At 50.1% G+C, this 70114-nt stretch overlaps 5 protein-coding genes across 5 annotated transcripts; 3 read left to right on the plus strand and 2 right to left on the minus strand.

The window, feature by feature from the left end:
* Positions 1 to 28425: 28425 nt before the first annotated feature.
* LOC139684099 (olfactory receptor 14J1-like) lies at positions 28426 to 29280 on the plus strand (the record flags this gene model as incomplete). Its single annotated transcript, XM_071579699.1, has 1 exon — positions 28426 to 29280. A coding segment is annotated over exon 1 (855 nt), but the record flags the coding sequence as incomplete, so codon positions are not given.
* A 4210-nt stretch (positions 29281 to 33490) lies between these two features.
* LOC139684100 (olfactory receptor 14A16-like) lies at positions 33491 to 34432 on the minus strand. The gene has a single exon (XM_071579700.1). It carries the CDS (start codon positions 34430 to 34432, stop codon positions 33491 to 33493), a length of 942 nt encoding a protein of 313 aa, XP_071435801.1.
* A 10606-nt stretch (positions 34433 to 45038) lies between these two features.
* Positions 45039 to 46004, plus strand: LOC139684101 (olfactory receptor 14J1-like). Its single transcript, XM_071579702.1, has one exon. The coding sequence runs from the start codon at positions 45039 to 45041 to the stop codon at positions 46002 to 46004; it is 966 nt and encodes a 321-aa protein (XP_071435803.1).
* Positions 46005 to 50080: 4076 nt separating this feature from the next.
* LOC139684102 (olfactory receptor 14A16-like) lies at positions 50081 to 53154 on the minus strand. The gene is made up of 2 exons (XM_071579703.1): positions 53034 to 53154; positions 50081 to 51069 (listed from the first exon to the last, which is right to left on the minus strand). The coding sequence occupies exon 2, from the start codon at positions 51044 to 51046 to the stop codon at positions 50081 to 50083; it is 966 nt and encodes a 321-aa protein (XP_071435804.1). The 5' UTR covers positions 51047 to 51069; positions 53034 to 53154.
* Positions 53155 to 61294: 8140 nt separating this feature from the next.
* On the plus strand, positions 61295 to 62312 carry LOC139684041 (olfactory receptor 14A16-like; the record flags this gene model as incomplete). The annotated part of the gene is made up of 1 exon (XM_071579651.1): positions 61295 to 62312. A coding segment is annotated over one exon (948 nt), but the record flags the coding sequence as incomplete, so codon positions are not given.
* Between the last annotated feature and the right edge of the window lie 7802 nt (positions 62313 to 70114).

A 70114-nucleotide genomic window follows, 5' to 3' on the forward strand; every position in this document is an offset into this window, starting at 1 on the left:
GTGTCCTTCAACCCTGCTCTCAGCTGCCCAAGGCTGTCACCTCTTTGACCTGCAGGGCAAAGGCACTCAAGTGTTCTCATGAGGAGAAGCTGCACACTGCTGAGAGCTGGTGACTTCAGTTTGCAAGTGCACATCTCCAAACTCCTCATCCTGTCTCATCCTACCCAAGGCAGATCTCAGCTCTCCCCTCCCAGCCAGGGGCACACAGGGCTCATTGCAGCTGCCTGCACACACCTTGCAGCCCCACTGCCATGGCCTCGGTGCTGAGGGGCTGTGGGGAACACAGAGCTGCAGTGGCACAGCTGTGCCCTTCAGGAAGGCAGCCAGCAGCACAGCAGGATCATCCAGGGAAAGAGTTGAATGTCCCAGAGGTGTTACATCCTCAATGGAGAGTCCTGTAGACTCATTGTCTGAATCTCCTCCCTGAGCTGGGAACAAAGGCAGCATGAAGAGGAGGAGAAATGGGGAAATTGTGCCCCACTCCTCTGGACACCCCACAGGGACAAGCAGATGGGCAAAGGGAGTTTCCCCTCATCAGGGATCTGTGTGTCAAGAGATGCCCCTGACCCCATGGCCTTTGAGGTAGAGGCTCTCCTGGCTATTGGAGGAGATCAGGGGCTTCTTCTTGGAAAAAATCAGCAGAGTAGGAGATGGCCAGAGCTGCCCTAACTGCCCTGCCACGGCATTTCAGCAGCAACTCCCTCTCACTCCCTGCCCAGGGCTCTGCTGCCTGGAGATGTCCCTGCCAGCAGCTGCTTCCCTGTGCCCAGGGCTGTGCCCTGGCAGTGCTCCCAAAGCCCATCCCAGCCCTGGGTGCTCAGCTCTGCCCTGTAGAGCCCTCCCAGCACAGGGCAATGCCCAGAGGCAGTTCTGGCTGTGCTGGGGTTTGGAAGAAGCTCAGAAATTCATGAGAAATGGAATCTCAGTGCCTTCATATGAGAAGAAAAATAAATTGCCACCTCCATCTGCCTCCTCCCCCCCCAGACCACGAAGAGTGGAAAACTCGAAGCAGAGACTCTCCCTTCAGGTTAATGCTGCCTTGATGTCTTTATTAAAGTAACCTTGGGTGATCTGGAGCTGTGAGCAGCTCTGACCCCACTGCACCCATTCACCTGCAGAAGGACCCTGCCCTGACAGGTGTCACACCTTCACCCAGATCTTATCCCTGGAGCACCCTGGGAGATCCCCAGGAAGGCTGAGAGTGCCCCTGGCAGCAGCAGAGCCCCTGCCCTGACACTCAGTCCCCTGAATGAAGGGACCCTGCTCGGACAGAGAAGCCCTGGGCACCCCTGGCTAAGCACCCACCTTCCCACCCTTGTGCCATCCCCAGAAGAAATATTTCATGCTCTGTCTCTCTGATGATGCCACAGGTTGTCCTTGCTCTGGAGCATGTCCTCCTCCACAAAAAGGAACCCTGAGAGCCATCCTGCCAAATGTGAGCTGCAGCAACATGTGTGAGCTCTGGGAGAGCCCTCCAGCACACTCCTGTATCGCCCTGAACCCAGAGACTTACTGTGTTAAGGACTGTTCAGGTGATTCCATCAGTGAACTCTCAGCATTCTGACACTCCACAAAGCCTCTCATCAGTGTCTTACTTCTCTCCTCTGCCCTGGGTGTCTGCAGGCAGTGCCCTGAGCCCTGCTGGGCTGTGCACAGGAGCTGCTCCTGGGCAGAGCTGTCTCTCTGTAGCACTGCCCGCTTGCCAGGAGCTCCCTGTGTGCCAGGAGCCCGGCCCAGCTCAGCAGCACAGCAACAGCCCCTGGGGGGAATTTCGTGCTTAATCCCTGAACACCAGGCCCTGAGTGGAACTTGAGAAAACCTCTCAAGAATAGAAAGTTTTCTTCCAACTGCAAAGTTTCTTGTAGATTTAATGGGTCCCACTGAGGGACACAATGGAGAAAATGTCCCCAGCATTCAGTTAGAGCAGAAAACTGGAGGTAGTGATGAAAGGTGGGACTAGCAAAGTAAAGGTGGCTCTGATGTTGAATAAACCCAGATGTGTTTAACTAATCGAGAGGTCTAAGCCTTGACCTTGTAAAGGAAATATCACAGCCATGCCACCCAGCCCCTGGGAAGGCAGATCCTGTTCCTCCCTCATTCCTCAGGGCTCTTTGTGGGGCACTGGGATGTGGGGATGTGGAGATGTGAAATGCCAGGGGCAGGATGATGGGGAGGCATCTCCCAGGCTGCTGAACAGGGACTAGGAGGCATCCAGCTGGTGGCCGGTCACCAGTGGTGTTCCCCAGGGGTCAATGTTGGGTCCAGTCCTGTTTAACATCTTTATTGATGATTTAGATGAGGGGATTGAGACCATCATCAGCAAATTTGCTGATGACACCAAGTTGGGAGGGAGTGTCAACCTGCTGGAAGGCAGGAGGGCTCTGCAGAGGGATCTGGAGAGACTTGAGAGATGGGCTGATTCCAATGGGATGAAGTTCAACAAGGCCAAGTGCCAGGTCCTGCCCTTTGGCCACAACAACCCCCTGCAGCGCTCCAGGCTGGGCACAGAGTGGCTGGAGAGCAGCCAGGCAGAGGGACCTGGGGGGACTGAGTGACAGGAAGCTCAACATGAGCCAACAGTGTGCCCAGGGGGCCAAGAAGGCCAATGGGATCCTGTCCTGTATCAAAAAGAGCGTGACCAGCAGGACCAGGGAAGTGATCCTTCCCCTGTACTCTGCATTGGTGATACCACACCTTGAGTGTTGTGTTCAGTTCTGGGCCCCTCAGTTCAGAAAAGATCTTGAGGGGCTGGAGTGGGTGTACAGAAGAGCAACAAGGCTGGGAAGGGACTGGAGCACAAGTGCTGTGGAGAGAGGCTGAGGGAGCTCAGGTTGTTTAGCCTGGAGAAGAGGAGGCTCAGAGGTGACCTCAGCACTGTCTAGAGCTACCAGAAGGCAAGTTCTGGCCAAGTGGGGGTTGGTCTCTTCTCCCAGGCACTCAGCAATAGGACAAGGGAGCATGATGGGCTCAAGCTCTGGCAGGGGAAATTTAAGTTGGAGATGAGAAAAAAATCTTTATAGAGAGAGTAATCAGGCATTGGAATGGGCTGCCCAGAGAGGGGGTGGATTCACCATCCCTGGAGATTTTTCAAGTGAGATTGGACATGGCACTGAGTGCCATGATCTGGTAAAGGGACTGGAGTTGGACCAAGGGTTGGACCTGATGATCTCGGAGGTCCTTTCCAACCCAATCAAATCTATGATTCTATGGTTAATGAGGGCCAGGGGCTGCAAGGGTCACTTGTCTCCTCATGCCATCAGTGGCACACACAGCAGCCGTGGCCAAAGTCCTGCACAAGTTGGCTCTGGCAGGGCCTTTCAGCTTCTGCACATCCCTGTCTCCTCTCCAGCCCAGGCTGTCCTACAGTGTCCAAGCCCTGCCCCTTTCCCTGCAGGCTGTTGTCATCCCCCGGCTGCACCAGCTCACAGGCACCTTCCTGCACTGCCATCTCTACCTCCTCCCTGCCTCTTCCTTGGAATACAAAGCCTTGGGCTGATCCAGACTTTTTCTGGGGGCTGTGTTGCACCACAGCACTGCTTTTGGAGAGAAACGCCTTTCTCCCCATGTTTAGTTTGTTTCTCCCCAGGTGCCCTTGGTGGCATTATTTTCTGTCCTGTTGATTCTGCTGCTAAAAAAAAGCTCCCCCATCTCTGAACCCACCCTTCAAGCACTCCTGTGGTTCTCCTCTACTGTCCTCAATCTCCACATCACTGGGCCCTTGTTTCTCAGCATCTGTATACAGGTCATTGCTTGAGGTCCCCACATTCCTACCTTGGAGATCTCTGGTCCCTCTCCAAGGTGTGTAGCCATGTGTAGTGGTTTTAGCCAGGCCTCTAATTGGCAGGCTCAGAGAATCTATGTGGATTGAGAGACAGCTCTCACCTGACTGGGTATCCAAGGAAGTATTTCATACCAGATGATGCAAACTTAAGATATGTGTACAGCAGTGGGAGGTGTTAGGTCAGTTCCATCATGGCTGCACTAAGAGGAGGACGTCTGGCAGCTCCTCTACTATGCCAGGCCCTGCTCCGGCTGCTGCTGCTTGTATTTTGTTTGAGTTCAGGGAAGCAGAAATATTTTGTTGTTATCCTTTCTCTTTCTGGCAGGGTGTCTTTTAGAGTGCTTATAAATGTGGAGTAATGGGCTTTGTATTAACTGGGGAGTGAGAAGTTATTTCTTGTTATACATAACTTGTGTAAGTGTGTGTTATATTGTAGTTTTCTCTTACTTTTCTCTTTTCCATATAAATACATGTAGTTAGTTTCAGCATAAACCTGGGTTTGAGGGGGTTTTTTCCTTCCTCTCCCTCTTCTTTCTTTCCCTTGGCTGGTTGGGGGAAGGAGGAACCCTTTCACTCTGTCCTGGACGGCTGGTGTTTTGCCAGCTCAACCCAGGACAGATGGGGAGGGGGATTTAATTCCAGCAGACACTGCTGTGGTGCTGAGGGACTCCATGGCTTCTCTGCCTGAGTCTTTACTGGAAAGGTCTCTCAGGCCTCTGTGCTCAGGGAAAGCTTGAGGGAGGAGGAGAGCCCATCTTGGCAGGAACCTCCTGCAATGCCAGAGGACAAATGGCAGTGTGTGCCCCTGCAGGGGCCTCCCCTGGCCATGGCACAGGCTGGGAGCTGCCTGGCTGGGAGCAGCCCTGTAAGGCAGCTGTGGGTGGGCAGGAGCTGGGCAGGAGGCAGCCGTGTGCCCTGGCAGCAAGGGAGGCCAGGAGCACCCTGGGCTGTGTGACCAGCACAGCAAGGACGTGGGTCATCCAGGTTGCTGAGGCTGAGGAAAGCTGAGGAAACTGCTGTGGTGTTTAGAAATTGTACCATGTTTAATTTTTGTGTCTTCACAATGAAGAGCAAATTTCTTTTTCTCTAAATCTCATGGATTCCTGACCTCCCAAAGATCACAACCCTGATGAGTTGTGATTCCCACTCCAGTGGCACTTGGACCTCATTCCGTACCCAGAGCACAGGGCTCCCTTGTCCTCAGAAATGATAGGTTAAGGACACAGGACAGGCTGTGGGGATCAGTTGCAGGACATGCCCAGGGATTTGGGGTGGTTGTGACCTCAGTACAGGACTCAGCACTTGGCCTTGTTGAACTTCATCCTACTGGCCTGGGCCTATCGGTCCAGCCTGTCCAGGCTCCTCTGCAGACAGAACCTTCCTGCCCTCCAGCAGATCAGCAATCCCACCCAAACTGGTGTCATCTGTGAACTGACTGAGGGTGCACTCGATGCCTTTGTCCAGATCACTGATAAAGATGTTTAACTGAACTGACCCCAGGACTGAGCCCTGGGAACACCCCTGGATGTAACTCCATTCCCAACCACTCCCTGGGCCGGTCCATCCAGGCAGACTTTTACCCAGTAAACAGATACTGCAGAGGATGTTTGATAAGGATCCTGTAACTCCAGAATATTTGGGATAAGTGCATATTTAGCTCTGCACAACAGATCATTATGTTCACTTTTTCTCTTTTCCTCCCTCTGTGGTCCAAGGGATCTTGTGACCTCAGTGTGTGACTCACTGTGTGCAAAGAGCAAATATGGACAGAATCTGGGGCAGGGAGTGTTTGGGGGGTCCTGGGGATCTGGGCTTGACCCAGAACGTGCTTTCCTTTGGTCTAAGACCACCTGCTGCAGAAAGTGGACTTCAGTGGAGTCAATGTGGACTTTATACAGAGCAGAGCAATGAGTTGTGTTTTTTACTGAGCTGTCCTTCTTTGTCTTTTGCAGCTCTTTCTCTAGTAAAGCAGGTGGAAGTTGGTGCCAAAGAGCTGAAACCTGCAGGTCCAGCCTTTAGTGGAGGAAGTTCAGATTTGCACAAGACTGCTTTGAGTCCCGGGTGTTTGATTAGGGAATGGTGGGGTGGGGAGTAGGGATAAAGTCTGATTGACTGTCAGACATAAAGGATCTTGATTTTTGTATCTATTTAGACTGCATTAGGAGGTGCTTGGGATCAATATCAATTGAGGATTGTTCATATTAATGTATAAATAGGAAAAAATAAACAGGACACGAAAGATTTTTTTCTCTTTTTTATTTTAATATAAGATATTCACTTTGAATATGCTTCTGAGATCTGTTTAATTGACCACAGAAGACTTGAAAATTTAAAAGTAAATTGTTCTCAGGGGCTTGTCTGGTTAGGATGCCATCACTGCAAAGAGACCACGGAGGGAATGAGCAGACAAGGAGACCATCCCTGGTATAGGGGGAGCCCCTTATACCGAGCTGGGCTGTGGACTGATGGTCAGAAGAGCTCAGGCACAGCAGTCATCAGAAGGCTTGATCAGAAGGCTCACAACTTAGGGATTTTATTCAAGGTAGATTAACAGACAGTTCTCATAGCTCATAGTAGAAGCAGTTAGTTCCTATTAGTTCCTATGACATCACCTCACATCCTGGTACATCTAGATCTGACTCACTGTCAGGCAGTAATAACCACACCTTTTATGCATTCTCACATCTAACAAGCTATCACATAATTGGTTAACCAATTCACCTTGCATACACCACAGCCTCTCATTGGTCACAAGCCACCACACATACTCCAGGGAGCTCTGTTCTCTTTCAGGTAGAACTCCAAACAGCTTTCCTTAAGGGATGCACTCACACTCACCCCCACACCCTGGTGCTTGGGAACAATATCAATTAGAGATTGCTACTACCAGTGTGTAAACAGAGAAAAAAGTAAAAAGTAAGAAAATATATCTTTCTTAATTTTTCCTGTCACTTCAAGAAGCTCACTTTGAATACACTTCTGAAATGTGTCTAATTAAGCACAAAAAACTGAAGACTTAATGGAAAATTATTCCCAGAGGCTTTTCTTGTTGGAGTGTTTTGCATGTTAATGAGCCCTCTGGCACTGAATTCCTGAACTGAAGATCTGAAGACTGAGCCAGCCTTTAGAAAAGTAAAATTCATCAGCAAACCTCCAAATTCCTGAGGATGTCAGCAAGCCCCACTCAGGCCAGCCCTGAGAAGAGACCCTGAGGGAATGAGCAGACAAGGAGACCCTCCATGGGGCCTGGGGAAGCAGCAACTCAGAGTCACTGGTACAGGTGGAAAATGGACTCTGGAGTGTGGCTGTGAAAGCCCTGGATGAGCTTTGCCAAGCAGGACAGCCAAGCCCTGCCACCCATCCCCTGGGAATGGGGCTCTGTTCCCTCACAAGATGCTCATGGCTCTCCAGGGAGAGAGTGAGGGGTGTGGAATGGGGAGTGCAGGAGAGCAGTAGGACACCTCCAGAGCTCTGTGGGGTGGGTGAGGAGGCAACAAGCCCTGGGGCTGTAAGGAACTGGTGTCTTCTCATGGTTGTCAAGAACAAGCTCAGGAAACTGCCCTGTTGCAGAAAAACCCAGTGACCAGCCAAAGTGTGGGAGAGCAGGAGGGGGCACAGCAGTGTCCCTTCCACAGCCAGGCATCAGGGACACACCTGAAGGACCAGCAGAGCAGGGTCTGGGCTGTGTCTTTGCTGGACACCCTGGGCAAGGGGCCCCAGGGCAGCTGTCACAGCTCAGCCCCTGCAAACACCATTCCCAGCACTGGCCTCTCACCCAGCCCTGACAGGTTGTTTGTCCCTCCATGAGGACACCAAATGAGCAGCTCACAAGGCCACACTGCCATTGTACAGAGGAGACTTCAGCAAGCACAGGGTGTGTGTGGGGGGAGATGAACCCAAGTGTCATGTGAAAGGGAGGAGGGAGACAGAAATGCAAAGATTTCTAGTTTTAACTGTATTAATTAAAAGTTATTAGCTGTAAGCAGTTCCAGACAATCAAATCCTTATGTCCCCAACACTGTCTGTTGACTTAACGGACACCCCACAGGTTGAAAGGGGTTCTGACCTCTGATATGAATGTTATAGGCACTGAGGCGTTGGCTAGATAAATTAACGTTTATTTTATTTTATAAGGAAAAAAAAGGTTAATAGCATTTATTAAAAATAAAAAAAGGTAGTGATTTTATTAAGTGATTTCAGCATCCAGCTCTGTAGGCCTTAGCCTCAGTGATTGCAGCGTCCAGCTCTGTAGGCCTTAGCCTCAGTGATTACAGCTCTTTGTGAAGGCAAGGAGAGGAGCAACACAGTGCTTGCAGGATAGCAGAGCACCGGGTGACCCAGGAGACCAGCTCCCAAAGGTTCACATCTGGCTCTCATCCAGGGCTCTGCTTATATTCACTTTTTCTGGCGTAGGCCACGCCCCCTTTGCGCAGGCGCAGTTTCCATGTGTTACATAACAGTTTCGCAATCGCTTCTCGTTTGCGCAGGCTCAGTTCTGTTCGTTGTAACAGTTGCAGTCCTCAACCAGGTCCGGCCGTGTTTCGCAATACCTTTTGCCTCATGGTGCCCAGGAGTGGGGGGGGTTTCCATGTGGCTGTACAGTCGGGGGTACTTGGCAAGGGACAAACTGCAGGCTTTGGCATGATGTCCTGTTCGGTCGTACACAGCAGGAAGGGTTGCAATGCTGTACGTTCAGACGGGGGTCGGCTCGTGCCGAGCCGGCGCCCGCTGGCATTGGAAAGGAGCAGTGCTGGGCTTGGTCGCAGGCTCCCCACGCTGGTTCAGCTTTTAGCATGGGCGGCGGGACTTCCCCGGTGGGGCTGCTTTTGTCCGGCTGCGTGGCTAGCTGGAGAAGCTCCCCAGGGCGGCGGCTATCTCTGCTGGTCCACCTCCACTGCGCTCCTGCCTTGGCATGGGGTAGCTGGGGCCAGGTGTGGGGGCTGCACAGCCTTCCTTTGGGGGGGGACTGGCGGGGAGCTTGGCAGGGCTTGCGCTGTGGGTGACCGTGGTACTGGGACTTTTGGGGGTGCTCTGTGGGACCTGGTTTCCAGCGACACGGCTGGCAGGCACCTTGGCAGAATATGGAGACAGCCAGGGCTTTCTAGCACGACTGGCGTGGGAGTCGGGACTGACCGGGGCCGTAGGGGAAAAGAGAAAAACTGGTGGCTCTGAGTTTTGGGTGTTTTGGGAGTGAAACCGGGCATGTATGGCCAGGAAAGGCTTGTACCGGGAAAGATGGAGAGGCTGAGAGGAAGTGGGGGTTTTTCCCGGGTGCTGGCTTAGGAGGGGAACGGGACGAACCGGGGGGGTTTGCAGGGCACGGGTCTTCCCCGGAGATTCAGTGGGGGGGGTTTTGGCTAGCAGGGTCTCGGTGTGACAATGTGGTTGAGGAGAAGAAGGGAATTCTTAGGGCTAGAAACGGTAAAAAAAGGCAGGGAGGTATTTTTCTTAGCAGGGCGAAACTGTTTGGGGCTAGAAAAACCTGTAGGGGAAGGAGGGGGGAAGGCACCGGGCTGAGAGGTATCGAAACTGGGGAATCTTTCCTTTTTTCCACAGTGAGTACCCTACATTCTTTGTTAAGCACCGAGCCATTCTCCGATAAGGCATTGTTCTTTCTGCTGGGAAGCTGTCTTTCTGGTTTTTACAATTCTCTAAGTTTTCAGGCGTATTTAATTTTACAATTAAAACAAAATTAAAAATACTATTTGATTTGGTTTCCAGCAAATTAATTAATTCATCTATTACAATCCCCCCTTTTTGTTTTTCTACCAATTATTAATTTGCTGATCAAACCTAGCTATTGTTTCTCGTGCTGCTTGTAAAGTTGGGTCTTTTTGTAACAGATGTTCATTAGCAACAACATCTGCTTTTTTTAATGTCATTAAGTGAGCAGCTTCTAATCGAGACTTAACTAAATTAATTATTTTGTTTAAAATACAGGGTCCGAAAGTTAACACTAATAATAACACTACTAGGGGACCTGCTATGGTGGATATTATAGTGGTTAGCCAGGGAAACTGGTTAAACCACCATTTTTGTTGTATTTCTCTTTCTCGTTTTCTTTTTTCAATCCCTTCTCTTACTTTGGCTAAAGAATCTTTGACTATTCTAGTATAATCAGCATAAAAGCAACATTCTTCTTTTAAGGCTGCACATAACCCACCTTGATGTAAAAATAATAAATTTAGCTCTCTTCTGTTTTGTAGGACTACTTCAGACAGTGATGTCAGGGATTTTTCTAAATTTGAAATTGACGTTTTTATTCTTTCTAAGTCTTCATCTACTGCAGCTCTAAGAGATGAAAATCCTTGGTTTTGCTGTGCAAGGGAGGCTATACCAGTTCCTGCCCCTACAGCTCCTAATCCTAAAAGGGTGGCTATAGTTATGGCCGTGAAAGGTTCTCGTTTAACAATATTATGGTTTTCTTTTACCCAATAATCGTACATTTTATTTTCTGGATGGTACAGTACTTGGGGAATTATTCTTACTTGGATACAGTAATCTTTGGATGCATTGAATACTTTAAGAGATATACAAGGAGTTAAACTTATTTTTGAACAAATCCACCATCCTCCTTCTGGAGGAATGACCCAGTATTTGTTGACTTTGTTTAGTCTCTTTTCATGAACACTGCAAAGCTCTTTCTTTGATGTAGGTATTTTCCCTATACAGCGTCCTTTCCCCCTTACATATTGCATTGGGATTTTTGCTCGTCTTTCTTCCCATTTACATTGCTTAGGGGCTACTCTTTTATTCAGGCTAAAGTCCAGGTCTAATTCGATAGCTTCATAAAAAGGGGGTTTGTCATCATAACAGAGCCAACAGGCTGAGGTCATATTGGGGTTTGTATAATTTAGGGCCTGATAGGAGGCCTGTATTATTTTCCATAGTGGATTTGTTTCATTTTCTGTGATAGTTTCCTCTGATGTTTTAGGAGCACGCTTAGTACGATTTAATAGGGTTGGTTTAATTGTTTGATTAGAACTTACTGTAGGTGCCTTTGGTGTGTTAAGTATTTGTTTAGGACTTACTGCCCTTGCAACTACTACTTCTTCCTTTTTTTATTACTATTATTTCTCCTTGATCTTTACCAGATTCCCAGTATTTTACACCCCAAGTTTTTCTTATTTTCCACCCAAAATCTTCTGGAGAAGTGACATTAAGGTATAAGTACTTGCAATTACCAAGGGTATTTATTTTTCGCCTTCCTAAGACCATGTTGTAAATTGGGGGTTTACAGCCAGCTGGCCCCCATCCAACTTTTAGGAATTTATCCGTAGTTGGGGATTCCCAAGCTGCAGCTATAGTAACACAATCCCAGTGAGCGCAATAATATTCATCAGGAAGATTGCAGTATTCTTTCCCAGGATTGGAACTTGGGCAGAAGTAATAAGGCTTTTTCTTTACACATTGGTCTGTGGGTATTAGATTACAAAGTGAGGCAGTGAAACTTGGGGATCCGGGTGTAACTATTTGTTGGATAACATAAGAATCTTTTCTTCTGACTAAGGTCCAATTATAGGGTTGATGAGGATCTTCCCCACTTACTAGATTTATCCCCATAAAAATTAATGGCCATTTTGCTTTACTTATTTTTACAACTGCTAACAAAATTGCCGTTATTACCCATGGTCTAAGAGATGATGGTGGAATTATAAGGTCATTTCGAGCATAATTATTACCACAATGCAGTTCTATACCCCAAAACTCCGGTTCATATTGTTTTGAGTGGGGGAAAGACTGTTTTGGACTTACAAGGCATTTTATTGCACCTTCTGTCTGGTGGCACAGGGCATTTGTTGGATTTCCAACAAGGCTAGCCATTAACAGTCCCCACAGTAATACACCTCTGCCTCCTCCGTCTACTCGGTTGCATCGAGCAACGGGGTTTATCATCTTCTCGGCAGCAAGTGTAGTCTTCAGGGGATCTTTAGCTTAGCTCGTTTTACTTTACTTGGTATGTGCCTCAGTTGTTTTTATTTCTTGCCTTTCTTAAGTCACAGCTTATCCTCACCACTTTTTTAGTGATATTTTTCGGAGTTTTTTTTTTTTTTTATCTTTTATAAAAACCTCCCACAATTTATCAGATTGAAATTTTTGTATTCTCCCACTGTTACCTCTAATTTTAAGTTTTTGAACTTTAACTTTGTTTTTGATTATATTACTCCTAGAAAAAAACTTCTTCAGGAGTATTCTCGTAATGACTGTGCACCCACCACCTCTTTTGACCTTACTTTTATAGCATACAAATGGATAATAATTACAATTTGCATTTACACAATGTACAGTTATAGATCAGCTTATTCGTTCTTTTTTCGTAAAGTCAGTTTTAAGTCCTTTGAGTTATTCACCACTTCCCATTGCTGATCATGGATTGGTCCTTTGATTCTACTGGCATGAGTCCATCCTCTTTCTGCTGTCCGGACTGCAGTGTCTGTGGTAAGTAGAACAAGAAAGGGTCCCTCCCAGCGAGGGGTTAAGGATGTTTCTTTCCAAGTCTTTATTAGCACTTTATCTCCAGGCTGTATCTTATGTATAGATACATCTAAGGGTGGTCTTTGGACTACTAATCCTTTTTTCTCTAACTTCTTCTTTCTTTTTATTAATTCTACTACATATTCTTGCAACAGTTTTTCTTCTACTTTTGGGTGCTCAATTGGGACTCCAAAGTCATATGGCATTCCATACAGCATTTCAAAGGGGGATATTCCGATATCTGTACGGGGTTGAGTTCTTATATTTAACAGAGCTAAAGGCAGACATTTTACCCAATTCATTTTGGTTTCAATCATTAGTTTTGTTAAATGCTTTTTAATTTCTCCATTCATTCTTTCCACTCTCCCAGAACTTTGAGGATGCCAAGGAGTATGATATTCCCATTTAATTCCAAAAGGTTCTAATGCTTCTTTAATAATTTTGGAGGTAAAATGTGGCCCTCGGTCTGAGTCTATTACTGTTATGACTCCATACCGGGGAATAATTTCTTCCAATAATATTTTAACCACTGTTTTGGCAGTTGCTCGAGCTACAGGAAAAGCTTCTACAAAGTGGGTGAGGTGATCTACTAAAACCAAGAGATAATGGTATCTTCCCACTTTAGGTAGTTCAGTAAAATCGGCTTGTAGCCTTTCAAATGGTCTTTTAGCCAATTCCCTCCCACCTTGTACCTTTTCTCTTAATTGTTGTTTATTTACTTTTTGACAGGTCAAACATTCTCTAACAATTTGTTTGGCAATGTTATAAGTTCCTATACTTATATATTTGGTTTCAAATTGATCTACCAATGCTTGTACTCCCCAATGAGTTTGTCGATGGAATTCTCTCATAATCCTTTGAGTTAGCCCTTTGGGAAGGATTTCCCTCCCATCTGGTAGCAGCCACTTGTTATCTTTTTCTACTGCTCCCACTTGCTGCAATTTTTCTTTTTCCCGATTAGTGAAACTTTTGGTTATTTCGATTTTGCTGCTATTTATTTCTTGTGCTTTTATCATCAGTAATGCAGCTCGCTTTGCTTCTTCATCAGCTAGATTGTTTCCCCTTATCTTAGGAGATAGCCCTTTTTGGTGTCCTCTTACGTGTACCACAGCTATTTGATTGGGCAGTCTTAAGGCCTTTAGGGTTTCTTTAATTAGTGTTTCATGTATTAGGCCTTTTCCCTGGGTATTTATTAACCCTCGCTCTTCCCATATTTTCCCAAATGTGTGCACAATCCCATATGCATATTTTGAATCAGTAAAAATTGTCCCTGTTTTGTTTTTCAATAGCTGAAGAGCTTTTAAGAGAGCATATAGCTCACAAGCTTGGGCCGACCAGGTCTTATCCAAGGGCCCAGATTCCTTAATTTCAAACGTTTTTCCATCAACTATAGCGTACCCTGATTTGCGTTGCCCATTTACTACTCTAGAAGATCCATCTGTATATAATTTTTCCCCATCAGGTAATTCTTCTTCTTCTAAATCTTCTCTAATTTTAGTTTGAGACTCGATTACTTGAATACAATCATGTGACAATTTTTCTAAGGGTTCTCCATATAGAAATTGAGCTGGGTTTTGAAGGCTGGTTACTTCTAGTTCCAATTTGGGAGAATGGATTAAAATGCTTTCATATTTTAACAACCTACTATCTGTTAGCCATTTCTCAGCTTTTTGTTGTAATATTCCGCGTATATTATGAGGGGTATATATTTTTAATTCTGCACTAAAGGTTATTTTCTTGGCTTCTTCTGCTAGAAGAGCAGTGGCCACAATAGCCTGTAGGCAAGTGGGCCACCCTCTACTGACAGGATCTAGTATTTTGGAAAAATACCCCACTGGCTTTTTCTTTCCAGCCCACTCTTGGGTTAAAACTCCATACGCGGTCCCATTTTCTGTATTTACAAATAGGAAAAAAGGTCTCTTTATATCTGGTAGGCTTAATACAGGTGCATTTACCAGATCTGCTTTTAATTCTTTTAATTGACTTTCATCTTTTGGACTCCACTTTAATAGTCCATCAAGAGTTAGTTTTTCATATAAAAACTTTACTTTGCTACTGTAATTTTCAATCCATTGTCTGCAATATCCTAATAATCCCAAAAGTTGCCTAATTTGTCTTTTACTTGTGGGGGCTTGCAGGGATAGGATTCTATTAACCCGATCGGGGTCTAGTCTTTTATGTCCCTTACTAAGCCAGTGTCCTAAATATTTGACTTCTTCTTCTGTGAATTGTAGTTTAGATTTTGAAACCTTTAATCCCTTAGAACCCAGAAAGTTTAGCAACCTGATAGTTTCTTTGCGAACTTGATTTTGGTCTTCTCCAGCTATTAACAGATCATCTACATATTGTATTAAGGTGACACTTTGGCTAACACAAAAAGATTCCAATAAGCATTCTAGAGCTTGCCCGAATAAATTGGGAGATTCCGTAAACCCTTGGGGTAACACGGTCCACCTTAGTTGTTGTTTACGGTGGGTGTTGGGATTTTCCCACTCGAAAGCAAAGTAATTCCGGCTTTTTTCCTTTAGAGGACAAGCCCAAAAGGCATCTTTTAAATCTACAACACTATACCATTTGTAGTCGGGGGAAAGTTGGCTTAATAAAGTATAAGGATTAGCCACCACTGGGAATCGGGTAATGGTTCTTTTATTGACCTCTCTTAGGTCTTGGACAAGCCTGTATGACCCATCAGGCTTCCGTACTGGTAAAATTGGAGTATTATGAGGTGACATACAGGGTTCCAATAATCCTTGTTTTATCAACCTTTCGATTATAGGTTGTAAACCCTGTTTACTCTCTTGTGAAATAGGGTATTGTCTGATTCTTATTGCCTCTTCAGGATTTTTAATGGTTACTTCGAGAGGCTTTATGTCCAATTTTCTTACAGAGTCTGGGGTGTACCAGACTCCAGGATTTATTTCCCTCTCATCTTCTACAGTGAGAGAGTATAATTTAACTTTTAACTTTTGGTTCTCAACTTCTAAATTTATCCCTAATTCAATCATTAAATCCCTTCCCAAAAGATTGTATTCGGCTTCTGGGACCAATAGAAATGACCCTACTCCAATCTTGGAGGGGGCCTCTATTTCTACTTCTTTTAGTACGGGGACCTTAAAGGGTTCCCCTTTTGCTCCAATTACATATATATTCTCCGAGGATGGTGAACACCTTCGGGGCACTTGTTGGACAGTTGATCTTTCTGCCCCGGAGTCTACTAGAAACTCCATTTCTTCTTGCTGGGGACCTAGTTTTAATTTTATCAAGGGCTCTGTTCTTTTTAGGGTCCCCAGCACATAGAGCCCCTGACCCCTCTAATCTTCTTTAAATGCTGCTTCATCTTGTATGCGTTTTCTACAGTTCCTCTTCAGATGCCCCTTCCTCTGACAGTAAAAACATTCAATATTTTTCAAGTCTTTTCGCTCTTTTTGGTCTCTCTTGTCATTTCCATCTACTCGTTGGGGTATCCCACCCTTTTTACCATTATTAATTTCACGTTGCCCTTCTCTAACCGCTGCAACCAAAATTCTTGCTTGCTTCCTTTGACTTTCTTCATCTCGCCTCACATAAACCTTCTGAGCCTCCCGCAAAAGTTCATCTAATCCTTTCTCTTGCCAATCATCTACTTTCTCTAACTTCCTTCGTATGTCTACCCAGGACTTGGCCACAAACTGGGTCTTTAATAAGGCCTGTCCCACTGGGGTGTCTGGGTCTAAACCAGAATAAAGCTGTAAGCTTTTTCTTAGTCTTTCTAACCATTCTGTGGGGCTTTCATCTTTCTTTTGGTGTTCACTAAAAGCTTTGTTGATGTTTTGTCCTCTGGGGACGGATTCTCTAATACCTTGGACAATAATATCCCTCAGATCTGCCATGTGTGTCCGGTCTCCTGGGTCTTGATTATTCCAGTTAGGCCGCTGTAAAGGCCATTTAGTATCTGCGGCTGGGCCATTTTGATGTCTTGTATCCCAATTTCTCATTCCAGCCCTTCGAATCATTTCTCTTTCTTCCACTGTGAATAATATTCTTAAAATAGATTGTATTTCATCCCACGTATATAAATTGGGACCCAGGAATTGGTCTAACCTTTCGGACACACCAAGTGGATCCTCTAACAAATTTCCCATTTCCTTTTTAAATTCTCTTACGTCCCCTGAATTTAAGGGAATTGACACAAATCCCACCCCTGGTTGGGGACCTCCCATAGCTGTTTCTCTTAAGGGATATAATTTATTTTCTGATCGCCCCCTCCTCCCAGTCTGACTTCTGGTAACTCTTCTAGCTGGTTCCGGGGACTGTGATGGTGAGGGTGTTGGGGAATCCTCAGAGTCCGTTAAAGGATCTAGCTGAGGAGCAGTAGGTACTGCAATGGGTGCAGGGATTGGAGCAGGGGGAGGAGGGACATAGGGAGGAGGAGATAGCGGGAGTTCCTCAATTTTCAAATGCTTTTTCTTAGTTTCTTTTTTCTCTTTAAGTGGATATAGATATGTCTTGGTTTCTGGTCTTACCCATAAGCTTGCATACTCACTTTCTTCAGGATTAAAAGGTATTTTGGTTTTAACATACTCATTTAATGCGTTACATAGGCAGTCTTCAAATGTCCCAAATATAGGCCAATAAAGACTGTCTCTTCGGATTTGTCTACCTCCCCATACCTTCATACAATAATTTACCATCTTTTCTCTACTCTTTCCCTGGTTAGAGGGCCAACTATCCCAACAGGTCATCATGAGCCCTAAGGGGCTATCAGGGGGTATATCCGGGAGCTTTACTTCAAACCCTCCCATGGGATCAGAAAATTTACTCTTTTTCTGTCCCATCTTCCAAAGTGCCTTCACACACACACACACTCGTTTTCCTCTCGTTCGTGGCCCACGCTCTCGCGAGCAATGGGAACCGCACTACATAGAGAGTCCGCACTCACTTGGTTCTGTAAGAACCTCTCATTCACTGCACTCCAGGAAACCCTTCCCCAACCGAACAGAATCGTACTATACTTACTCGTCCTTGGGTCTCTTGTTCGGGCAGTGCGCACTGGAATTACGGGGTCCTTTATGGCCAAACCGACACCTGACTGCAGTCCGTTCTGTTGCTCTTTCTACTTGCCCTCTAGGTTCGGGTGTCCAGGGTCTTGTTCCGTAGAATCTGTGTCCAGGACCGTCTGTTTGGGATGACGGGAGCGCTCTTCCTGTCGACGATCCACGTCCAAGGCCTTTGGATCCGAGCCACGGCACCAGAATTGTTATAGGCACCAAGGCATTAGCTAGATAAATCAACGTTTATTTTATTTTATAAGGAGAAAAAAAGGTTAATAGCATTTATTAAAAAAAAGGTAGTGATTTTATTAAGTGATTTCAGCATCCAGCTCTGTAGGCCTTAGCCTCAGTGACTGCAGCGTCCAGCTCTGTAGGCCTTAGCCTCAGTGACTGCAGCGTCCAGCTCTGTAGGCCTTAGCCTCAGTGATTACAGCTCTTTGTGAAGGCAAGGAGAGGAGCAACACAGTGCTTGCAGAATAGCAGAGCACCGGGTGACCAAGGAGACCAGCTCCAAAAGGTTCACGTTTGGCTCTCGTCCAGGGCTCTGCTTATATTCACTTTTTCTGGCGTAGGCCACGCCCCCTTTGCGCAGGCGCAGTTTCCATGTGTTACATAACAGTTTCGCAATCGCTTCTCGTTTGCGCAGGCTCAGTTCTGTTCGTTGTAACAGTTGCAGTCCTCAACCAGGTCCGGCCGTGTTTCGCAATACCTTTGCCTCATGGTGCCCAGGAGTGGGGGGGGGTTTTCCATGTGGCTGTACAGTCGGGGGTACTTGGCAAACTGCAGGCTTTGGCATGATGTCCTGTTTGGTCGTACACAGCAGGAAGGGTTACAATGCTGCACGTTCAGACGGGGGTCGGCTCGTGCCGAGCCGGCGCCCGCTGGCATGCCTGGCCGCAGGCTCCCCACGCTGGTTCAGCTTTTAGCATGGGCGGCGGGGACTTCCCCGGTGGGGCTGCTTTTTGTCCGGCTGCGTGGCTAGCTGGAGAAGCTCTCCAGGGTGGCGGCTATCTCTGCTGATCTATCTCCACTGTGCTCCTGCCTTGGCATGGGGTAGCTGGGGCCAGGTGTGGGGGCTGCACAGCCTTCCTTTGGGGGGGGGGGGAACTGGCAGGGAGCTTGGCAGGGCTTGCGCTGTGGGTGACCGTGGTACTGGGACCCCCGGGGGCGCTCCGTGGGACCCGGCCCCCAGCGACACGGCTGGCAGGCACCTTGGCAGAATATGGAGACAGCCAGGGCCCCCCAGCGCGGCTGGCGTGGGAGTCGAGACCGACCGGGGCCGCAGGGGAAAAGAGAAAAACTGGTGGCTTTGAGTTTTGGGTGTTTTGGGAGTGAAACTGGGCATGTATGGCCAGGAAAGGCTTGTACTGGGAAAGATGGAGGGGCTGAGAGGAAGTGGGGGTTTTTTCCGGGTGCTGGCTTAGGAGGGGAACGAGACGAACCGGGGGGGGTTTGCAGGGCACGGGTCTTCCCCGGAGATTCAGTGGGGGGGTTTGACTAGCAGGGTCCCGGTGTGATAATGTGGCTGAGGAGAAGAAGGGAATTCTTAGGGCTAGAAACGAAAAAAAAGGCAAGGAGGTATTTTTCTTAGCAGGGCGAAACTGTTAGGGGCTAGAAAAACCTGTAGGGGAAGGAGGGGGGAAGGCACCGGGCTGAGAGGTATCGAAACTGGGGAATCGTTCCTTTTCTCTACAGAGAGTACCTTACATTCCTTGTTAAGCACCGAGCCATTCTCCGATAAGGCGTTGCTGAGAAGCTGTCTTTCTGGTTTTTTTTTTTTTTTTTTTTACAATCCTCCAAGTTTTCAGGCATATTTAATTTTACATTTAAAACAAAATTAAAAATACTATTTGATTTGGTTTCTAGCAAATTAATTAATTCATCTATTACAACCTGGGGGAGGGCCCCCAAATAGTGTGTACAAATTGCATACATGGTTGTAGATGTTAGAAAATATAATTTCTGTTTTAATTCAGTTCAGTTTCTTTTGAGTTCTTGCTTTTCTTTTCATTTTTTTTCCCTTTGCTGGGAAGACTTTGGGAGAAGGGCAGTCCAGGGTTGGTAAAAGAACGAGGCTAAACCCAGACACCCCCTCAGGCATCTGCATCACCACCAACACCCCCAACAGATTGACTATCAGTCACACAATCACCTGGTGAAGAAAAAAAAGATATAAAAAGAGGGGCAGTTTAACTGCAACTGGGGGAGAGAAATTTTCCACCTCTGGGAGGGCAACCTAAGAGCTACCCTGTCTTCCTGATTCCATCAACATTGCAGGGGTAAGCAACTGAATTCTTACTTTATTTTCTTATACCTTATTAATTATAATTTGCTATAGCTCACTGGGTGTATGTGTGTTAATGGGAAGGGGCTCTATTTTCCCTGTTGCTTTTCTTTTGGGTTATTGAGTGTGTTTAGTGGTGGTGTTGAACTGTTGTGTTTCTGTTTAGTAATCTTCTGTTAAGTTTGCTATGGGAGTGGGACACTGCTGGGGTGGCCCTTGAAATGTGTGTTGTGCCGGTGTCTTTGGGGGGTATTTTGTACAATCCTGAAGCTGAATGTTGTCACCGACTAAGTAACCCATATAGTCTTTGTCACGTACCTGTATTAATAAATGTTATTTCGGGAGCTATCGCGAGAAAGGTTCTTTTCTTTTGTTGCTATTAAGTGTTGCCTCAATAGCAGGGGATAGAAGTCCTTCTGACCTGTGTGCTGGCCGTGTGCTTAGGCAGTGTTGGTTTCATAAGGCTCTCATGTTTCTGGAGGCACTTATTGCTAACAATTCTCTCCCTGGCTGGAGTGTGGCTTCATATCAGAGGTCAGAACCCCTTTCAACCTGTGGGCTGTCCGTTAAGTCAACAGACAGTGTTGGGGACATAAGGATTTGATTGTCTGGAAGCGCTTACAGCTAATAACTTTTAATTAATACAGTTAAAACTAGAAATCTTTGCATTTCTGTCTCCCTCCTCCCTTTCACATGACACTTGGGTTCATCTCCCCCCACACACACCCTGTGCATGATGAAGTCTCCTCTGTACAATGGCAGTGTGGCCTTGTGAGCTGCTCATTTGGTGTCCCCTTGGAGGGACAAACAACCTGTCCAGGGTGGGTGAGAGGCCAGTGCTGGGAATGGTGTTTGCAGGGGCTGAGCTGTGACAGCTGCCCTGGGGCCCCTTGCCCAGGGTGTCCAGCAAAGACACAGCCCAGACCCTGCTCTGCTGGTCCTTCAGGTGTGTCCCTGATGCCTGGCTGTGGAAGGGACACTGCTGTGCCCCTCCTGCTCTCCCACACTTTGGCTGGTCACTGGGGTTTTCTGCAACAGGGCAGTTTCCTGACCTTGTTCTTGACAACCATGAGAAGACACCAGTTCCTTACAGCCCCAGGGCTTGTTGCCTCCTCACCCACCCCACAGAGCTCTGGAGGTGTCCTACTGCTCTCCTGCACTCCCCATTTCACACCCCTCACTCTCTCCCTGGAGAGCCATGAGCATCCTGTGAGGGAACAGAGCCCCATTCCCAGGGGATGGGTGGCAGGGCTTGGCTGTCCTGCTTGGCAAAGCTCATCCAGGGCTTTCACAGCCACACTCCAGAGTCCATTTTCCACCTGTACCAGTGACTCTGAGTTGCTGCTTCCCCAGCCCCCATGGAGGGTCTCCTTGTCTGTTCATTCCCTGCAGGGTCTCTTCTCAGGGCTGGCCTGAGTGGGGCTTGCTGACATCCTCAGGAACCTGGAGGTTTGCTGATGAATTTTACTTTTCTAAAGGCTGGCTCAGTTTTCAGATCTTCAGTTCAGGAATTCAGTGCCAGAGGGCTCATTAACATGCAAAACACTCCAACAAGAAAAGCCTCTGGGAATAATTTACCATTAAGTCTTCAACTTTTTGTGCTTAATTACACAGATTTCAGAAGTGTATTCAAAGGGAGTTTCTTGAAGTGACAGGAAAAATTAAGAAAGATATATTTTCTTCCTTTTTACTTTTTTCTCTGTTTACACACTGGTAGTAGCAATCTCTAATTGATATTGTTCCCAAGCACCAGGGTGTGGGGGTGAGTGTAAGTGCATCCCTTAAGGAAAGCTGTTTGGAGTTCTACCTTAAAGAGAACAGAGCTCCCTGGAGTATGTGTGGTGGCTTGTGACCAATGAGAGGCTGTGGTGTATGCAAGGTGAATTGGTTAACCAATTATGTGATAGCTTGTTAGATGTGAGAATGCATAAAAGGTGTGGTTACTACTGCCTGACAGTGAGTCAGATCTAGATCTACTGGGATGTGAGGTGATGTAATAGGAACTAATAGGAACTAACTGCTTCTACTATGAGCTATGAGAACTGTCTGTTAATCTACCTTGAATAAAATCCCTAAGTTGTGAGCCTTCTGATCAAGCCTTCTGATGACTGCTGTGCCTGAGCTCTTCTGACCATCAGTCCACAGCCCAGCTCGGTATAAGGGGCTCCCCCTATACCAGGGATGGTCTCCTTGTCTGCTCATTCCCTCCGTGGTCTCTTTGCAGTGATGGCATCCTAACCAGACAAGCCCCTGAGAACAATTTACTTTTAAATTTTCAATTAAACAGATCTCAGAAGCATATTCAAAGTGAATATCATATTAAAATAAAAAAGAGAAAAAATATCTTTTATGTCCTGTTTATTTTGTCCTATTTATACATTAATATCAACAATCCTCAATTGATATTGATCCCAAGCACCTCCTAATGCAGTCTAAATAGATACAAAAATCAAGATCCTTTATGTCTGACAATCAATCAGACTTTATCCCTACTCCCCACCCCACCATTCCCTAATCAAACACCCGGGACTCAAAGCAGTCTTGTGCAAATCTGAACTTCCTCCACTAAAGGCTGGACCTGCAGGTTTCAGCTCTTTGGCACCAACTTCCACCTGCTTTACTGGAGAAAGAGCTGCAAAAGACAAAGAAGGACAGCTCAGTAAAAAACACAACTCATTGCTCTGCTCTGTATAAAGTCCACATTGACTCCACTGAAGTCCACTTTCTGCAGCAGGTGGTCTTAGACCAATGGAAAGCACGTTCTGGGTCAAGCCCAGATCCCAAGGACCCCCCCAAACACTCCCTGCCCCAGATTCTGTCCATATTTGCTCTTTGCACACAGTGAGTCACACACTGAGGTCACAAGATCCCTTGGTCCATAGAGAGAGGAAAAGAGAGAAAGTGAACATAATGATCTGTTGTGCAGAGCTAAATATGCACTTATCCCAAATATTCTGGAGTTACAGGATCCTTATCAAACATCCTCTGCAGTATCTGTTTACTGGGTAAAAGTCTGCCTGGATGGACCGGCCCAGGGAGTGGTTGGGAATGGAGTTACATCCAGGGGTGTTCCCAGGGCTCAGTCCTGGGGTCAGTTCAGTTAAACATCTTTATCAGTGATCTGGACAAAGGCATTGAGTGCACCCTCAGTCAGTTCACAGATGACACCAGTTTGGGTGGGATTGCTGATCTGCTGGAGGGCAGGAAGGCTCTGCAAAGGAGCCTGGACAGGCTGGACCGATAGGCCCAGGCCAGTAGGATGAAGTTCAACAAGGCCAAGTGCTGAGTCCTGTACTGGGGTCACAACCACCCCAAATCCCTGCATGCCCTGCAACTGATCCCCACAGCCTGTCCTGTGTCCTTAACCTATCATTTCCGAGGACAAGGGAGCCCTGTGCTCTGGGTATGGAATGAGGTTCAAGTGCCACTGGAGTGGGAATCACAACTCATCAGGGTTGTGAAATTTGGCAGGTCAGGAATCCATGAGATTTAGAGCCAAAGAAATTTGCTCTTTGTTGTGAAGACACAAAAATTAAACATGGTAGAATTTCTAAACACCACAGCAGTTTCCTCAGCTTTCCTCAGCCTCAGCAACCTGGATGACCCACGTCCTTGCTGTGCTGGTCACACAGCCCAGGGTGCTCCTGGCCTCCCTTGCTGCCAGGGCACACGGCTGCCTCCTGCCCAGCTCCTGCCCACCCACAGCTGCCTTACAGGGCTGCTCCCAGCCAGGCAGCTCCCAGCCTGTGCCATGGCCAGGGGAGGCCCCTGCAGGGGCACACACTGCCATTTGTCCTCTGGCATTGCAGGAGGTTCCTGCCAAGATGGGCTCTCCTCCTCCCTCAAGCTTTCCCTGAGCACAGAGGCCTGAGAGACCTTTCCAGTAAAGACTCAGGCAGAGACGCCATGGAGTCCCTCAGCACCACAGCAGTGTCTGCTGGAATTAAATCCCCCTCCCCATCTGTCCTGGGTTGAGCTGGCAAAACACCAGCCGTCCAGGACAGAGTGAAAGGGTTCCTCCTTCCCCCAACCAGCCAAGAGAAAAAAAAGAAGAGGGAGAGGAAGAAAAAAAACCCCTCAAACCCAGGTTTATGCTGAAACCAACTACATGTATTTATACAGAAAAGAGAAAAGTAAGAGAAAACTACAATATAACACACACTTACACAAGTTACGTATAACAAGGAATAACTTCCCACTCCCCAGTTAATACAAAGCCCATTACTCCAGATTTATAAGCACTCTAAAAGACACCCTGCCAGAAAGAGAAAGTATAACAACAAAATCTTTCTACTTCCCTGAACTCAAACAAAATACAAGCAGCAGTAGCCGGAGCAGGGCCTGGCATAGTAGAGGAGCTGCCAGATGTCCTCCTCTTAGTGCAGCCATGATGGAACTGACCTAACACCTCCCACTGCTGTACACATATCTTAAGTTTGTGTCATCTGGTATGAAATACTTCCTTGGATATCCAGTCAGGTGAGAGCTGTCTCCCAATCCACATAGATTCTCTGAGCCTGCCAATTAGAGGCCTGGCTAAAACCACTAAACATGGCTACACACCTTGGAGAGGGACCAGAGATCTCCAAGGTAGGAATTTGGGGACCTCAAGCAATGACCTTTATAAAGATGCTGAGAAACAAGGGCCCAGTGATGTGGAGATCGAGGACAGTAGAGGAGAACCACAGGAGTGCTTGAAGGGTGGGTTCAGAGAGGGGGGAGCTTTTTTTTAGCAGCAGAATCAACAGGACAGAAAATAATGCCACCAAGGGCACCTGGGGAGAAACAAACTAAACATGGGGAGAAAGGCGTTTCTCTCCAAAAGCAGTGCTGTGGGGCAACACAGCCCCCAGAAAAAGTCTGGATCAGCCCAAGGCTTTGTATTCCAAGGAAGAGGCAGGGAGCAGGGAGAGATGTCAGTGCAGGAAGGTGCCAGTGAGCTGGGGCAGCCGGGGGATGACAAGAACCTGCAGGGAAAGGGGCAGGGCTTGGACACTGTAGGACAGCCTGGGCTGGAGAGGAGACAGGGATGTGCAGAACCTGAAAGGCCCTGACAGAGCCAACTTTTGCAGGACTTTGTCCATGGCTGCTGTGTGTGCCACTGATGGCAGGAGGAGACAAGTGAGCCTTGCAGCCCCTGACCCTCATTAACCAAAGAATAATAAATTTGATTGGGTTGGAAAGGACCTCCGAGATCATCAGGTCGAACCCTTGGTCCAACTCCAGTCCCTTTACCAGATCATGGCACTCAGTGCCATGTCCAATCTCACTTGAAAAATCTCCAGGGATGGTGAATCCACCACCTCTCTGGGCAGCCCATTCCAATGCCTGAACACTCTCTCTATAAAGATTTTTTCTGATCTCCAAGTTAAATTTGCCCTGACAGAGCTTGAGCCCATCGTGCCCCCTTGTCCTACTGCTGAGTGCCTGGGAGGAGAAACCAACCCCCACCTGGCCAGAACTTCCCTTCTGATAGTTCCAGACAGTGCTGAGGTCACCTCTGAGCCTCCTCTTCTCCAGGCTAAACAACCTGAGCTCCCTCAGCCTCTCTCCACAGCACTTGTGCTCCAGTCCCTTCCCAGCCTTGTTGCTCTTCTGTACACCCACTCCAGCCCCTCAAGATCTTTCCTGAACTGAGGGGCCCAGAACTGAACACAACACTCAAGGTGTGGTATCACCAATGCAGAGTACAGGGGAAGGGTCACTGCCCTGGGCCTGCTGGCCACGCTATTTTTGCTCCAAGACAGGATCCCATTGGCCTTCTTCGCCACCTGGGCACACTGTTGGCTCATGTCGAGCTTCCTGTCAATTAGTACCCCCAGGTCCCTCTGCCTGGCTGCTCTCCAGCCACTCTGTGCCCAGCCTGGAGCGCTGCAGGGGGTTGTTGTGGCCAAAGGGCAGGACCTGCACTTGGCCTTGTTGAACTTCATCCCATTGCAATCAGCCCATCTCTCAAGTCTCTCCAGATCCCTCTGCAGAGCCCTCCTGCCTTCCAGCAGGTCGACACTCCCTCCCAACTTGGTGTCATCAGCAAATTTGCTGGTGATGGTCTCAATCCCCTCATCTAAATCATCAATAAAGATGTTGAACAGGACTGGACCCAACAATGACCCCTGGGGAACACCACTGGTGACCGGCCACCAGCTGGATGACTCCTTGTCCCTGTTCAGCAGCCTGGGAGATGCCACCCCATCATCCTGCCCCTGGCATTTCACATCTCCACATCCCCACATCCCAGTGCCCCACAAAGAGCCCTGAGGAATGAGGGAGGAACAGGATCTGCCTTCCCAGGGGCTGGGTGGCATGGCTGTGATATTTCCTTTACAAGGTCAAGGCTTAGACCTCTCAGTTAGTTAAACACATCTGGGTTTATTCAACATCAGAGCCAACTTTACTTTGCCTGTCCCACCTTCCATCACTACCTCCAGTTTTCTGCTCTAACTGAATGCTGGGGACATTTTCTCCATTGTGTCCCTCAGTGGGACCCATTAAATCTACAAGAAACTTTGCAGTTCAAAGAAGACTTTCTATTCTTGAGAGGTTTTCTCAAGTTCCACTCAGGGCCTGGTGTTCAGGGATTAAGCACGAAATTCCCCCCAGGGGCTGTTGCTGTGCTGCTGAGCTGGGCCGGGCTCCTGGCACACAGGGAGCTCCTGGCAAGCGGGCAGTGCTACAGAGAGACAGCTCTGCCCAGGAGCAGCTCCTGTGCACAGCCCAGCAGGGCTCAGGGCACTGCCTGCAGACACCCAGGGCAGAGGAGAGAAGTAAGACACTGATGAGAGGCTTTGTGGAGTGTCAGAATGCTGAGAGTTCACTGATGGAATCACCTGAACAGTCCTTAACACAGTAAGTCTCTGGGTTCAGGGCAATACAGGAGTGTGCTGGAGGGCTCTCCCAGAGCTCACACATGTTGCTGCAGCTCACATTTGGCAGGATGGCTCTCAGGGTTCCTTTTTGTGGAGGAGGACATGCTCCAGAGCAAGGACAACCTGTGGCATCATCAGAGAGACAGAGCATGAAATCTTTCTTCTGGGGATGGCACAAGGGTGGGAAGGTGGGTGCTTAGCCAGGGGTGCCCAGGGCTTCTCTGTCCGAGCAGGGTCCCTTCATTCAGGGGACTGAGTGTCAGGGCAGGGGCTCTGCTGCTGCCAGGGGCACTCTCAGCCTTCCTGGGGATCTCCCAGGGTGCTCCAGGGATAAGATCTGGGTGAAGGTGTGACACCTGTCAGGGCAGGGTCCTTCTGCAGGTGAATGGGTGCAGTGGGGTCAGAGCTGCTCACAGCTCCAGATCACCCAAGGTTACTTTAATAAAGACATCAAGGCAGCATTAACCTGAAGGGAGAGTCTGTGCTTTGAGTTTTCCACTCCTCATGGCCTGTGGGGGGAGATAGAGATGGCAATTTATTTTTCTTCTCATATGAAGGCACTGAGATTGCATTTCTCATGAATTTCTGAGCTTCTTCCAAACCCCAGCACAGCCAGAACTGCCTCTGGGCATTGCCCTGTGCTGGGAGGGCTCTACAGGGCAGAGCTGAGCACCCAGGGCTGGGATGGGCTTTGGGAGCACTGCCAGGGCACAGCCCTGGGCACAGGGAAGCAGCTGCTGTCAGGGACAGCTCCAGGGAGCAGAGCCCTGGGCAGGGAGTGAGAGGGAGTTGCTGCTGAAATGCCGTGGCAGGGCAGTTAGGGCAGCTCTGGCCATCTCCTACTCTGCTGATTTTTTCCCAGAAGAAGCCCCTGGTCTCCTCCAATAGCCAGGAGAGCCTTTACCTCAAAGGCCATGGGGTCAGGGGCATCTCTTGACACACAGAGCCCTGATGAGGGGAAACTCCCTTTGCCCATCTGCTTGTCCCTGTGGGGTCTCCAGAGGAGTGGGGCACAATTTCCCCATTTCTCCTCCTCTTCATGCTGCCTTTGTTCCCAGCTCAGGTAGGAGATTCAGACAATGAGTCTGCAGGACTCTGCATTCAGGATGTAACACCTTTAGGACATTCAGCTCTTTCCCTGGATGATCCTGCTGTGCTGCAGGCTGCCTTCCTGAAGGGCACAGCTGTGCCATTGCAGCTCTGTGTTCCCCACAGCCCCTCAGCACCGAGGCCATGGCAGTGGGGCTGCAAGGTGTGTGCAGGCAGCTGCAATGAGCCCTGTGTGCCCCTGGCTGGGAGGGGAGAGCTGAGATCTGCCTTGGGTAGGATGAGACAGGATGAGGAGTTTGGAGATGTGCACTTGCAAACTGAAGTCACCAGCTCTCAGCAGTGTGCAGCTTCTCCTCATGAGAACACTTGAGTGCCTTTGCCCTGCAGGTCAAAGAGGTGACAGCCTTGGGCAGCTGAGAGCAGGGCTGATGGACACACTGTCTGCCCCACACTGCAGGAATGGACGATCCCTTTGATTCACAGGACCTGCCAGGTTTCTCTTAGACATGAGTATAAATGCAAAGGATTTGTGCCTTAAAAACTCCACTCCCTGTGGTGGAGCGACTGGAAGGAAAAACAACTATGAGTCCACAGCTGTGCTGTGCAGTCGTTTGAACTGTGAGTGACAAGGCTGAGAAGCTGTTTAGTGCCATGAATGAGTTTAAAAAAACATCACTCCCAGTTCCTATTTATTTATCTGCTGTTGTAGAGTACAACTGATTCCTGCAGAAAATCAGCAGAGCTCGATATTCCTTAGAGCTTTCTGAGCCAGGCCTCACCAGAAGTTCTAAAATGACCACCCAAAGAATTCTTGAGAATGAGAAGAGGTGATTTAAAGGGTTTACATGAGGACAGGCATAGTTTTTTTTTCAGAGACATCTAGAGTAACTTGTTACTGCTTTTTCTGCTTGGACACGTGCCAGTACCCAGAGACAGCAAATGTCCAACAGCAGCTCCATCAGCCACTTCCTCCTGCTGGCATTGGCAGACACGAGGCAGCTGCAGCTCCTGCATGTGTGGATCTTCCTGGGCATCTCCCTGGCTGCCCTCCTGGGCAACGGCCTCATCATCAGCACCATAGCGTGTAACCACCACCTGCACACTCCCATGCACTTCTTCCTGCTCAACCTGTCCCTCACAGACCTGGGCTCCATCTGCACCACTGTCCCCAAAGCCGTGCACAACTCCCTCTGGGACACCAGGACCATCTCCTACATGGGATGTGCTGCACAGCTTTTTTTTTTCGTCTTCTTCATCACAGCAGAGCTTTATCTCCTCACCATCATGTGCTACGACCGCTACGTTGCCATCTGCAAACCCCTGCACTACGGGACCCTCCTGGGCAGCAGAGCTTGTGCCCACATGGCAGCAGCTGCCTGGGCCACTGTGTTTCTCTACTCTCTGCTGCACACAGCCAATACATTTTCCCTGCCCCTGTGCCAAGGCAATGCCCTGGGCCAGTTCTTCTGTGAAATCCCTCAGATCCTCAAGCTCTCCTGCTCAAACTCCTACCTCAGGGAACTTGGGCTCATTGTGGTTAGTGCTTTTCTATTTGTGGGTTGTTTCATTTTCATAGTTTTCTCCTATGTGCAGATCTTCAGGGCTGTGCTGAGGATCCCCTCTGAGCAGGGACGGCACAAAGCCTTTTCCACGTGCCTCCCTCACCTGGTTGTGGTCTCCCTGTTTGTCACCACTGTCTTATTTGCCCACCTGAAGCCTCTTTCTGTCTCCTCCCCATCCCTGGACCTGGTGGTGTCAGTTCTGTACTCAGTGGTACCTCCAACACTGAACCCCCTCATCTACAGCCTGAGGAACCAGGAGCTCAAGGATGCTCTGAGGAAAATGATGACTGGATGCTTTGCAGCAGCCAGAGACTCCCTGCTTTGCTTTGCCAATGGCTCATAGTGTATGTCATGAGAGGCCAAGGCTGTTCTCATTTATAATTTTGCTTTTTTTCCTCCTCCTGATTTTATGTTATTCAAAAAATGTCACTATTCATTCTTTTCCGTTATTTATCCTCTCCATCGTGTGTGACCAAGCCCAAGGACTGCCCTGGGCATCCCATCAGAGGGGCTGTTCCCCACCCTGGATGCTCCTGACCTGGGCTGGGGCTGCACAGGGGGCTGTGGGATGAGCTGAGGGGCAGTGGGGCACAAAGAGGCCACAGAACCACTGCCAGGGGGTGACAGCAAGACCAGGCACAGACAAGGAATTCCTGGGCATGGCCTGAGCTGTGCATGTGGAACTGTGGCAAAGGCAAAGCTCCCCTGGAGTTGGTGGCTGCAGGAAAAGTCAAGAGCCAAAAGAGCCTCAGTGGCTGTACTGGAGACCAAGGCTGAAGGAGGGAAATGCTGGGCTGCTGTGGGATGGGGAGGGGGATTTAATTCCAGCAGACACTGCTGTGGTGCTGAGGGACTCCATGGCTTCTCTGCCTGAGTCTTTACTGGAAAGGTCTCTCAGGCCTCTGTGCTCAGGGAAAGCTTGAGGGAGGAGGAGAGCCCATCTTGGCAGGAACCTCCTGCAATGCCAGAGGACAAATGGCAGTGTGTGCCCCTGCAGGGGCCTCCCCTGGCCATGGCACATGCTGGGAGCTGCCTGGCTGGGAGCAGCCCTGTAAGGCAGCTGTGGGTGGGCAGGAGCTGGGCAGGAGGCAGCCGTGTGCCCTGGCAGCAAGGGAGGCCAGGAGCACCCTGGGCTGTGTGACCAGCACAGCAAGGACGTGGGTCATCCAGGTTGCTGAGGCTGAGGAAAGCTGAGGAAGCAGCTGTGGTATTTAGCAATTGTATCATGTTTAATTTTTGTGTCTTGACCATGAAGAAAAACTTTCTGTGGCTCTAAATCTCACCTGTTCCTGGACCCCAAAGAACACAAACCTGAGGAATTTTGATTCCCACTCCAGTGGCACCTCATTCCATACCCAGAGCACAGAGCTCCCTTGTCTCACAGAATCCATGGAAATGGAGGGATAAAGGACACAGGACAGGCTGTGGGGATCAGTTGCAGAGCATGGCCAAGAATCTAAGATGGTTGTTACCCCAGGGCAGGACCCATCACTTGACCTTGTTGAACCTCATCCAGCTGGCCTGGGCCCATCAGTCCAGACTGTCCAGACTCCTCTGCAGAGCCTTCCTGCCCCTCCAGCAGGTCAGCAATCCTACCGACTTGGTGTCATCTGCGAATTGACTGAGGGTGCCCTCAATGCCCTCGTCCAGATCACTGATGAAGATGTTTAACTGAACTGACCCCAATACTGAGCCCTGGGTACACCATTGGATGTAACTCCATTCCCCACCACTCCCTGGGCCTGTTCATCAAAATAGATTTTTCCCCACTGAACAGGTGTTGCAAAGGATATTTGAGAAAGTTCCTGTAACTCCAGAATATTTGGGATAAGTGCATATTTAGCTCTGCACTACAGACCATTTTGTTCACTTTCTCTCTTTTCCTCCCTCTGTGGATCGAGGGATCTTGTGACCTCAGTGTGTGACTGGCTGTGTGCAAAGAGCAAATATGGACAGAATCTGGGGCAGGGAGTGTTTGGGGGGACCTTGGGATCTGTGCTTCACACAGAACATGTTTGCCATTGGTCTAAGACTACCTCCTGCAGAAAGTGGACTTCAGTGGAGGCAATGTGGACTTTATACAGAGCAGAGCAATGAGTTGTGTTTTCTACTGAGCTGTGCCTTCTTTGGTTTTGTTTGCTGACAATAAATGAACATCCCTCTGTGTCTCATGCAGCTCTTCCTTCAGTAAAGCAGGTGGGAGTTGGTGCCAAGGAGCTGAAACCTGCAGGTCCAGCCTTTGCTGGAGGAAACTCAGATTTGCACAAGGCTGCTTTCAGTCCCAGGGGTCTGATGAGGGAATGGTGGGGTGGGGAGTAGGGATAAAGTCTGTTTGACTGTCAGACAAAAAGGATCTTGATTTTCATATCAATTCAGAATGCATTAGGAGGTTCTCAGGATCAATATCAATTAGGAATTGCTGATATTAATGTATAAATAGGAAAAAATAAACAGACCACAAAAGACATTTTTGCTCTTTTTTATTTTAAAATAAGATATTCACTTTGAATATGCTTCTGAGATCTGTTTAATTAACCACAGAAGACTTGAAAATTTAAAAGTAAATTATTGTCAGGGGCTTTTCTGGTTAGGATATCATCACTGAAAAGAGACCATGAAGAGAACGAGCAGACAAGGAGACCCTTCCTGGTGCTTGAGAACAATATCAATTAGAGATTGCTGCTATTAATGTATAAACAGGGAGAAAAGTAAAAAGGGTCTCCTTGAACTCCTGCTGCCACAGCCAGGGGCTGGAGGCACCTCAGCCCTGCAGAGCCCCCACCCTGCACACTCACAAAGTTCAGATCAACACTGGGATTTTCCTTGCCCTGGCCCTTCCCAGTCCAGCCCCTCCCTTATCCCCCCATCTCCCTGCCCCTGCCCCAGCCCAGCAGAGCAGCCCAGTCATGTTTGCCCTGAAGCAAGAAATGGAGGAAATGGAGGTCAGGGGCAGTGACCCTGTGTGTGGAATGCTCAGGAGATCTTCAGCTCAGGCAGCTCCTGCAGCCCCAAGGCCAGCCCTGCTCTCCAGGACAGCAGGAAAGACTCGGCCCCAAAGGCTCCTCAGGCAGCTCCTGCTGCCCCAGGGACAGGGCAGCCTCTTTCCATGTCTCCTCTGCACACACAGGCTGTCCTGCTCTTCTCCTGGCACATCCCATCTCCCCACAGAGCCTTTCCCCAGGGGAACACGTCTGTGCTGGCCTGACCAGCCATTCCTGCAGCCCCTCCCCGTGCTCCCCACAGCCCCTGAGCTGGGGGTGCTGCTCTGCAGGGCACGGGGGCTGTGGTGCCCAGGGCCATGGGGGGACTCTGCTGGGCTGTTCTGGTCAAGCTGGGAGGCAGAGCCAGCTGATGGTGGTCCCTGCCATTGACCACCTGCCACACCAGCTCTTGAGTGGCCACAGAGGGTGCTCAGAGGTGTCCTGCCTTGTGCCAGTGCTGGGAGATGGGTCTGGGGGCTGCACTGGATCTAATCTATGAACCTTCACTGACCAGAACATGAAGCCCTCACCAGACTCCTTTTCCAGTGCCTGCCGTGGTCTCTGGGGTTGCAGAGCTCCCCTTTTTCAGTTCACACTCAGATGTAGAATATCATCTCTGGGTGACCCCACACCTGAAAGGCCTGTTCTCACTGCGCTGCATTTCTTGCTGACTCCTTGGCACAAACTGTCTCTGCAGGTCCCCTGAGTTCTCCTGGCCCCTCCCAAGTCTCCTCAATAGAAGCCAGGTCTGTCACAAGTTGTAGAGTCCCTCGAGGATTAATCACAGATCATTCACCATGTCCTTGTCACTGGCAACAAACAGCAAACCCTAAAGCAGCACTAAGATCCTTGAAGGCCGTGCTAGGACACTGATCTCATCACACTGAGTCCCATGGACAACAAGCAACACAAGGAGCCTCTTTAGAGTCTGTTTCCTTGGACATGTTATTGAAAGTTACTTTGGAAGAAGTCCAAAGCCTTCCTGCTCTGCCCTCAGGAGAACCCCTTTCCTCATGTAACTGCTGTTTTGGAGCCCAGCTGTGTCCCTCAAGTGTCCATGGCCTGTCCCTGCCTGTGATCCCAGAAGAGACACACAGCAGGATGTGACAAAGCTCTGCTGCTCCCTGGCAATGCTGCTGTGCTGGGACTCTCTCTGCAAACAGGAACTGCCATTGGCCTTGCTGTGGTCTCAGAGGAAGGAACTCGGAAAAACAAACTACACAAGTAACTTTTATTTTGCTTAAATATGCAAAGAGAACATTCCCTCATTTACCCAGTCTCCAGATCAAATATTAAGGATAGAGAATTTATGGAAAAATGGGGATCAAAAGTAGAATTACATTGCACACCACTTCAGCAGCAGGAAAAAAAAGCAAAAAAACCCACATAATCACCACCAAAAACCTGAGAAGGCGTGTTGAGTGTATAGTGAGTTCCTCTATGAGTGTTTTGCACATGAAATCAGGCAGTTTTTGCTTCTGAATTGTGTCCAATCATTAGTGTCCAAAGGGCATCCTTAAGTTCCTTGTTTCTCAGGCTGTAGATGAGGGGGTTCATGGCTGGAGGTACCACTGAATATAGAACTGCCACCACAAGATCAAGGGATAGGGAGGAGATGGAAGGAGGCTTCAGGTAGGCAAAAAATGATGTGCTGATAAACAGGGAGACCACAGCCAGGTGAGGGAGGCACGTGGAAAAGGCTCTGTGCCTTCCCTGCTCAGAGGGGATCCTCAGCACAGCCCTGAAGATCTGCACATAGGAGAAAACAATATAAACAAAACAAGCAAATCCTAAACAGGCATTGACCACAAGAAGACCAAGTTTCCTAAGATCAGAATATGAGCAGGAGAGCTTGAGAATCTGGGGGATTTCACAGAAGAACTGGCCCAGGGCATTACCATGGCACAGGGGCAGGGAAAATGTATTGGCTGTGTGCAGCAGAGCATTGAGAAAGACACTGGCCCAGGCAGCTGCTGCCATGTGGGCACAAGCTCTGCTGCCCAGGAGGGTCCCGTAGTGCAGGGGTTTGCAGATGGCAACGTAGCGGTCGTAGCACATGATGGTGAGGAGGGAATACTCTGTTACGATGAAGGAGAGAAAAAAAAAGACCTGTGCAGCACATCCCATGTAGGAGATGGTCCTGGCGTCCCAGAGGGAGTTGTGCATGGCTTTGGGGACAGTGGTGCAGATGGAGCCCAGGTCTATGAGGGACAGGTTGAGCAGGAAGAAGTGCATGGGGGTGTGCAGGTGGTGGTCAGAGGCTACGGCGCTGATGATGAGGCCGTTGCCCAGGAGGGCAGCCAGGGAGATGACCAGGAAGAGCCACAAGTGCAGGAGCTGCAGCTGCCGCGTGTCTGCCAATGGCAGGAGGAGGAAGTGGCTGATGGAGCTGCTGTTGGACATTTCCTGCCTCTGGGCATGGGGACCTGTTGATGGAGAAAAAGACAGGGACATGTCAGGACAGGCTGCTTCGAGCTAAACTGGTGCCATTTCCTGTACACTGTCCCCCTTTGTCTCAACCACCCTTGTTCCTTCTCTGAGGAAAACCCTCATCTCAGTCCCTGACTTGAGCTCCCTTTTGACTGTCTGAGTGTGCCAAGAGCAGCCAGGCCTGTGTGTGTGGGCTCTGGAGAAGCCATCCCTGCCCCACTGCGGTGCGTTTGGGGACATGTGGCATATTCTGGATTTGTCAGATGGAATCATTCCTAATGCAGAAAACTTATTAGCATCTATACTCTCAGTTCTAAAGGACAGGGATGGCAGGAAGGGGATTTAGGGAATACTTTTCCTGGCCACTTTCCATGCCTGCTTCTCTGAGGTCAGAAATCCCCAGCATTTCTGCTGCACACAGAATGAGCCACAGCCAGGTCTGGGAGGTAAAGGGATTCCTGTAGCTCAGGGCAAGGTAAAGAACTGGACAGTCTTCTTCCCCACTGCCCTGTGTTTGCACCTTTGGGGATCAGAGGACAATCACCTCCTCCATGTTACCCTGAGAAGAAACCAGACCCTGCTGAGAGCAGAGGGATCACTGAATGTCTCAGCCTTTCTTAAGGTCTTTGGGGAAGAATCAATTCTGCCAAAGACACAGTTCATTTGACAAACCCAACAGTGTTTCCTCAGTTATAACATCTCTGTGCTTCTCCATGGGGAATTCTGGTAGCACAAATATGCTGTAGGAGAGATTTGCATGCAGGAGGGCAGCTCAGTGCTTGGAAGGACATGACAAGGAGATCCCTGAGTGCCCTGGGGATGGTGGCTCATTAAGGGAGAGTCAGCTCACTCCCCTGTCACACACACTGCCCACAGCCCACAGGTTAGAGGAAAGCTTTAACATTGCATTCCTAAGGACACACCTGCATGACAGGAATCACAAGGGCAGTGCCTGACTCAGATGCTGCAAATCCCAGAGCCTCACTGAGAGAACAAGACAATAAGAACAAGATCAGAATTGCAGAGATACAAAGGAAAATATTGTGGTTCTCTCTCTGAGACACCAGGGCAGAGAGAGCAGGCACTGAGGACAGTGTTACCCTGACCCAGCTGTGCCACCTCACAAACACCAACAGTGCCCTCCTTCCCACAGCAGTTCTCCTTTTAGCTCCCCTTCATTCCCTGATCATATCCCTGCTGCCTGGACATTTTCCTCCTGGCAGGTGCCTTTTCCCTCTCAGCACTCCCAGTCCCATCCCAACCTCTGTGCACTCACCCCAACCCTACAGAAACCTGCCTGTCTGCAGGGCACTGCCTGGGGCATGTTCTCTTTGCAGGTGGGAAAGGGCAGGTCACAACAACCCTGATGGGCCCAGGAAGGGTGATCCTGGTGCTGTCCATAGCTGAGGCACTTCAGGAGGATCCCAGAAGACAGACTGACTCAGTTACACATCAGCAGTCTCAGTACATGCTCAAACATTGTGCTGATGGTCCTTGTCTGTCCCTTCCACCTCCTATTGTGCGTCTCTCATCCCCCAACAATCTCACCCTGCTCCAAGGAGTAAATTGAAAACACACTCAGGATAGCACCTTATTACAATAATCCCTGATTTACCATCTTCTCAGGAAGTGTCATCCAGAGCCATTCCCAGGTGGATCTGGAGCTGTGAGCAGCCCTGACCCACACAGCACCCTCTCAGCAGCAGGACCCTGCCCTGCTCAGGGCTGCTCCTTCCTCCCACAGCTTCTCCCCAGACCTGTGAGCAGCTCCCCGGGCTGGCTGAGAGCTGACCCTGGCAGGCAGCAGAGTCCCTGCCCCAGCACAGCACCCTGGGCTGCAGGACCCTGCTCTGCACCACAGCCCTGGGCACCCCTGGCTGCACACCCACCTTCACAGACCTGCAGCACACAATGGGAACAGGGATTGCCTTGCTCTGTCCCTTGGATGGTGCAGGAGGCAAACCCAGCTCTGCTGTGTGACCACCTCCTCTGCACTGGAGGAACTGTCAGAGTCCTCCAGAAAGGTCCTAAAAGCTGTGGGATGTGCCAGTTTAGGAGATCCCTCCAGGAACTGAAGTTTATCCTCCTTAAAGTTTGACTGTTTCAGAGTGATAATTTCTCCTCTAGTGAGATATAAGCAAGCTCTCCTCTGTCTTCTTCCAAACTGTGCTTAACTTCCCTCTCACTGCTCTCCTGTGCCCTGGGTGTCTGCAGGCAGTGCCCTGAGCCCTGCTGGGCTGTGCACAGGAGCTGCTCCTGGGCAGAGCTGTCTCTCTGCAGCACTGCCTGCTTGCCAGGAGCTCCCTGTGTGCCAGGAGCCCAGCCCAGCTCAGCATCAAAACAACAAACCCTGGGGGGAGTTTGGTCCTGACTCCCTGAACATCAGGCCCTGAGTGGAACTTGAGGAAACCTCACAGGAATTCAAAGTCGTGTTGCAGCTCCAAAGTTTCTTGTAGTTTGAATGGGTCTCACTGAGGGACATAAAGGAGAAAATGTCCCCAGGCTCCAGTTAGAGCAGAAAACTGGAGGTAGTGCTGACAGCTGGGGACAGGCAAAGTAAAGTTGGCTCTGATGCTGAATAAACCTGGATGTGTTTCACTAATCCAGAGGTCTAAGCCTTGACCACGTTAAGGAAATGTCACAGCCATGCCACCCAGCCCCTGGAAAGGGAGATCCTGTCCCTCCCTCCTTGCTCAGGGCTCTTCCTGGGGCACTGGGATGTGGGGATGTGCAATGCCAAGGGCAGGACGATGGGGTGGCACCTCCCAGGCTGCTGAAGAGGGACAAGGAGGCAATGAGGCCCCAGGGCTGCAAGGCTCACTTGTCTCCTCATGCCATCAGGGGCACACACAGCAGCCATGGCCAAAGGCCTGCACAAGTTGGCTCTGGCAGGGCCTTTCAGTTTCTGCACATCCCTGTCTCCTCTCCAGCCCAGGCTGTCCTACAGTGTCCATGTCCTGCCCCTTTCCCTGCAGGCTGTTGTCATCCCCCTGACTGCCCCACCTGGCTGGCACCTTCCTGCACTGACATCTCTCCCTCCTCCCTGGCTCTTCCTTGGAATACAAAGCCTTGGGCTGATCCAGACTTTTTCTGGGGGCGTGTTGCCCCACAGCACTGCTCTCAGAGGGGAATTCCTTTCTCCTCATATCCACCCTGAATCTCCCCAGCTGCCCTTGGTGGCATTATTTCTTTCTCATGCTGTTTCTCACTACAAAGGAAAGTTTCACCATCTATGGTGGAGAGCACTTCAAGCACTCTCAGGCGTCTCCTGTGCTCTACTCAGTCTCCACACCACTGAGCCCTGGGCTTTCAGTCCTTATCTATTGCTCATGTGCTTGAGGCCTCCAAGTGCATTCATGGGCCATCTCTGGTCCCTCTCCACGTGTTTAGCCATGACAATGCAGAGCTGCTTGTCCAAGAAAGATGGAGTGACACTTTTTGCCAAGGGTTGTATTGGCAGAAGAAGGCACAGTACCTGAAACTGATTGAGGGGAGATTTACATTGGATGTCAGGAAGAAATATTTTATATGAAGGTGGCATAAACCTGGAATAGGTTGCCCACTATGTGCAAAAACCCGCCCCTGGAGGTGTCCAAGGTTGGGAGCTTTGGGCAACCTGAACTCGTGGAAGGTGTCCCTGGATAATGAAAAGGAAAGTTGGTCGAGAGGCTCTTTCAGGTCTCTTCCAACCCAACCCATTTTATCAGTCTTTCATTTCTATATCTCCAATACCCTCACCACAGTGCTGCAAATATCTGCATACACAATGTCAGCATTTTGATGTGACCCAATCCCCAGAGCTTTATAGAAATGAATGAACTGCCATTTTAGAGACATGAATTTCATGGTATTTGGAGGAACCATTCAAAACTCAGAAGTTCCAAAGGAACTAAGAGAAATTTACAACATCTCTGCATGGAAAGCTCACCGAGTACTCTGAGTTGGGCCTGTGGCCTTCAGTGTGTTGGGGCTGCCCTGGGGCTTCTCCTCCAGTGGGATGTGCCCTGGTCATGGAACAGCAAAGGCACTTCCTACCCCAGCAATCTGCATCCTTCTGCATGTCAGGCCCTCACTCACTGTCCCTCACTCTGCTCAGTGTTTGCCTTGGCTCGTGGGTGCACTTGATTAGATCTGCTTGAGTGTTCTGAGGCACAATCCAACACTTATTGCCTTCTGCACCCACAGCATAAGAAATATCACTTGCCCTTTCTATGGGGATGGACCTGATGGATGTTTTTGCATTACTGCTTTTAATTCCCCCTTTTGGAAGGTGATATTTTCCCAAGCTGGGTCAAGATGTTGGGATCTTTCACAGTTACCTGAAGTAACTCAGAATCATAGAATGTCCTGAGTTTCAGAGACCTTAAAAGATCATCTAATTCCAACCCCAGTGACATGGAGAGGGACACCTTCCACTAGGCCTCATTGCCCAGAGCTCAGTCCAACCTGGCCTTGAACACTCCAGGGATGGGGCAGCCACAGCTTCTCTGGGAAACCTGTGCCAGTTCCTCAGCACCCTCATAGGGAAGAATTTCTTCCTAGTATCTCATCTGAACCTGCTCTCTGTCAGTGTGAAGCCATTCCCTCTTGTCCTGTCACTCCAGGTCCTTGTAAACAGTCTGTGTCCATCTTTCTTGTTTGCTCCCTTTGGGTCCTGGAAGGCCACAATTTGGTCACCCCAAAGGTTCTCTTCTCCAGGCTGAACAATCCCAATTCTCTCAGCCTTTCCCCATGGCAGAGCTGCTCCATCCCTCTCATCATCTTGGTGCCTCCTCTGCACTCATTCCAACAGCCACCTGTGCTGGGACCCCAGAGCTGGAGGCAGCTCTGCAGGTGGGGCAACATCCACCCATGTGTGTTCCTGGGAGTGCAGTGTGGAACCTCATGGAACCAAAGGGACATTGTGACACCACAGAACCTCATGGAACCAAAGGGACATTGTGACACCACAGAACCTCATGGAACCAAAGGGACATTGTGACACCACAGAACCTCATGGAACCAAAGAGACATTGTGACACCACAGAACCTCATGGAACCAAAGGGCCATTGTGACACCACAGAACCTCATGGAACCAAAGGGACATTGTGACACTTCAGATTCTCATCGAACCAAAGGAAATCTGAACATTTCTGAACGTCAAGGAGTCAATGGGCCACTGTGACACTTGAGGCCTCACCAAACCAAATGGACACAGGGACACCGTGGAACCTCTTGGAGATACGGGGCCACCATGACACTGCAGGGCCTCAGGGAACACAGGGAACACTGAGACTTTCCAGAATCTCATTGAACCAAGGGGCCTTTGTCTTTTGTGGGGCCTCCTGGAACCAGATCAACCCCAGGATATTTTGGAACCTCATGGCATCAAGGTGCCACTGTGGCTCTGCAGAGCCTTATGGACCATGAAAAGATGTTGTACCCTGATCAGGCCCAGAATCTGCTCAGAGAATGCAAACAGTGCAGGCTCTCTGTGCTGAGGTACTGCTGGCACCAAGGTGCTGGTTTGGTGTTGAATTCTGCTAAAACCAGCCTGGTTCACCAAACTGCAAATACACATCCTGCTTTTTGAAACAGGAGCTGACAGATAAGCTGCTCACTGGCCTGGAAATACAGGACCTGCAATCCCTCACTGTGTAACTTTAAATCCCAGCCCAACTCTCATATGGCACATCCTTCCACAGACTGCCTTGAAGTGTGTGGAGCTTCTCCCATGAAGAAGGAGGGTTCTTCATGGTCACTGCCCAGGGGTTAAGGGAAGGACAGAGATATGCCCTCTTTATCTGTGTAGTAAATTACAACAATCCCTGCTGAATGATTGTTTCTTTTTTGCTGGCTTTGATACAACTGCTTGAAAATGATGCTTTTGATACAGTGCACTGCACTATTTTAGGCTATAATATACTATACTAGGAGGTTTTTAGCTTTTCCACAGTGTAGTAAATATTTCTGATTTAGATCTTTAATCTGTTCACTTATCTGTTTCTTTCTCTGTCCATTTATCATAATAAATAATACATTAGATATAAGTACATCTGATATGCCATCATTAAAACCTGCAGGAGAAAGTGATTCAATCACATCTCTATAATTCCCTAAATTTTAAACCCAAAGGAAACCTGAGGCTAAGATTGGACCCTGTCACACTCAGGCTCCTCTCTAAGAAGGGTTTAGAAAGCAATGGGGTCCTTTCTGCACCTCATAGCTCAATGAGGTGCCTTCTCTAATAACCTTTGTCTAAGCCTTCCATATTTGCTGTGACACAATGAGATTCCACAAAGTCTCAAGACACCTTTGGTTCCATGGGCTTGCCCAATGTCACTATAGTCCCCTGATTCCATGAATTTCCACAGTATCTCAGGTTTCTTTTCATTCCATGAGGCCCCACAGATCCAAAATGGACCCTTCATTCCATGAGGTTCAGCAGTGACACAATGGTGGTTTCAGAGATGGTGGAGCTTTTTTTCCCTTTGCAGTTGGAAATAGAATGAGAAAGAAATAAGGTCACCAAGGGCAATGGAGGAGGTGCAGACTGGAAACAAGGAGAAAGGAATTTCTTTCCAAGGTCAGAGCTGTGGTGAAACACATCCCCCAGAAGGAGCCTGGATCAGCCCAAGGCTTTATGGAAGAGCCAGGGAGGAGGGAGAGATGTCAGTGCAGGAAGGTGCCAGCCAGGTGGGGCAGTCAGGGGGATGACAACAGCCTGTAGGGAAAGGGGCAGGGCTTGGACACTGTAGGACAGCCTGGGCTGGAGAGGAGACAGGGATGTGCAGAAGCTGAAAGGCCCTGCCAGAGCCAACTTGTGCAGGGCTTTGGCCACGGCTGCTGTGTGTGCCCCTGATGGCTTGAGGAGACAAGTGACCCTTGCAGCCCCTGGCCCTCATTAACCATAGAATCATAGATTTGATTGGGTTGGAAAAGACCTCCGAGATCATCAGGTCCAACCCTTGGTCCAACTCCAGTCCCTTTACTAGACCATGGAAGTCAGTGTCATGTCCAATCTCACTTGAAAAATCTGCAGGGATGGTGAATCAACCCCCTCTCTGGGCAGCCCATACCAATGCCTGAGCACTCTCTCTATAAAGACTTTTTTTCTCATCTCCAATTTAAATTTCCGCTGGCAGAGCTTGAGCCCATCGTGCCCCCTTGTCCTACTGCTGAGTGCCTGGGAGAAGAGACCAACCCCCACCTGGCCACCTGAGGTCACCTCTGAGCCTCCTCTTCTCCAGGCTAAACAACCTGAGCTCCCTCAGCCTCTCCTCACAGGACTTGTACTCCAGTCCCTTCTCCAGCCTTGTTGCTCTTATATACACCCACACCAGCCCCTCAAGATATTTCCTGAACTGAGGGGCCCAGAACTGAACACAACACTCAAGGTGTGGTATCACCAATGCAGAGTCCAGGGGAAGGGTCACTTCCCTGGTCCTGCTGGCCACGCTAGTTTTGCTCCAAGACAGGATCCCATTGGCCTTCTTGGCCCCCTGGGCACACTGTTGGCTCATGTTGAGCTTCCTGTCACTCAGTCCCCCCAGGTCCCTCTGCCTGGCTGCTCTCCAGCCACTCTGTGCCCAGCCTGGAGCAATGCAGGGGGTTGTTGTGGCCAAAGGGCAGGACCTGGCACTTGGCCTTGTTGAACTTCATCCCACTGGAATCAGCCCATCTCTCAAGTCTCTCCAGATCCCTCTGCAGAGCCCTCCTGCCTTCCAGCAGGTCGACACTCCCTCCCAACTTGGGGTCATCAGCAAATTTGCTGATGATGGTCTCAATCCCCTCACCTAAATCATCAATAAAGATGTTAAACAGGACTGGACCCAACACTGACCCCTGGGGAACACCACTGGTGACCGGCCACCAGCTGGATGACTCCTTGTCCCTGTTCAGCAGCCTGGGAGATGCCACCCCATCATCCTGCCCCTGGCATTTCACATCTCCACATCCCCACATCCCAGTGCCCCACCAAGAGCCCTGAGGAATGAGGGAGGAACAGGATCTGCCTTCCCAGGGGCTGGGTGGCATGGCTGTGATATTTCCTTTACAAGGTCAAGGCTTAGACCTCTCAGTTAGTTAAACACATCCGGGTTTATTCAACATCAGAGCCAACTTTACTTTGCCTGTCCCACCTTTCATCACTACCTCCAGTTTTCTACTCTAACTGAATGCTGGGGACATTTTCTCCACTGTGTCCCTCAGTGGGACCCATTAAATCTACAAGAAACTTTGCAGTTGGAAGAAAACTTTCTATTCTTGAGAGGTTTTCTCAAGTTCCACTCAGGGCCTGGTGTTCAGGGATTAAGCACGAAATTCCCCCCAGGGGCTGTTGCTGTGCTGCTGAGCTGGGCCGGGCTCCTGGCACACAGGGAGCTCCTGGCAAGCGGGCAGTGCTGCAGAGAGACAGCTCTGCCCAGGAGCAGCTCCTGTGCACAGCCCAGCAGGGCTCAGGGCACTGCCTGCAGACACCCAGGGCAGAGGAGAGAAGTAAGACACTGATGAGAGGCTTTGTGGAGTGTCAGAATGCTGAGAGTTCACTGATGGAATCACCTGAACAGTCCTTAACACAGTAAGTCTCTGGGTTCAGGCGATACAGGAGTGTGCTGGAGGGCTCTCCCAGAGCTCACACATGTTGCTGCAGCTCACATTTGGCAGGATGGCTCTCAGGGTTCCTTTTTGTGGAGGAGGACATGCTCCAGAGCAAGGACAACCTGTGGCATCATCAGAGAGACAGAGCATGAAATCTTTCTTCTGGGGATGGCACAAGGGTGGGAAGGTGGGTGCTTAGCCAGGGGTGCCCAGGGCTTCTCTGTCCGAGCAGGGTCCCTTCATTCAGGGGACTGAGTGTCAGGGCAGGGGCTCTGCTGCTGCCAGGGGCACTCTCAGCCTTCCTGGGGATCTCCCAGGGTGCTCCAGGGATAAGATCTGGGTGAAGGTGTGACACCTGTCAGGGCAGGGTCCTTCTGCAGGTGAATGGGTGCAGTGGGGTCAGAGCTGCTCACAGCTCCAGATCATCCAAGGTTACTTTAATAAAGACATCAAGGCAGCATTAACCTGAAGGGAGAGTCTCTGCTTTGAGTTTTCCACTCTTCGTGGTCTGGGGAAGGGGGGGGGGAGGCAGATGGAGGTGGCAATTTATTTTTCTTCTCATATGAAGGCACTGAGATTCCATTTCTCATGAATTTCTGAGCTTCTTCCAAACCCCAGCACAGCCAGAACTGCCTCTGGGCATTACCCTGTGCTGGGAGGGCTCTACAGGGCAGAGCTGAGCACCCAGGGCTGGGATGGGCTTTGGGAGCACTGCCAGGGCACAGCCCTGGGCACAGGGAAGCAGCTACTGGCAGGGACAGCTCCAGGGAGCAGAGCCCTGGGCAGGGAGTGAGAGGGAGTTGCTGCTGAAATGCCGTGGCAGGGCAGTTAGGGCAGCTCTGGCCATCTCCTACTCTGCTGATTTTTTCCAAGAAGAAGCCCCTGATCTCCTCCAATAGCCAGGAGAGCCTCTACCTCAAAGGCCATGGGGTCAGGGGCCTTGACACACAGATCCCTGATGAGGGGAAACTCCCTTTGCCCATCTGCTTGTCCCTGTGGGGTCTCCAGAGGAGTGGGGCACAATTTCCCCATTTCTCCTCCTCTTCATGCTGCCTTTGTTCCCAGCTCAGGTAGGAGATTCAGACAATGAGTCTGCAGGACTCTGCATTCAGGATGTAACACCTCTGGGACATTCAGCCCTTTCCCTGGATGATCCTGCTGTGCTGCAGGCTGCCTTCCTGAAGGGCACAGCTGTGCCACTGCAGCTCTGTGTTCCCCACAGCCCCTCAGCACCGAGGCCATGGCAGTGGGGCTGCAAGGTGTGTGCAGGCAGCTGCAATGAGCCCTGTGTGCCCCTGGCTGGGAGGGGAGAGCTGAGATCTGCCTTGGGTAGGATGAGACAGGATGAGGAGTTTGGAGATGTGCAGTTGCAAACTGAAGTCACCAGCTCTCAGCAGTGTGCAGCTTCTCCTCATGAGAACACTTGAGTGCCTTTGCCCTGCAGGTCAAAGAGGTGACAGCCTTGGGCAGCTGAGAGCAGGGCTGAAGGACACACTGTCTGCCCCACACTGCAGGAATGGACGATCCCTTTGATTCACAGGACCTGCCAGGTTTCTCTTAGACATGAGTATAAATGCAAAGGATTTGTGCCTTAAAAACTCCACTCCCTGTGGTGGAGCAACTGGAAGGAAACAAAAAACAACTATGAGTCCACAGCTGTGCTGTGCAGTCATTTGAACTGTGAGTGACAAGGCTGAGAAGCTGTTTACTGCCATGAATGAGTTTAAAAAAACATCACTCCCAGTTCCTATTTATTTATCTGCTGTTGTAGAGTACAACTGATTCCTGCAGAAAATCAGCAGAGCTCGTTAATCCTTAGAGCTTTCTGAGCCAGGCCTCACCAGAAGTTCTAAAATGACCACCCAAAGAATTCTTGAGAATGAGAAGAGGTGATTTAAAGGGTTTACATGAGGACAGGCATAGGTTTTTTTTCAGAGACATCTACAGTAACTTGTTACTGCTTTGTCTGCTTGGACAGGTGTCAGTACCCAGAGACAGCAAATGCCCAACAGCAGCTCCATCAGCCACTTCCTCCTGCTGGCATTGGCAGACACGAGGCAGCTGCAGCTCCTGCATGTGTGGATCTTCCTGGGCATCTCCCTGGCTGCCCTCCTGGGCAACGGCCTCATCATCAGCGCCGTAGCCTCTGACCACCACCTGCACACCCCCATGCACTTCTTCCTGCTCAACCTGTCCCTCACAGACCTGGGCTCCATCTGCACCACTGTCCCCAAAGCCATGCACAATTCCCTCTGGGACACCAGGACCATCTCCTACATGGGATGTGCTGCACAGCTTTTTTTTTTCGTCTTCTTCATCACAGCAGAGCTTTTTCTCCTCACCATCATGTGCTACGACCGCTACGTTGCCATCTGCAAACCCCTGCACTACGGGACCCTCCTGGGCAGCAGAGCTTGTGCCCACATGGCAGCAGCTGCCTGGGCCACTGTGTTTCTCTACTCTCTGCTGCACACAGCCAATACATTTTCCCTGCCCCTGTGCCAAGGCAATACCCTGGGCCAGTTCTTCTGTGAAATCCCCAAGATCCTCAAGCTCTCCTGCTCAAACTCCTACCTCAGGGAACTCGGGCTCATTGTGGTTAGTGGTTTTCTATTTCTGGGTTGTTTCATTTTCATTGTTTTCTCCTATGTGCAGATCTTCAGGGCTGTGCTGAGGATCCCCTCTGAGCAGGGACGGCACAAAGCCTTTTCCACGTGCCTCCCTCACCTGTTTGTGGTCTCCCTGTTTGTCACCACTGTCTTATTTGCCCACCTGAAGCCTCTTTCTGTCTCTTTCCCATCCCTGGATCTGGTGGTGTCAGTTCTCTACTCAGTGGTACCTCCAACACTGAACCCCCTCATCTACAGCTTGAGGAACCAGGAGCTCAAGGATGCTCTGAGGAAAATGATGACTGGATGCTTTGCAGCAGCCAGAGACTCCCTGCTTTGCTTTGCCAATGGCTCATAGTGTATGTCATGAGAGACCAAGGCTGTTCTCATTTATAATTTTACTTTTTTTCCTCCTCCTGATTTTATGTTATTCAAAAAATGTCATTATTCATTCTTTTCCGTTATTTATCCTCTCCGTCGTGTGTGACCAAGCCCAAGGACTGGCCTGGGCATCCCATCATAGGGTCTGTTCCCCACCCTGGATGCTCCTGACCTGGGCTGGGGCTGCACAGGGGGCTGTGGGATGAGCTGAGGGGCAGTGGGGCACAAAGAGGCCACAGAGCCACTGCCAGGGGGTGGGAGCAAGGCCAGGCACAGACAAGGAATTCCTGGGCATGGCCTGAGCTGTGCAGGTGGAACTGTGGGAAAGGCAAAGCTCCCCTGGAGTTGGTGGCTGCAGGAAAAGTCAAGAGCCAAAAGAGCCTCAGTGGCTGTACTGGAGACCAAGGCTGAAGGAGGGAAATGCTGGGCTGCTGTGGGATGGGGAGGGGGATTTAATTCCAGCAGACACTGCTGTGGTGCTGAGGGACTCCATGGCTTCTCTGCCTGAGTCTTTACTGGAAAGGTCTCTCAGGCCTCTGTGCTCAGGGAAAGCTTGAGGGAGGAGGAGAGCCCATCTTGGCAGGAACCTCCTGCAATGCCAGAGGGACAAATGGCAGTGTGTGCCCCTGCAGGGGCCTCCCCTGGCCATGGCACAGGCTGGGAGCTGCCTGGCTGGGAGCAGCCCTGTAAGGCAGCTGTGGGTGGGCAGGAGCTGGGCAGGAGGCAGCCGTGTGCCCTGGCAGCAAGGGAGGCCAGGAGCACCCTGGGCTGTGTGACCAGCACAGCAAGGACGTGGGTCATCCAGGTTGCTGAGGCTGGGGAAAGCTGAGGAAGCAGCTGTGGTATTTAGCAATTGTATCATGTTTAATTTTTGTGTCTTGACCATGAAGAAAAACTTTCTGTGGCTCTAAATCTCACCTGTTCCTGGACCCCAAAGAACACAAACCTGAGGAATTTTGATTCCCACTCCAGTGGCACCTCATTCCATACCCAGAGCACAGAGCTCCCTTGTCTCACAGAATCCATGGAAATGGAGGGATAAAGGACACAGGACAGGCTGTGGGGATCAGTTGCAGAGCATGGCCAAGAATCTAAGATGGTTGTTACCCCAGGGCAGGACCCATCACTTGACCTTGTTGAACCTCATCCAGCTGGCCTGGGCCCATCAGTCCAGACTGTCCAGACTCCTCTGCAGAGCCTTCCTGCCCCTCCAGCAGGTCAGCAATCCTACCGACTTGGTGTCATCTGCGAATTGACTGAGGGTGCCCTCAATGCCCTCGTCCAGATCACTGATGAAGATGTTTAACTGAACTGACCCCAATACTGAGCCCTGGGTACACCATTGGATGTAACTCCATTCCCCACCACTCCCTGGGCCTGTTCACCAAAATAGATTTTTCCCCACTGAACAGGTGTTGCAAAGGATATTTGAGAAAGTTCCTGTAACTCCAGAATATTTGGGATAAGTGCATATTTAGCTCTGCACTACAGACCATTTTGTTCACTTTCTCTCTTTTCCTCCCTCTGTGGATCGAGGGATCTTGTGACCTCAGTGTGTGACTGGCTGTGTGCAAAGAGCAAATATGGACAGAATCTGGGGCAGGGAGTGTTTGGGGGGACCTTGGGATCTGTGCTTCACACAGAACATGTTTGCCATTGGTCTAAGACTACCTACTGCAGAAAGTGGACTTCAGTGGAGGCAATGTGGACTTTATACAGAGCAGAGCAATGAGTTGTGTTTTCTACTGAGCTGTGCCTTCTTTGGTTTTGTTTGCTGACAATAAATGAACATCCCTCTGTGTCTCATGCAGCTCTTCCTTCAGTAAAGCAGGTGGGAGTTGGTGCCAAGGAGCTGAAACCTGCAGGTCCAGCCTTTGCTGGAGGAAACTCAGATTTGCAGAAGGCTGCTTTCAGTCCCAGGGGTCTGATGAGGGAATGGTGGGGTGGGGAGTAGGGATAAAGTCTGTTTGACTGTCAGACAAAAAGGATCTTGATTTTCATATCAATTCAGACTGCATTAGGAGGTTCTAAGGATCAATATCAATTAGGAATTGCTGATATTAATGTATAAATAGGAAAAAATAAACAGACCACAAAAGACCTTTTTGCTCTTTTTTATTTTAAAATAAGATATTCACTTTGAATATGCTTCTGAGATCTGTTTAATTAACCACAGAAGACTTGAAAATTTAAAAGTAAATTATTGTCAGGGGCTTTTCTGGTTAGGATACCATCACTGAAAAGAGACCGTGGAGAGAACGAGCAGACAAGGAGACCCTTCCTGGTGCTTGAGAACAATATCAATTAGAGATTGCTGCTATTAATTTATAAACAGGGAGAAAAGTAAAAAGGGTCTCCTTGAACTCCTGCTGCCACTGCCAGGGGCTGGAGGCACCTCAGCCCTGCAGAGCCCCCACCCTGCACACTCACAAACTTCAGATCAACACTGGGATTTTCCTTGCCCTGGCCCTTCCCAGTCCAGCCCCTCCCTGATCCCCCAATCTCCCTGCCCCTGCCCCAGCCCAGCAGAGCAGCCCAGTCATGTTTGCCCTGCAGCAAGAAATGAAGGAAATGGAGGTCAGGGACAGTGACCCTGTGTGTGGAATGCTCAGGAGATCTTCAGCTCAGGCAGCTCCTGCAGCCCCAAGGCCAGCCCTGCTCTCCAGGACAGCAGGAAAGACTCGGCCCCAAAGGCTCCTCAGGCAGCTCCTGCTGCCCCAGGGACAGGGCAGCCTCTTTCCATGTCTCCTCTGCACACACAGGCTGTCCTGCTCTTCTCCCGGCACTTCCCGTCTCCCCACAGAGCCTTTCCCCAGGGGAACACGTCTGTGCTGGCCTGACCAGCCATTCCTGCAGCCCCTCCCCATGCTCCCCACAGCCCCTGAGCTGGGGGTGCTGCTCTGCAGGGCACGGGGGCTGTGGTGCCCAGGGCCATGGGGGGACTCTGCTGGGCTGTGCTGGTCAAGCTGGGAGGCAGAGCCAGCTGATGGTGGTCCCTGCCACTGACCACCTGCCCCACCAGCTCTTGTGTGGACACGGAGGGTGCTCAGAGGGGCCCTGCCTTGTGCCAGTGCTGGGAGATGGGTCTGGGGGCTGCACTGGATCTAATCTATGAACCTTCACTGACCAGAACATGAAGCCCTCACCAGACTCCTTTTCCAGTGCCTGCCATGGTCTCTGGGGTTGCAGAGCTCCCCTTTTTCAGTTCACACTCAGATGTAGAATATCATCTCTGGGTGACCCCACACCTGAAAGGCCTGTTCTCACTGCGCTGCATTTCTTGCTGACTCCTTGGCACAAACTGTCTCTGCAGGTCCCCTGAGTTCTCCTGGCCCCTCCCAAGTCTCCTCAATAGAAGCCAGGTCTGTCACAAGTTGTAGAGTCCCTCGAGGATTAATCACAGATCATTCACCATGTCCTTGTCACTGGCAACAAACAACAAACCCTAAAGCAGCACTAAGATCCTTGAAGGCCGTGCTAGGACACTGATCTCATCACACTGAGTCCCATGGACAACAAGCAACACAAGGAGCCTCTTTAGAGTCTGTTTCCTTGGACATGTTATTGAAAGTTACTTTGGAAGAAGTCCAAAGCCTTCCTGCTCTGCCCTCAGGAGAACCCCTTTCCTCATGTAACTGCTGTTTTGGAGCCCAGCTGTGTCCCTCAAGTGTCCATGGCCTGTCCCTGCCTGTGATCCCAGAACAGACACACAGCAGGATGTGACAAAGCTCTGCTGCTCCCTGGCAATGCTGCTGTGCTGGGACTCTCTCTGCAAACAGGAACTGCCATTGGCCTTGCTGTGGTCTCAGAGGAAGGAACTCGGAAAAACAAACTACACAAGTAACTTTTATTTTGCTTAAATATGCAAAGAGAACATTCCCTCATTTACCCAGTCTCCAGATCAAATATTAAGGATAGAGAATTTATGGAAAAATGGGGATCAAAAGTAGAAGTAAGTTGCACACCACTTCAGCAGCAGAAAAACAAAGCAAAAAACCAACATAATCACCACCAAAAACCTGAGAAGGCGTGTTGAGTGTATAGTGATTTTCTCTATGAGTGTTTTGAACATGAAATCAGGCAGTTTTTTGCTTCTGAATTGTGTCCAATCATTAGTGTCCAAAGGGCATCCTTAAGTTCCTTGTTTCTCAGGCTGTAGATGAGGGGGTTCATGGCTGGAGGTACCACTGAATAAAGAACTGCCACCACAAGATCAAGGGATAGGGAGGAGATGGAAGGAGGCTTCAGGTAGGCAAAAAATGATGTGCTGATAAACAGGGAGACCACAGCCAGGTGAGGGAGGCACGTGGAAAAGGCTTTGTGCCTTCCCTGCTCAGAGGGGATCCTCAGCACAGCCCTGAAGATCTGCACATAGGAGAAAACAATATAAACAAAACAAGCAAATCCTAAACAGGCATTAACCACAAGAAGACCAAGTTTCCTAAGATCAGAATATGAGCAGGAGAGCTTGAGAATCTGGGGGATTTCACAGAAGAACTGGCCCAGGGCATTGCCATGGCACAGGGGCAGGGAAAATGTATTGGCTGTGTGCAGCAGAGCATAGAGAAAGGCACTGGCCCAGGCAGCTGCTGCCATGTGGGCACAAGCTCTGCTGCCCAGGAGGGTCCCGTAGTGCAGGGGTTTGCAGATGGCAACGTAGCGGTCGTAGCACATGATGGTGAGGAGAGAGAATTCTGCTGACATAAAACAGACATAAAGAAAGAGCTGTGCAGCACATCCCATGTAGGAGATGTCCCTGGTGTCCCAGAGGGAGTTGTGCACGGCTTTGGGGACAGTGGTGCAGATGGAGCCCAGGTCTGTGAGGGACAGGTTGAGCAGGAAGAAGTGCATGGGGGTGTGCAGGTGGTGGTCAGAGGCTACGGCGCTGATGATGAGGCCGTTGCCCAGGAGGGCAGCCAGGGAGATGCCCAGGAAGAGCCACAAGTGCAGGAGCTGCAGCTGCCGCGTGTCTGCCAATGGCAGCAGGAGGAAGTGGCTGATGGAGCTGCTGTTGGGCATTGGCTACCTCAGGGTGTGGTTATCTGTTGAGAAGGAAAAGGCAGACCTGAGTTAAGTCAGACTTTATTAGCAAAACATATTGCATGTCTCATGGCAACTCTACATTCAGGATCTTTTTTTTTTTTTTGTAAGAACAGGTCTCTGCAACCCCCTGCCCTGATCTCTGGGTTTCGGGGAATTGGAAGCAGGGACCCTGCAATGGGCTCCTGTGGAGTCCTTCCTCTGCAGAGAGAGTTCACTTGAAATTCAGGGTGATCTCAAATTAAATGGACTTGTGGCACATCAAAGAGTTGTTCAAATTTTGGACAAATGAAAAATTGATCTGAAAGATTTCTTTGTGTTTCTTGATCCAGTTGCACCCACCACAGTTCTCAGTGGTTGTGGATGTTTGAAATCCCTGACATTCCTACTGCACTGCAGGTCAAGTCATGTGGGTCCTGCGGGTCAAAGGAAGGCTCCGTTAGTGAGGAGAGAAGAGCTGCTCTGCCCACCAGTGCTGTTCTCAGCTGCCCCGTGCTGGCACCTTGGATCTGGATCAGCTTCACACTCAACTGTTCTCCTAAAAAAGAAACTGCACACGGGGGAGAGCAGAGGAATCCAGGACTTCAGGGCCAAAGAGCAGAATTAACAAACTCCTCAGCTTTTTCATCTCTCCCCTCCCACACTGAGGCACAGAAAAATCATTGCAGTTGCCAAGTTGCATTTCCATGGATTTAGCATGGAGATATTTCTCCATGGGATCCTAGAGCACATAGATACTGAGGGAGAGCTGTGCCCTTCTGGAGGGCACCCTGCAGCTCTGCAGGACACCACAGAAGCAGCTGAATGTCCAAAATTTGCATGGAGAGGATTTGGGCACTTTGCTCCCACAGACACATCCCAGAGCAGGATCCAAATGGTTTGTGCCTGAACATGAACTGAACCTGCCACCCCCAATCCCCCACAATGGCTGAGAAAAGCCAATGGTGAGAACAAGGACACCAAAGGAAAGAGAGGAATGGCAGTGAAATGCCACAGTAGTCCTGCCAAGGGAGCAGGAAGCACACAGAGACAGAAGAATTCAGCACCTTGTCCTTTCCTGGGCTCTGCTGCTGCAGGGCAATGCACACCTGAGCCCCCATGGGCCTGAGGGCAGGGACTCTGCTTAGGCTGTGAAAGGAGCCCAGGGAGGAGCTGATCAGGGAAGGCCTGTGTGCCACAGGGACAGCAGGGAGGTGCCCACATGGCCCTCCCCAGCATTTGTGGCAGCAGTTCCCTCTCCCTCCCTGCCTGTCTCTGCTGTGAGGAGCTGTTCCTGCCAGCAGCTGCCTCCCTGTGCCCAGCTCAGCTCCCTCCAGTGCTCACACAGCCCATGCCCACCCCACTGCCCAGGGGCAGCTCTGCATGTGCAGGGGCTGAAGAGCAGATCCCAGACAAGCTGATGTGGCTGAGGAGGGGAAGGTGTTCTGAGTGGATGTGCTTCCTGAGAAGTGCCCTTGGAAATGGCAGGAGGTAGAGCTGAAGCTGAGAGAAGCCTTGAGCCATTGCAGCTGAAGGACCTGCCCTGCCCTGCCCATCCCTGCCCTGCTCATCCCTGCCCTGCTCATCCCTGCCCTGCCATGAGGGAGTCACTCCTCCCATCCACACCTTCTCCATGCAGAGCCCTGGGGAGCTCCTTGGCTGGGCTGAGCTGACCCTGGCAGGCAGCAGAGTCCCTGCCCCAGCACACAGAGCCCTGGGCTGCAGGGCCCTGCTCTGCACCACAGCCCTGGGCACCCCTGCCTACACTCCCAATCTCACACCCCTCAACCACTCTTACAAGAAGGCAACCTTCTTGCCCTGTGCCTCTGATGGTGCAGCAGGCAATCCTGTTTTGGTCATGTTCTCCTTCTGCACACCAGAAAATCCAGGACAGCCTTCCTGACAGGTCCTGTCAGTGGTGGCATTTGGCAGGTGGAAGAGACACTTCCAGAAACTCACCTCTACTGCTCTGCAGCCAGAGACTTACCGTGGCAAAGGGCTGTGAAGGTTTCTCCCCTGATGAGCTCTCACCTCTCCTCCTATGCCAGGATCTTTTAAACATCTTTCTCACTTCTCTTGTCTGCCCTTTGCTGCCTGCAGGTCCTGCCCTGCTCTGCCATATGGCCACCTCCTCTCCACTAAAGGAACTGTGAGAGTCCTTCTGAAAGATCCCAGATGCTGTGGGATGTGCCAGCTTTAGGAGATTCCTGCAGGAAGGGAAATTTAACTTTCCTACAGTGAGAAAATTATTCCCAGAAAAACTGTGAAGGTTTTTCCTGTAGTGAGAGCTCAGTCACCTCCCAGCCCAGGCTGCCTCTCACCTCTGTCCCTTCTCTGCTGTGCCCTGGGTGTCTGCAGGCAGTGCCCTGAGCCCTGCTGGGCTGTGCACAGGAGCTGCTCCTGGGCAGAGCTGTCTCTCTGCAGCACTGCCCGCTTGCCAGGAGCTCCCTGTGTGCCAGGAGCCCGGCCCAGCTCAGCAGCACAGCAACAGCCCAGGGCATTTAATGACCCTCTGGGGGGTTTGGTGCTGAGTCTTTGAATCACAGTCCCTCAGGAAAGCTGCAGAAACCTCTTGAGAAGCCAAAGTGAGATTCAAACTGTAAAGTTTCTTGTAGTGCTAATGGGTCCCTGTCGCAGGTTTGGCCCAGCTGTTGCCAACCCTGGACTGGCCCCCCTTCCCCCTCCCAGAACCTTCCCAGCAAAGGAAAGGGAAAAAAAAAGAGAAAAGACACGCACTCTAAAGAAACTGAACTGAATAAAAAGAATAAATTATATTTACTAACATTTACAAACCACACTGTATACACAATACATGGGATCCCACCCCCAGGGGAGAGGGGAAGGGAGAAAAGGGGATTGATTAGCCAGAAAATAGGGAAGACACCAACCCAACCCAAAGAAACCGAATGAATCAAAACAAACCCAATTAAAAACCTCAAGGAAGGGGAACAAGAATGAAACAATCTCACCCAGGACAGGAGAACCACCAGGGACCAGAGGGACCAGGCTCCAACCACCTCCCTCCAGCTCCTCTGCTGTTATGGGTTCACCCAGGTGGGCCTAGATTTGGGCTCTGAAGTTTGGATTAGGCCGAAGCTGTCAGCTGACTTGAGCTGGGCTGAGCTAACAGCTGAGCTAACAGCTGACTTCTTCTAGCCAGTAACTTTGTATTCCATACCACATTATGACATCATCTCCAGGGAAGGAGGAACCAGTGTGGGAGTGGTTAAGGCAGTCGCTTCTCAGCCTCCTCTTGGGAGGACGCACGATGCTGTCCCAGGGGGGATGGAGAGGACCAGGCCCACCACTGGCTCACAGGGTATCTCAGGAAAGTAAACTGTGTTGTTCTGGGTCTCTCCTTTCTGCTTGAGTTTGTCTCCCTGGGGAATAAGTATTTTCTTAAGTAATGTGTAGTTAGGACAGTAGAATTTGTGTGTTCTTTAAGAAGCTGAAGTGGGGAACATGTTGTTGCAGACTGTGTGAGTGTATATTTGTACTCTCTTCTAATTGTCTCTTTCTTTCTGTGAAAAATATACATAGTTTTAGTATAAATGCCATTTGAAGTCTTTTTTTCCTTTCCCCTCTCTTTTCCTCCCTTTCCCTGGTGTTAGGAGGGAGGCTTTTCTCTCTGTGCTTGGGGGGGTTTGGCAGTTGCTTATCTCAAACCAAGACATCTGCCAAGGAAGAGAAGCAACAAAACCACTCCCCCACTGCTACGTGGAAGACCTGTGTGGAATACTTGTAACTTCCTTAGATACAATGGTTACCGAGGAAGGCATGGGTCAGACCATTACATTCCCACTGAGGGACATGACTGAGAAAACATCCCCAGGATTTTGTTGGAACACAAACCTGGAAACATTGATGACAGGTTAGAGAATCACAGAATCATCAAGGTTGAAAGAGACTTTCAAGATCTTCTAGTCCAACTGTCAGACCAGCACCACCATAAACACTCCTAAATCCATTTCAAAAGCCATATCCTGACACCATCTGAGCACTTCCAGAGACTGAGGGGCATCCCATCTGTGCCCAGGGACTTGTGAGGGTCTCATTGGCAGAGCAAGTCACTCACAATTCGATTTCCTTTTGGATTGTGGGGGTTTCACTCAGCTCCCCATCCCCAAATTTCAGACCTGGGACCTGGGTATCCTGAGGACAAGTAGGTTGGAAGATAAAGAGTGAGGCAAGGAAGGCCTTAAGTTTCTCAAGTTTTCCTCCTCCCCCAGCACTGTCCTGCCCTCTGCATCCAGCAAAGGGTGGAAACTCTCCTGAGCCCTCCTTTTGCTGACCATTGATTAAGAAACTCATTTTTTGCTGTCTTTTACTGCAGTGGCCAAATTCAGTTCCAGTTTGTCTTTGCCCCTTCAAATTTTCCTCCTACACAACCTCACCATATGCTGTCCCTGAAAAACTTTCTGTGCCTCGCCCAAGATGTCGTGGACTCTCTTTTTCTAACCTGATACCCAGCCTAAGTTCTCTGTTTAACCAAGAAGTGCTTTTTGCCCCCTGGCTTGTGTTAGGGCACATGGGCAGAGCTCCTGGAACTTTGAGATTCCTTCTTAAAACACCTCCAGCCTTCCTGGACCTCTGTGCCCTTCAGGATTGACTCCCAAGGGATTCCATCAATCATTCTCCCAAACAGGACAAAGTCTGCCTGCCGTCAATCCAAGGTGTCAGTTCTGCTGCCCACTCTTTCCTTCACCCACCATGGAGAACTCTGCCATTCAGTGTCCCTGTGCCTAAGATGGGCCTGACCATGACATCACCCACCAGTCACAGAATCACAGAATGGATTGGGTTGGGAGAGACCTTAAAGAGCATCTCATTCCAACCCCCTGGCATGGACAGGGACACCTTCCACTCAACCAGGTTGGTCAGAGCCCCATCCAACCTGGCCTTGACCAACTTCCAGGGATGGGGCAGCCAGAACTTCTCTGAGCAACCTGTGCCAGGGCCTCACTACCCTGACTGTAAAGAATTTCTTTCCAATATCTCATCCAGCTTTTCCCTCTATCAGAGTGAAGCTGTCCCCCCTTGTCCTGTCACTCCAGGCCCATGTAAATAGTCTCTCTCCATCTTACTTCTTTATTCCTCTCAAGTCCTGGAAGGACACAATTAGGTCACCCCAAAGCCTTCTCTTCTCCATGTTGAACAATCCCAGTTCTCTCAGCATTTCCTCATGGCAGGGCTGCTCCATCCCTCTGATCATCCTGGTGGTCTCGTCTGGACTCTCTCCAACAGCTCCATGTCCTCCCTGTGCTGGCACCCCAGAGCTGGAGGCAGCTCTGCAGGTGGGGCAACATCCACCCATGTGTGTTCCTGCAAGTGCAGTGTGGAACCTCATGGAACCAAAGGGACATTGTGACACCACAGAACCTCATGGAACCAAAGGGACATTGTGACACCACAGAACCTCATGGAACCAAAGGGACATTGTGACACTTCAGATTCTCATAGAAACAAAGGAAATCTGGACCATTTCTGAACTTCAAGGAGTCAATGGGCCACTGTGACACTTGAGGCCTCACCAAACCAAATGGACACAGGGACACCGTGGAACCTCTTGGAGATACGGGGCCACCATGACACTGCAGGGCCTCAGAGAACACAGAGAATACTGAGAGTTTTAAGAATGTCATTGAACCAAGGGGCCTTTGTCTTTTGTGGGGCCTCCTGGAACCAGATCAACCCCAGGACATTTTGGAACCTCATGGCATCAAGGTGCCACTGTGGCTCTGCAGAGCCTTATGGACAGTGATGGGATGTTGTACCCTGATCAGGCCCAGAATCTGCTCAGAGAATGCAAACAGTGCAGGCTCTGTGTGCTGAGTTACTGCTGGCACCAAGGTGCTGGTTTGGTGTTGAATTCTGCTAAAACCAGCCTGGTTCACCAAACTGCAAATACACATCCTGCTTTTTGAAACAGGAGCTGACAGATAAGCTGCTCACTGGCCTGGAAATACAGGACCTGCAATCCCTCACTGTGTAACTTTAAATCCCAGCCCAACTCTCATATGGCACGTCCTTCCACAGACTGCCTTGAAGTGTGTGGAGCTTCTCCCATGAAGAAGGAGGGTTCTTCATGGTCACTGCCCAGGGGTTAAGGGAAGAAGAGAGATGCCCCTTCTTTAATTGAGTGGTGAGAAATGTCAATTTCTGTTTAATGATTGTTTCTTTTTGCTGGCTTTGTTACAACTGCTTTAAAATAATTGCTTTGATACAGAGCAGTGCAATTCTTTATGCTATAAAATACTCTACTGGTAGGGTTTTAGTTTTCCACAGTGTAGTAAATATTGAAGTAAATGATTAAGAATTTTCATCTGTTCACTTGTCTGTTGTTTTGTCTATTCATTTCTCATAATAAATAGTTATTTTGATAAAGGTGTATCTGATTTGCCATCATTAAAACCTGCAGGAGAATGTGATTTGATCAGACTTCTTTAATTCCTTAAATTTCAACCACAGAGTAAACCTGAGGCTAAGATTGGATCCTGTCACACTCAGGCTGCTTTCTCAGAAGGAGTGTGGAAAGCAAGGGGGCCTTTTCTGCACCTCTCAGCTCAATGAGACAGCTTCTCTAATAAACTCTGTCTGATACTTCTATTCCCCCCGTGACACCACGAGATTCCACAGTGTCCCAAGACTCCTTTCATTCCATGAGCTTCCACAATGTCCCAGAATTCCTTTGGTTCTATGACCTCCTGCAGTGTCCCAATGACCCTTGGATTCCATGAGGTTGCACACAGTGACAATGATCCCTTTGGATCAATAAGACTCTGCAGTGTCACACTGGGCCGTTCATCCCATGAGGTTCCACAGTGTCACACTGGTCCTTTATGCTCCACAAGGCCCTGTCCTGTGACAATGGCCCCTTAAATCCATGAGATTTCACAGTGACCCTGTGACTCCAAGAGGTTCTGCAGTGTCACAATGGTGGTTTCAGCAATAGTGGAGCTTTTATTTTAATAATACAAAATAGAAAGAGAAAGAAATAAGGTCACCAAGGGCATCCAAGAAGGTCCAGAATGGACAGATGGAGAAAGGAATTTCACTCCCAAAACAAGTCCACTGACACAAAACATCACCAAGGACTCTATATCAGTTGAAAGCTTTGTATTCCAAGGAAGAGCCAGGGAGGAGGGAGAGATGTCAGTGCTGGAAGGTGCCAGCCAGGTGGGGCAGTCAGGGGGATGACAACAGCCTGCAGGGAAAGGGGCAGGGCATGGACACTGTAGGACAGTCTGGGCTGGAGAGGAGACAGGGATGTGCAGAAGCTGAAAGGCCCTGCCAGAGCCAACTTGTGCAGGCCTTTGGCCATGGCTGCTGTGTGTGCCACTGATGGCATGAGGAGACAAGTGAGCCTTGCAGCCCTGGGGCCTCATTGCCTCCTTGTCCCTGCTCAGCAGCCCGGGAGGTGCCACCCCATACTCCTGCCCTTGGCATTTCACATCCCCACATCCCAGTGCCCCAGGAAGAGCCCTGAGGAATGAGAGGGAGGGACAGGATCTCCCTTTCCAGGGACTGGGTGGCATGGCTGTGACATTTCCTTAACGTGGTCAAGGCTTAGACCTCTGGATTAGTGAAACACATCCAGGTTTATTCAGCATCAGAGCCAACTTTACTTTGCCTGTCCCCAGCTGTCAGCACTACCTCCAGTTTTCTGCTCTAACTGGAACCTGGGGACATTTTCTCCTTTGTGTCCCTCAGTGAGACCCATTCAAACTACAAGAAACTTTGGAGTTGCAACACGACTTTGAATTCCTGTGAGGTTTCCTCAAGTTCCACTCAGGGCCTGATGTTCAGGGAGTCAGGACCAAACTCCCCCCAGGGTTTGTTGTTTTGATGCTGAGCTGAGCCGGGCTCCTGGCACACAGGGAGCTCCTGGCAAGCGGGCAGTGCTGCAGAGAGACAGCTCTGCCCAGGAGCAGCTCCTGTGCACAGCCCAGCAGGGCTCAGGGCACTGACTGCAGACACCCAGGGCACAGGAGAGCAGTGAGAGGCAAGTTAAGCACAGTTTGGAAGAAGACAGAGGAGAGCTGGCTTATATCTCACTAGAGGAGAAATTATCACTCTGAAACAGTCAAACTTTAAGGAGGATAAACTTCAGTTCCTGGAGGGATCTCCTAAACTGGCACATCCCACAGCTTTTACGACCTTGCTGGAGGACTCTCCCAGTTCCTCCAGTGCAGAGGAGGTGGCCACACAGCAGAGCTGGGTTTGCCTCCTGCACCATCCGAGGGACAGAGCAAGGCAATCCCTGTTCCCATTGTGTGCTGCAGGTCTGTGAAGGTGGGTGTGCAGCCAGGGGGGCCCAGGGCTGTGGTGCAGAGCAGGGTCCTGCAGCCCAGGGTGCTGTGCTGGGGCAGGGACTCTGCTGCCTGCCAGGGTCAGCTCTCAGCCAGCCCGGGGAGCTGCTCACAGGTCTGGGGAGAAGCTGTGGGAGGAAGGAGCAGCCCTGAGCAGGGCAGGGTCCTGCTGCTGAGAGGGGGCTGTGTGGGTCAGGGCTGCTCACAGCTCCAGATCCACCTGGGAATGGCTCTAGATGACACTTCCTGAGAAGATGGTAAATCAGAGATTATTGTAACAAGGTGCTTTCCTGAGCATGTTTTCAAATTTCTCCTTGGAGCACGGTGAGATTGTTGGAGGATGAGAGAAGCACAATAGGAGGTGTAATCACAGAATCACAGAATCTTCTGACTTGGAAGCGGCACACAAGGACCATCCACACAATGGTTGAACATGTACTGAGACTGCTGATGTGTAACTCTGAGTCAGTCTGTCTTCTGGGATCCTCCTGAAGTGCCTCAGCAATGGACAGCACCAGGATCACCTTTTCTGGGCCCATCAGGGTTGTTGTGACCTGCCCTTTCCCACCTGCAAAGCCCCAGGCAGTGCCCTGCAGACAGGCAGGTTTCTGTAGGGTTGGAGTGAGTGCACAGAGGTTGGGATGGGACTGGGAGTGCTGAGAGGGAAAAGGCACCTGCCAGGAGGAAAATGTCCAGGCAGCAGGGATATGATCAGGGAATGAAGGGGAGCTAAAAGGAGAAATGCTGTGGGAAGGAGGGCACTGTTGGTGTCTGTGAGGTGACACAGCTGGGTCAGGGTAACACTGTCCTCAGTGCCTGCTGTCTCTGCCTTGGCCTCTCAGAGAAGGCACCACAATATTTTTCCTTCTTTCTCCAGTACTCTGATACTGTTCTTGTCTTGTTCTCTCAGTGAGGCTCTGGGATTTGCAGCATTTGAATCAGGCACTGCCCTTGTGATTCCTGTCATGCAGGTGTGTCCTTGCAATGGAATGTTAAAGCTTTCCTCTAACCTGTGGGCTGTGGGCAGTGTGTGTGAGAGGGGAATGAGCTTGACTCTCCCTTAATGAGCCACCATCCCCAGGGCACTCAGGGGTCTCTTTGTCATGTCCTTCCAAGCACTGAGCTGCAAATCCTGGATGCAAATCTCTCCTACAGCATATTTGTGCTACCAGAATTCCCCATGGAGAAGCACAGAGATGTTATAACTGAGGAAACACTGTTGGGTTTGTCAAATGAACTGTGTCTTTGGCAGAATTGATTCTTCCCCAAAGACCTTAAGAAAGGCTGAGACATTCAGTGATCCCTCTGCTCTCAGCAGGGTCTGGTTTCTTCTCAGGGTAACATGGAGGAGGTGATTGTCCTCTGATCCCCAAAGGTGCAAACACAGGGCAGTGGGGAAGAAGACTGTCCAGTTCTTTACCTTGCCCTGAGCTACAGGAATCCCTTTACCCCCCAGACCTGGCTGTGGCTCATTCTGTGTGCAGCAGAAATGCTGGGGATTTCCGACCTCAGAGAAGCAGGAATGGAAAGTGGCCAGGAAAAGTATTCCCTAAATCCCCTTCCTGCCATCCTTGTCCTTAAGAACTGAGAGTGTAGATGCTAATAAGTTTTCTGCATTAGGAATGATTCCATCTGACAAATCCAGAATATGCCACATGTCCCCAAACGCACCGCAGTGGGGCAGGGATGGCTTCTCCAGAGCCCACACACACAGGCCTGGCTGCTCTTGGCACACTCAGACAGTCAAAGGGAGCTCAAGTCAGGGACTGAGATGAGGGTTTTCTTCAGAGAAGGAACAAGGGTGGTTGAGACAAAGGGGGACAGTCTACAGGAAATGGCACCAGTTTAGCTCGAAGCAGCCTGTCCTGACTTGTCCCTGTCTTTTTCTCCATCAACAGGTCCCCATGCCCAGAGGCAGCAAATGTCCAACAGCAGCTCCATCAGCCACTTCCTCCTCCTGCCATTGGCAGACACGCGGCAGCTCCAGCTCCTGCTCTTGTGGCTCTTCCTGGTCATCTTCCTGGCTGCCCTCCTGGGCAACGGCCTCATCATCAGCGCCGTAGCCTCTGACCACCACCTGCACACCCCCATGCACTTCTTCCTGCTCAACCTGTCCCTCATAGACCTGGGCTCCATCTGCACCACTGTCCCCAAGGCCATGCACAACTCCCTCTGGAACATCAGAACCATCTCCTATAAGGGATGTGTTGCACAGGTCTTTATAATTTTCCTCGTAGTTGGAGTAGAGTTTTCCCTCCTCACCATCATGTGCTACGACCGCTACGTTGCCATCTGCAAACCCCTGCACTACGGGACCCTCCTGGGCAGCAGAGCTTGTGCCCACATGGCAGCAGCTGCCTGGGCCAGTGGGTTTCTATATGGTTTCCTGCACACAGCCAATACATTTTCCCTGCCCTTATGCCATGGCAATGTCCTGGGCCAGTTCTTCTGTGAAGTGCCCCAGATCCTCAAGCTCTCCTGCTCACACTCCTACCTGAGAGAACTTCGGCTTCTTCTGTTTAGTGTGAGTTTTTTTGTGGGATGTTTCATTTTCATAGTTTTCTCCTATGTGCAGATCTTCAGGGCTGTGCTGAGGATCCCCTCTGAGCAGGGACGGCACAAAGCCTTTTCCACGTGCCTCCCTCACCTGGCTGTGGTCTCCTTGTTTCTCAGCACTGCCTTCTGTGCCTACCTAAAGCCCCTTTCTCTCTCCTACCCAGCCCTGGACCTGGTCCTGGCAGTTCTGTACTCGGTGCTGCCTCCAACACTCAACCCCTTCATCTACAGCCTGAGGAACCAAGAACTCAAGGATGCTGTGAAGAAAAAGATGACTGGATGCTTTTCAGGAACCAGAGACTGCTTGCTTTCCTCTGTCAATGGCCTGTAGTTTATGTCATGAGAGATGAATCTAACCTCATTTATCATTGTTTTTTCCCTTTCTAATATTATTGTCTTCAATGATATTTCATTATTAACTTCATTCTACTATTTAGCTCCCCCATTTTCTGTAACCCAGTGTTGTTAGAGTAAAATCAAAAGTGAGCAATTCAGATCTATAGAACACCCTGTGAGACTGAGCTATCAGCCAGAGGCAGCAAGGAGCTCAGCTGCTGCTGGCTGATAGGGAGGTGGTTTACTCCGCAAGAAATCACAGAGTAGGAATTCACAGGACTCTGCAAAAACACCAAAAGTCATGATAAATAATATAAACATGGGACTTGTGAGAGATAGGTTTTAACCAATTGAAGTATCTGGAGTGGTGAGGTGTAAACTGTTTTAGCCAATAAGCTGTAGTCCTAACCCTATATAAACTGTGTGCTTTGTGTAATAAAAGGTCTTCACTATAAACTTCATAAGCTTGTTGGTGAAGTCCTTTCTCTCCACCGTTTACAAATTGTTTATTTTAACCCAGCCCAGGGACTGCCCTGGGCATCCCATCATAGGGGCTGTTCCCCACCCTGGATGCTCCTGCCCTGGGCTGGGGCTGCACAGGGGGCTGTGGGACCAACTGTGGGGCAGTGGGGCACAAAGGGGTTATAGAGTCACTGCCAGGGGGTGGGAGCAAGGCCAGGCACAGACAAGGAATTCCTGGGCATGGCCTGAGCTGTGCACGTGGAACTGTGGGAAAGGCAAAGCTCCCCTGGAGTTGGTGGCTGCAGGAAAAGTCAAGAGCCAAAAGAGCCTCAGTGGCTGTACTGGAGACCAAGGCTGAAGGAGGGAAATGCTGGGCTGCTGTGGGATGGGGAGGGGGATTTAATTCCAGCAGACACTGCTGTGGTGCTGAGGGACTCCGTGGCTTCTCTGCCTGAGTCTTTACTGGAAAGGTCTCTCAGGCCTCTGTGCTCAGGGAAAGCTTGAGGGAGGAGGAGAGCCCATCTTGGCAGGAACCTCCTGCAATGCCAGAGGACAAATGGCAGTGTGTGCCCCTGCAGGGGCCTCCCCTGGCCATGGCACAGGCTGGGAGCTGCCTGGCTGGGAGCAGCCCTGTAAGGCAGCTGTGGGTGGGCAGGAGCTGGGCAGGAGGCAGCCGTGTGCCCTGGCAGCAAGGGAGGCCAGGAGCACCCTGGGCTGTGTGACCAGCACAGCAAGGACGTGGGTCATCCAGGTTGCTGAGGCTGAGGAAAGCTGCACAAAGAGCTGTGATGTTTAGAAATGTTACTGTGTTTATTTTTTCTCTGGGCAATGAAGGGACTGTGCCTCTAAGCATCACCAGTTCCCAACCTCCCAAAGAACACAAACCTGATGAGTTTTGGTTCCTACTTCAGTGGCACTTGGATCTCCCTCCATGCTCAGAGCACAGAGCTCCCGTTTCTCACAAAGTTCTTGGAAATGAAGAGACTGAGGACACAGGACAGGCTGTGGGGATCAGTTGCAGAGCATTGCCAGGGACTGGGGGTACTTGTGACCCCAGTGCAGGACCTGGCACTTGGTCTTGTTCAACCTCATCCAGGTGGCCTGGGCCCATTGATCCAACCTGTCCAGAGCCCTCTGCAGAGCCTTCCTGCCCTCCAGCAGGTCAGCAATCCCCCTCAGCCTGGTGTGATCTGCAAACTGACTAAGGGTGCACTCAGTGCCCTTGTCAAGGTCGTTTATAACAATAATTGAACTAAGCTGACCCCAACACTGAGCCCTGGGAACACCCCTCGATGTAACTTGATTCCCCCCCACTCCCTTGGCTTGATCATCCAGCCAGATTTTTACCCAGTAAAGAGATGCTGCAGAAAATGTTTGATTAAGTTCCTGGAACCCCAGAATATTTGGGATTAGAGCATTGCTGATGCCCAGGGCAATTCTTATCCCCTCTCAACAAACACACTCCTCCAGGTGCCACCCTTGTCTCTTGGGAAACACAAAGGGATTGGACGGGAGTGTTTCACTGACAACAAGGAGAATTTTGGATGGGTACCTTTACACACACAGATATTGATGTGTCCACTCATCTCTGCCTGTGAGTGTGTGTGAATTGAGTGTGGTGTGAATGTTGTTATTGTGACTCTGCAGTTGAGTCACTGTTAAAATTGCTGATCAATGCTATTGAAGCAGATGGTAACTGTCAAATTGGTCAATGGTTAAGGGCTGCTAATCTCTTTTGCCCTATTTTGTATCTGATTCCTTTTCACCCTGGCCCTCTTGCATTTGAAGTGTCTGTGTAAATCATCCCCATTCATTAAAAAATAAATATTTTTGTCAGGTCCATATTGAAATTTTCCTCCTTAACTCAACTCCAAATAATACAAGTCTTGAAGACTTGAAGTCAATTACAGGAAGAGAAAGAAATTGATTTTTCTGTGCTTTAATGAGCCCTACTGTGTATTTGGAGATGAGTTCATGGTCCTCAGGAACTGATAAAACAATGAAGAAGTTCTCAAGAAGTCAGAAGACAAACTCCAAGTCTCCTGAAGCATCAATGGGCCCCACTGAGGGCAGGCACTGACAAAGCCTCCCCAGGGACTCGTTAGAGCAGATCCTTGGAGGCCCTGATTGCAGGGAGACAAAGGCTCTGTGCAGGCACCTGGAAAGCTGAGAAAACCCTGGGTTTCTTTGAGGAAGCACAAAGGCCAAGGCCTGAGTCTCAGGCCCTGGGCCAACAGGTCCTGTCCCTCACTGGTGGCTCAGGGCTGTTTGTGGGGCAGGAGGGGGTGAGGGTGTGAAATGACAAATGTCAAAATTTCTGCAACCCCTCCCAGTCTCCAAAGGGAGGGGTTAGGGAGAAACAAGGTGCAGACCCTCAAAGGAAATTTCCTTGTGGTGGCCTCAGTGGCAGAGGTACCTGTCAGAGTGCTGGGGACAAAGCCCTGGGTGCCTTTGTGCCTTCCAGCCCTGCCAGAGCCCTTGGCCATCTCTCCTGCAGCCTGTCCTGCCCTGTCCCTGCTGCTCCTCTGGCCTTGCAGGCTGCACACACCCATCCTGCTTTGCCTCCCAGCCCTCCCAGCAGCATTTCTGTGCCCTCACTGATGTCTGTGCACCCATCACTGGCTGTTCCCTGGAACACAAAGCCATGGCATGGTCCAGACTCTCTCTGAGTGACCTCTTGCACCACAAGGCTCCCCTTTGAGGGATATTTCTGTCTCCTCACCTCCACTCTGAACATTCCAGATCTGCCTATGTGGCTTTCTTTCTCATTCCACCACCAAGAACATCTCCATCCTGCCTGATCTCCTCTGGCCCAACTCCAGTTCTTCTTCATTCCTCCCCAAGGATGGGCCTCATAGACAGACAGACCAGTCCAGAAGTGTTACCCCAGGGCTGAGTCCAGAGGGGTGACAACTTCCCTGTCTGGGTGGCCACACTACCCCCAAGTCAGCCCCACATCCTGTTGTCCTTATTAACTTTCATCCCGAGCCCCTGTGCCTCAGGACATCCCTCACAGAGCCCAGGCCCTTCTCCTCAGGGTCACTCCAGAGCTGTTCATGTCCCTGCCCTCATCTCTGGGTCATTGTGCCCCCAGGGCAGGACTGGCCTCTTTCCCTTCCAAAACTCCATGAGGTTTGTATTGCCAGAGCCCAGAGCTCCTCAGGGCCCCTGAGAGGGACTCTCAGCTGGGGCAGCTCTCAGTGTGTGTGCACAGGGGGCTCAGCTGCCTCTGGGTGCCCAAGGCTGCTGCTGCCTGGCATGGAGGTGACAGATGGCACCTGGCAGCCCCTTCCCAGCCACAGGCCCCCTGAGATGCTGAGGCACAGCTGACTCCTCACAGCATTGCCACCCATCTGCTCCTTGTGTCCCACAAGCTGATCAGGTGCAGGTCACCTCACATTCCTCTCCCAACACCTTGTGCCTGCTCTGGACCCTCAAGGTCCCTGCCCAGCTCCCAAGGGCTGTGTGGGGGTCGTTAATTGTCAGGGGTTGGTGTTTAGAGGTTCGTGTCAGGATTAGGTAGAAGTTTAGGGAGGTTTGGTGTTGTGCTGACAGGGTTGGAGTCATGTTTAGGGGAGGAGCTTTTTGGTCCTGTTTAGGATTAAAGCTTGGCTTTCATACTAAGAATGCAGGTTTGGGATTGGGGCATTAGAGTCTAAATAAGAGTCTGGAGTTCTGTGTTTAGGCTTTTCCTTCGAGGTCAGGTTGAGGTTGGCATTAGAGCAGTGGATTCCTTTCACTGGGAGAGGCAGCACTTTTGGGTTGGGGCTTGAGGTTGGAAATCGGGTCTATCAGAGGTGTTTGCACAGTCAGTGTTTCAGCACTCTCAGCATGACCTGAACCTGTTTGGAAATCATCAAAATGTTTCCTCTCTTTTGTCCAAGCTCCCCTTTCCTTCCCCAACTGTCCCAGTTCCTCCCAATCTCCCCAGAACTTCCAACTGGATGGTCTCAGCTTTGTGATGGCACTGCAACCTCATGGAGTCAAGGGGCCATTGTCACACTTGCAGGGCCTTATGAAGCCAAAGGGACCCTGGGACACTGCAGGAGCTCATGGAATCAAGGGGCCATTGTGACATGCGGGGCCTCATGGACAAAAATAACCATGAAATGTTTCACAACCTCATGGAATCAAGGGGTCATTTTGTCACTGCTGAGTGTCATGGAAATAAAGTGACCCTGGGACACTGAGGAGCCTTTTCAGATCAAGGGGCAGTTGTGACACCACAGGACCTGATGGAGCCAGAGGAACCTGGGGACACTGTTCAACCTCATAACTCAAGATGGCATAGGGACACTGTGGAACCTCATGGAAACAAGGGGCCACTGTGACAGTGCAGGACTTCATGGAACCAAAGGAACCCAGGAACACTGTGGAAAAGCATGGGACCAAGAGGCCATTGGACATTCAGGGCCTCAGGGAACCCAAGGGGCCCTGTGACATGGAGTAACCTCATGGAATCGAGGGGCCATTCTGACAGTGAGGAACTTGATGGACTCAAGGGGCCACTGTGCCCCTGCACAGTCTCATGGAACAAAATGAACCCTGGGACACAGTGGAACCTCATGACATCAACGGTCCATTGTGACACTGCAGGGGCTCATTGAACCAAAGGAGTATGGGGACAGTGAGATATCCCATGGAATCAAGGGGCCATTGTGACATGTGAGTCCTCGTGGAACCAAAGGAACCCTGAGGCATTTCAGAACCTCAGGAGCCAAGGGGCCAGTGTGATCCTAGAACTCCAAGGGATCAGCAGACCCGCTGCCTCCCCCCCCACCGCCACATGGACCGGAGTCGTGGCTGCTCCTTGGGCCCCTCTGGAGTCAGCGTTTGCTTTGGCAGCAGAACTTGTCTTGGATGAGATACTTTCCAGATTTTGCTTTGCCCCCTCTCTCCCATGGTTTTATTTTTTATCTTGTTCCCCCAGGGGAAAAGGGGAATGGGAAGCACATGTTGATAACCATCTATACATAAAAGGGAGTTGAGGGCGGAGAGACAAAGTGATTTCTCTCTCTCTTGTTGCTTTGAACTCTTGATATTGTTGTCTTTGCTGCTGTATTTCTTCTCACTAAACTCTACTTTTTCACTTAATACCTCCTCTTATTTTGTCTCTCTGTACTGGTGGGGAATAAAAGGGGAGTGAATTAATTTAATAGGATTTTCCACCACAATATTTTTCTTTAAGCCCAGACAGGTTGCTCAAGGCCTCCCTGAAAGGTGGCATCAACCACAAAGGACTCGAAAATCATTTGGTCCCATTGTATAGAGAGATAATAAAGATGTTCTACAGTGGTATTCAAGGGCTGATCACTGGGAGATCTCACCAGGATGTTTCTGCCAACTGGACTTTTTTCTGTTGATTTTATTTGACACTCTTTGTTCAGCCAAATTCCCACCCACCACAGGTTCCACTTCTTCACTCCAGCTCTCACCAATCTGGCCATAAGGACACCATAGAAGACCATGTCAAAGCTCTTGCTAAAGTCTTGGCACACAACACCCCCTTTTTGTCCATCCCACATGGGTTCTGCCATCCCTTCCTTGTCCTTCCAAAACCTGGAGATGGCTGCAGAGGACTTGCCATATCCCCTTCTCTGCTGAGCCTGACCAGTCTGAAACTCTCTCAGTCCTCCTCCATGCCCTGTTTGCAAACTGGTTCCATGTCTGCTTTTCCCAAGTCCCCAGGAATCTCTATGATGGCTCTGGCCTTCCCAAGGTGTGTGAGAGAGGACTCACAATGACACTGCCCACTCTCCTCAATATCCCTGAAACCAAAGGCCTTTTCCATATCCCACAGTTCCAGTTTAGTGCCCACAACACAACACAGGCCTGTCCAGCTCCTTGGGGCCATTCAGAAGGGAGGCAGCAGGGATTTCTTCCTACAGGAACACCACCCTCTGTGCACTCCATGGCTGCCCAGAGCACTTTCCCTGGTGCCTCCCTGCCCTGAATGTTTCTGGCCATCAGGCTGTAGGTGAGAGGGGTGAGCAGGTGCTGAGGATGATGTAGAACAAGGGCTGTGTCAGACTCTCTCAGGAGGGCTGTGCTGGGCAAGGCTGAGGGTGCTGCAGAAAACAGTGGCACTGTTGAGGTGAGAGGGGCAGGTGGAGAGACCTTGTGGCTGCCTGTGCTGGGCAGGAGCTGCCCCAGGATGGCAGCTCTGAAGTGTTGGGATTTTATATGCTCTTAGATCTAAAGTGTGAGTTGTGTATTGAACTTGTTTCTGTACTTAGCGTGTTGTAGCTTCTAGGACTAATTAATGAGGTGAGCGGCTCCTGCCACCCTCTCAACAGATGTGTGTAATCGGCCAATTAGAGCGGGCATTGTCATGTAAACAGCATTGTTAACCAATTATCAGTGCCAAGGTGGCAGAGCTGCGGAGGGATTCAGCTTTTGAAGTGTATAAGAGTTTTGTGAGCAGATGAATAAAGTTGCCTGTTGCAGTAACTTCTGTGAAGTTGTCTCAGCAGGTCACAAACCCGCCTCCCTCCGTTACATCCCAGGGTTCCTTTGGCTCTGTTAGGCTCTGCATTGTGTCAATGGCCCCGTGATTCCATGAGGTTCCTCAGTGTCCAAGGCTCCCTTTTTTTCCACGAGTTTCTGCAGTGCCCTGAAGTCCCTTTGGGACTATGAGGCTCTGCACTATTACAGGCCTTTAAACTTTATATCAGGCAGGAGGGCACAATATCAGGTTTGTCCCTGGAAAACTGTGGCATAATAGGAAAAAGTTAAAGGACAGGGGTTACCTGTGAGGGCCCTTTGTGCTGACACTGGCATGGACCAGCCACACTGGGGCACACCTGATGTCTGACAGAGATGGGACAGGCACTTCTGGGATAGTAGAAGCCAACAAGGAAATATTGGAGAAAGTCCCTCAGAGCCAAAGGAGGCTTAAGAGGGAACAGCTGCATCAAGCACAAGCAGCCAACCTTGTTCAGGTGGAAGCAAGGAATACCCAGGAGTTGGAAGTGGGCTCAGGGTACATGGAATGAATGCAGAGAGGTGGTCAGGATATGTAGAAAGGAGACAAGGAAGGCCAATGCCCATCTGGAATTAAATGTGGCCAAAGATGTCAAGCACAACAAGGAAAGTTTCTTCAAATATATTAATAGCAAAAGGGAAACGAAGGATCCTGTGGGCTCATTTCTAAGTGGAGAGGAGACCTTGGAAATAGAGGATGAAGAGGCTCAACAACTCAAACTCTCACAGCCTCTCCCCACCAGAGAGGTGCTCCAGCCCTCTGATCATCTTGCTGGCCTCCCCTGGAACTGCTCCAACAGGTCCATCTCTTCCATGTGATGAGGACTCCCTGGAGCTACATGAGATGCAGGGGCTGGCAGGGAAATCACCAAAAGTGATTCCCATTCAGAGCAGGTGCATTACAGAGACAGAGAGGTGCCCA

The sequence above is a fragment of the Pithys albifrons genome, chromosome 31 (assembly GCF_047495875.1).
Source record: "Pithys albifrons albifrons isolate INPA30051 chromosome 31, PitAlb_v1, whole genome shotgun sequence".
NCBI lineage: Eukaryota > Metazoa > Chordata > Aves > Passeriformes > Thamnophilidae > Pithys > Pithys albifrons.

Coding starts and splice junctions, on each gene's coding strand:
- LOC139684100 (XM_071579700.1), bottom strand. CDS start 34,432: ATGTCCAACAGCAGCTCCATCAGCCACTTCCTCCTCCTGCCATTGGCA.
- LOC139684101 (XM_071579702.1), top strand. CDS start 45,039: ATGCCCAACAGCAGCTCCATCAGCCACTTCCTCCTGCTGGCATTGGCA.
- LOC139684102 (XM_071579703.1), bottom strand. CDS start 51,046: ATGCCCAACAGCAGCTCCATCAGCCACTTCCTCCTGCTGCCATTGGCA.